The following is a 72,089-nucleotide window of genomic DNA, read 5'->3' as shown; positions in this document are numbered from 1 at the left end:
TGAGCAATTTCAGTAGCAATAAAAAGAATCATTCAAGCAATTTGTGTGGTACAAAATGTACCATAATTATTATTCTTTTTCAAAGATGTACTGGAAAATGAACATGTACATAAAAATGATTACAATGCAAATTCTCATTCATACACATAAATCCTAGTGAGTGTGGCTCTTTTAATGGTGAAACTTGTAAGATTGTGCACAGCACCATGCACAGGAAAGTAGTATTCTAGTGAGATTAACTTTTGGTGGACACATCGATCTAGCTTCAGTATGTCCTTTAAGTAATTCTTTAGGATACCAGGGAAGCTGCTGCAAGATTTCAGACTGTTTATCATGTTAGGAACACATCTGAGTCTACAAAATAAGAGTCAAACCATGTGACAAAATGGTCAGTTATGATAAAGAATATTAAACAAAGGGTATTAACTCAACTGAAACTGTTGTCTTTACCGTAATTAAAAGTTCAAAACCTTCAGACATGTTTGCTCTGGATAGTTATGAATCTGGTAGGTGGCACACTGTGAGTGGACTGCTTCCATTTTAACCCACCATGTGCTCTGAGTGTTGATTGGCATATATCAAACCCCACTGCATTGTAAACACAGTTCTCAATTTCTGGCACAGAAAGGGTTAAAATTGCATGATGCTGGCAACAAGTACAAGGGATAATCCTTGTGGATATAGCTTGACCCATCTGTTATGAACAATCGTTGAAAAACCTCTATCTTTTGAGTAAATGTGACAGAGAAATCAGATGGTCACTTCAACAGTTAATTATCATGTGTAATCCGGTATGTGTCCTGTGTTATTGCAATGCAAGTCACGGTGTTATAGTCACGGTGTTACAGTTACTGTAACACCGTGACACATTTTAATCAGCTTTGATTAATAAACAAAATGAGTTACCATCACTTTAGTACTTGTATATGGTAGCTATATGTGGTCATGATTTGGGCTATCAAAATAAACCCTTTTGTGTCTGTAATTTTCAAACAATACTAAAAACATCAGTTTTTACTGTAACACCGTGACATTATTGATGATCGTTTTTGCGATGTTCGCTGAAGCTTAACACATAGAAAATCTTGCACTTTGATGATTTGGTAATGACGTTCAACCCTTAAACTCTGAAAACAAAGGCAAAGTTTTTACCTCCTTTTTCATTTTCTCATGCTACATTCATTTAACTTCATTATATTTTTCAGATAATTATGTCAAATTTAATTATGCTGATTTTGCGCACATATTTAGCAAAGTTAATGATGTAATTTTTTAACAAGATGGTCAAATATGAAAAATTCAGTCCTTAAGCTTTCATTTGATACCACAATGAATGAGATTTGACCATTTTGAAAATTTGATGGTCATGTCCACTTTATCGTGGAATTGCCCAATAGACATTTTCAGCCATGATAGCATACACTTCTTTTGGGATACCTTGGAGCACTGCATTGCTAATCACTTATAAAAAAACTAACAATAATGCTCACAATTACTACCTAAACGTTCAATAGCACTAACTGACCTAATCATTCCATACGGGTTTTTCAAACTGGTAAAATACAGATGATGCAGTCAGATTTTACACAAACATGTAGGTAAAAATGATTTACACTGTAGAGATTGTATAATGTATCAAACATGTGAAAATTTGAGCACTTCCTAAATAGCTCAATTGGTGGCAGTTGTCTTTAGACTTGAAAAGAGCTACAACAAATTTCTAGTACTGCTACAAGGAGCAGATACATGGAGCTAATTAATCATGACAGCACAGATTACATCCTTTTGTAACCAGTCTATCTGTATGAAAGCCGAAATACACTGTACCACTCTACAGACGTATTTGCCATAGACTGAATGCTTTCAAGTTTAGTGTGATATCAATCAATCAATCTATCTATTCATACATTCATTCAGTAATAAAAATCGTTTGGATATATACAGTATAAAATGTTTTACAAGAACGCCATATAAGTTACCGACAATAAAAAGGGAGCAAAGAGAATAAAACATGTTGAAACAGGCACAAAACAAATAACAAACAAACAAACAAAACAAGATATCCAAGAAGACTACAAGTTCTACATTGTATTTGTTAACAGTACAAGAGACTGATGCAATTCGTACACGAGGGAGGGCCATGTTAAGAAAATTCATCTTTTTAGCCATGATCAAGCATTTACTGGTGACCTACATGAAAAGATATTCAAAGTCATTGCACTGAGATACACTCAAGTATGCAATAGCAAAGTAGTTCGAGTAGTAGGATGATAAGAGTATACCAAGTTACTTTAGAGACAAGGGGTCGGGAGAGAAGATCATCTTCAGTTGCTCCTTTTTGTTAATGAGTGTATGCGCAATAGGAAATGTGTATGCACGTGTGCATATGCATGATTCATGTGTTTGTTTGGTAAGTCCAGAGTTCAACACTGAAGTATATCAGTCTGCTTCCAACAGTACTGATAAAGTGCATTTGATCTAAAAAAAAACAAACACACACAGACAGTGCTCTTCTAGTGACCTTCACAGTTTCTTGTGAGACACTGATCCTACATGTATGTGATTTCAGAAGAGCTGTAGCTGGATCTTTCCCAAGAGACTACAGTAAAACCATATCAATTTGCGGGATGAAACTTTCGCAAATTGGAGCCAACAGCCTTTTTCGCGGCATGACATTTTTGAGAATTGCCACTGGCATTCAATGCATGTATACAACTGACAATAAGAACTTTCATGTGCACATTTTCATTTTGCGAATCTGGGCTCTGGCAAAATTTGTGAAATTAAACTGCCCACAGAAATTTCTGGTTTTACTGTATAGCAGTCCTCTTTGCTTTGCTCATTAGTATGGTAGTACAGGGGGGCATTTCATGAAGTGCTTTGGTCGGATATTTTTCTGACAACCTGTTACAAGCTACTGAAATCCTTGCATCTCATTGGCTGAGAGCAAATTTGTCCGACAACTTTGTCTGCAAAAATGCTACATGAAAGGTTAGTCCTTTTCTCCTTCTCTCATTTCATGAATTTTACTTCCTCATCCTGTAAATTGACATAACCCATTGACTTGGGCCCAGTTAAAATACACTGTATAGTTATTATACATGTTTGCAACCACAGTATTACAGAAAAGCAAAATGAATAAACATCACCAAAAAATAATACTGCAAAAGTGGAAATTTTAGCATCAATAATTTTTCGTGTTTGGCGGGGTGAGATGAATTTTTTTGCATGTTTACAATTCACAGACGATCACATCAATTGGCTAAGCACTTCAGACAGCTCACCATTTCCATGGCCGCTAAGGGGTTTGGCAACACTACAGTGAAAGAAAACTGGTCCACACTGTGACAGCGAATTCACTCATGCTGCAGGACTATTGAACACGAAGGAAACTACAAAGAGCATAGCAGTTGTACTCCTAAAATATACCTAACTTGAATTCAAAAGATGTAAAATAAGATTACATATAACAAGCAAACAAATGGCACACTTTTGTATTTGTGTTTATAGTTTCATGTCGTGCAAATGAGCTGAAACTGCACCCTGCGTAAAGTTTCATTTTCATAGTGCTGGTATAGTATAAGTTAAAAGCAGAATTGAAATATGCATGCATATGATGTATCAACTTTTTTATGACATCAAAAAAGATCATGATATTGCTGTTCAGGATTGATGTACTGAGAGTGATGACATATAGTGTAACCTGCCATTCAGCTTGCAAGCACACACAAACACACAGTTAAACTAAACACTAACCTGTCTTGTACGTAGTTCCTGGTCCTCATACGGGGCTCTATGATACTCAACCCATTGCTGACCTATATGGTTGGTGTCTTTGCCTTTATCAGGTGAGTTACTGTTGTTATCATTGATGATAAATGAGCAACATGCTGACTTGTCCCTGCAATGAAAGAGCAAAAAAATAAATATATATATACAGTGCACTTCCGTTACAACGAACACGGTTACAACGAAATTTCGTTATAACGAAGTAAAATTTCTGGTCCCAAAATTATCACCATTAAAGTCTATGGTACGAAATTCGCTTATAACGAACACGGTTATAGCGAAATTTCCGTTATAACGAAGTCTTTTCCGAGCGCCACAGACAAAGAAAAACAAGAGAAATGTGCTCCGTTATAACGAAATGCTAATTGCTTTCGAAAATATGTAGCGGAACAAGCATTGACAGCGTCTCTGCATGGGCGAATGCTTCACATCACAACGCGTTCGCTCCTTGTGTCACGCACAGTTTCTGTTCGAAGGGAGCGATTAATATTGTAATACAATAATCCCAAGGCACATTTCACATAGCTTTCCAGTGTATGCTGAGGATTCAGCAAACAGAATATGATATATATATGCATGGTTTCCTTGTTTTTGTTGTATATTGTATTGTTCGGTTATAACGAAATTTCGTTATAACAAAAGAAAACTGCCGGTCCCGAGCATTTCGTTATAACGGGAGTGCACTGTATTTTAAATAGACTTTTCTCAGAAGGCATGAAAGCAGAAACCACAAAACAGGAACACACACGTGGTTCAGGCTAGCAAACTGTTTTGAAATGCTAATTTTGACAACTTTTTTCCCCAAATTATGAAATTCTGTATTGAAGTAAAAAACAACAACAATAGTTCCACATACTCAGATTTATATGGTAGTACACAAAACTAGCCAGCCTCTCACTTCCATGTTTTGTTTTGTTTTTTATTTCTAACATGGCTTGAATTGACTGGTAGGTGATGTCTATACTTTGAGAAGGAAAAGCAGGAATTCATGCAGTGATACAACAGTTTCCTTCATAATGACAATTCACAAACAGGGTCTGCTGAATACTTACAGCAGCAAATTGACATGAAAATGGTCAGTTTCACACAATTTCAGGCAAAACAGGTGAATGATATCACCCCTTGTACTTGCCCCAAAGAGACTGACCAATAGTCAGCATAACAATATGAAGCCTGCGTTGATGTGACAAACAAGAAGAAACAGAAGGGGGAATGTAAGGGCAAAGTGATACCTGTGCTCAACAGCAGCCACCACACAGCCCATGGAGGCAAGGTCAATACATATACTGGTGTATGTGGTCCGGCATCCCCCCAGGCCGTGGGAGTAGACGATGACTGGGTATTTACTTCGGCTGGAAGACAGCTGACCGTGCCACATCACTGGCAGGGTGAACTTGGCTGCAAAGATTGAGATATTGGTGCATCTAGGAGTTTGTACAAGGGAGCAGAACTCATTCACATTGACTAATAATTTATCTGCAGCGAATATAACTCGGGTCTGCCAACATTCCCACATCCAAATCAGGGAGATTCCACACAGCAATCAGGGAGAAATCTGCTTGTTATATGCATTTCAATGGGCGGAAATAATTTCCAAATCAGGGAGATTTTAATAATCTCTCATTAAAACATGAACAGATTTTGACATTTTCAGGGAGACTCCTCCAGAATAAGGGAGACTTGGTAGCACTGATAACTTCCTGTCAGACCAAGTAATATGTCAGGACACTCTTGATGTGCAACATTCTGAATTTTTGAGTTTTCGCTAGCTACAGCAAAGGGGATCTTTCTTCTAAAAAAAAAAAAAAAAAAAGCCACATTTGAATCACCTCTAACAAATCTCTGTGATCTGCCAATTGGTACTGATATCCTTGGTATTAGTCCTTCCAACATTTCTTTTCACTGCGCAACTCATCTTGTCTTCTTTCATTTTCCTTTAAACTGTCACTGTCTAACATTTTAGTTTTGTGTTGTTTCTTGCATTATTTCTCCCTTTCATTCTTCCTTTTTTGTCATCATTTCCTACTTCCTTCCTCTCTTCTTTACAATTTTTTTTCTCCACATTTCTTCATACAATGTATGATTGATTCTTTATCATTTCATCTTTTTGCCACTACAACTCTGCTCCTTTATTTTTCTTGCTAATGAAAGAAAGAAACGAGGAATTTCTGGCTGCTCTGAAATTCAAAATTGTTTAGGGCTGATAATAGACTCCTAACAGCACAACATACAACATGTAATTAATTCAAAAATGTTTGAATCTAAATAGAATTAGTCGAATGTATAATTCAGCTGCATATTATAATAAACATGAGCTGGTGAATATCTAGACACACATACACTTGAAAAAGAGGACTTACACAGGAGAAATTTCAATGTCACTGCTACAATCTTCTTTCCCATCACACTCCCATAGCCTTTGGCATATTGGTTGCTTGGTAACCAGCTCGGTCTATTCTGCTGTGGAGGGCCATCAGCCAGCTTTTCAGTAGGATAGTATAACCGGAAGAATACCCTGTGAATGGAGGAGAGGCAGGAGTGTAGTATAAAGCATTTGCAACAGGGACACACAAAACATACTTTGCTTAATTTCAAACACAATCTGATTCTCAGTGATATTGTTGCACATAGAGAAAACTCCTTCAGCAAAACCTGAATATTTGGGCTGATGTTTTCATCGAGACAAACTTCTTTCTTGTGGTTCTTTTTTCAAACTGATCCTCAGCACAATGGAAGTTATACTCCTTTTAGCTGTCTGCTACAGCAAGAACACGCCCATCAAGAAGAGTGACGAGGAGCTATTAAATTACAGTACAGTAATTGCATTATCATTTTTACCCTGATGTCGACAGCCCAGCCATCACATCCGCACAGCCGACTCCATAAGGCCCAGGTCCTTCTGGGATACCACGAGGGGTTTTGTTCTTGGCTGAGTTTGGCATGTTTGAACCTGGAAAGCAGTGATAGGCACAAATAGAATGGTCATAGTATTGTAAATAAAAGAGGTGCAGAGTTAAATTGCTCCAGGGATACAGATACTATTCAACATCATGGTGGCTGAACAATCTTAGTGATCACACACATTGAACAAAGTTTACTAGAGTAATCAACCCTGTTTGCAGCGGGGTGCCTATTTGTGGCCGAGGCAGTTTCATTCATCAATAAAACACTAATGAACATTATGTGTGCTTAGTCCCACTTTCAAACACAAGCAGGACTAAACTCGCAAGTGTTCCGGGAAGTGAAGTCTGATGGGCATTTTCATCATCATGAAACGGCCCCTGCCACAAATAAGCATGCTGTACAAGGTTTGTCGCAAACAGTGTTGATAGAGCTCTGTAATTCTAAATGTACACACTTTGATATGCACATGTTCACATTGAGGTGGTCTCTCAGTATGTTTCAAGACAAGTGGTAGCATGTGTTGCGTTTGATGAGAGTCCCTCAATCAGTTATATTTTTGTTATTGATTTCAAAATTTAAAAAAAAAACAGTGAGAATGGAGAGCCATGTAAGGAAATGAAATTGTCTAGAACAAGGTATGAGAAATGAGGTTATATTTTCTTCCTTTCATGAGGAATGTGGTGGTGTGAGATGTAAATTGCACATTGATGTGGCTCTATCCAGCCTCTCTCTAGCGTCTAGCGTCTAGTAACACATGTGTGTGGCTGTAGTTTATGCACTGCCTATAAATCGAATAAAGGACAGATCTATCTAAAGTACAATTTATTTCTAATTGTTAATTTCTGATGGCACTGGATCTGGAATGAGTAATGGTTGGGTGTCTAATGTTTTTCTATCAATAGATACTTAAAGGACAAGTTCACCTTCATAGACATGTGGGTTGAGTGAGTGCAGCAATATTAGTAGAACACATCAGTGAGAGTTTGAGCAAAATCGGACTATCCATTAAAAAGTTATGAATTTTTGAAGTTTCTGCTCAGTCACTGCTGGATGAAAAGACTACTTGTGATGTCACATGACTACGATATAAAGAAAGAATAAAGAAAATTCAACATATTTCCATTTTTCTCGCACAACAAAAGAACACTCGACTTCTCTCTTTCAGAAGGCAGGGGGAATAATATTACCCTTAACATACGTCAGTAGCAAGTCAAAGAAATGTGCACTTTATTCAAAAAGTAAAGTTTTGTGAAATTCTCTTTTTATTTTCCTTATATAGTTGTACACATTAACATCATACACTGTAGTAGTCTTCTCTTCCAGCAGTGACTGCGCAGATATTTAAAATATTCGTAACTTTTGAACGGATTGTCCAATTTTCCTCAAACTTTCACTAATGTGTTCTAGACTTCTACTAATATTGCTCCATTCTCTCATTCCTTATGTACATGTATATGAAGGTGGACTTGTCTTTAAAATATCTTTTACAATTTGCCTGAAATTTTACTCACAAGTCACATGTATAGAAACTACTCTGAATTCAAAAGTACACATATATAGTGAAAATGTGATGTGCGGTAAACGCTCCAAATCAAGATACATGTAACTGCGTGGGTTGTTATTTTGATGCACTCAGTTGTGCTGTACTTTGAAACCAACACACACACCTTGCCATAGAACCACTCACAATTGAAAGATTGATTCAAATGACCACCAATCGATCGATGAACAGGCCCAGACCTACTAGCGTTGATGGAATTAAGTAAAGTAAAGTAACACCCCTACCATCTATTGACAATACATGTGAAACACATGAAGTGCTTTTCCAATGTGCCATTAATAGGCCCTATAATCTACAGAAGACTACGGTATGACATTGTTTTGCTGCTGATCTTGTTTATCAGTTTCTCCAGTAATATTTTGACATCATCATTGTTATTGATCATCAAATCCCCAGTAAAAAAAAAAAAACATGCAAAACCACTGGCTACTGCACATGCACGTACGTAGTCTCATGCCCAGCCATGGTCGACATGGATGCATTTGAATGTTTGTCCTGTAAAATTTTACACGTACTGTAAGTGCAGCTGTTGCAAGTGTAGGCCTACACACAATGCAACAAATAGAATCTAGAGGGGGTCGGTTTCAATTGACAGTGTCGAGGTGTTGGACACCTTCTACCGAGTCTACCTGTATTCAATCTAAATCTAATAATTAAATTTATAAGATTTAAATTAAGTAGTAGACTAGTCTAGTAAGAACCTTGAACCCAAGTTCAGCAGCTCCTTAGCTAGTAGACCTTGCTTGGTTGGAACTGTAGTCTGTCCCGGGAAGACAGGTTTGCAACTGGTATTGTTGTTGACACATTTCTCTACATAAAGTATTGAACTCTCCCTAGATTACGTTAGACTTATCATCAACCTCGTCACATCTGAAATCAGAACAAGACAAACAACACATTTATAAACGTATGGGACCACGCTAATCTCGCTGTCGACGGAGGAAGAGTCGTAGGCCTGGTAACCGGTAAGCGCAGGCAGCGAAAACATGGTCATATACCCATGCCATGGCCATACTTTCAGCTCAGAGCTGGTTCGTTGGGCGTTCCAAACAGACAACATGCCCGACCGAGATAAATGCAATTAAAAACCAAGCCTTTAGATTGGCTTTACTTCAAAAATAAGTATTTTACCTTTTCCTTTATTGACCGGCTTCTCACCAATTTCTTAGAACACGTCAGTTGGTTTTCAGACGATCTCATTCATCGATCGGCAGCCGGTCCTTCGTGCAGTGGTGATGGTTCACTGCACTATAACGGCTGTACCATTGATACGATCTTTCGTCGTTCAGAACAGCTGATGGACCTTTTTGACTTCCGGGGTACGTACCTGCCTATTTTTGGCACGATTGCGTACACTTCCCACCCCATGACGTACTCAGTACATGTATTCGTTAACTTGTTATCGTCTGCTACGTTGCCTGTAGGCCTATAGCTAGGAGCTAGGTCATTTGAACCCATATCTGTAAGGCCTATCTGCCTGAAGATAGCGAAATCCGATGACAATATGGACAAATAAAGATTTTGACGACCATGCATGATGAGATGGTTAGTCTACTTCCTATAACCATCGATAATAAACCACATGAGATAGATAGTGAATACTGTCCGTACAAGGTATTGGGTCTCTTTCAGTGTGTTTCTATTGCTGCAAACTTAATTCCCACTCAAAGTCAAGATGTACCTTTTTCAGCATTCGCCATAAACTGCTTTGACTTAATGTGCAAATGTCCGCACAATTAAAAAAAAAACAATGTAATCCCATCCCCACATCCCCAAAAAGGAAAAAATCAAAGAAATATCTGTTTTTATGCACACATCCTGATCGTATATCCACTCACACACACGCCCCTCACACATGCACATACCCACACACACATATAATTATGTACACATGCACAAACACAGATGTAGGGCCTATATAGACCAGGGGCCACAAAACCAGTGGGCCTGGGGGCTGCAAACATTCTGTAGCTCCTGTACAGAGAGAGAGATAGATAGATAGATAGATAGATAGATAGATAGATAGATAGATAGATAGATAGATAGATAGATAGATAGATAAATAGATAGATAGATAGATAGATAGATAGATAGATAGATAAATAAATAGATAGAGATGGAGGGATGGAGGGATGGATAGATAGATAGATAGATAGATAGATAGATAGATAGATAGATAGATAGATATAGATAGATAAATAGATAGAGATGGATTGATGGAGGGATGGATAGATAGATAGATATAGATAGATAGATAGATAAATAGATAGATAGATAGATGGATAGATAGATAGATAGATAGATAGATAGAGATAGATAGATAGATAGATAGGTAGATATAGATAGATAGAGATGGATGGATGGATGGATGGATAGATAGATAGATAGACAGACAGATAGATATTGAGAAAGAGAGAGAGATTTACAGAAGAATATAAAGTCTTTCTCTCTCCAAAAAAGATAAGAAAATAAATAACACAAAATCATATATGTCCATTTTATCCAGTGAGTTCTTTAGTATCTGGAAGAGGCATACCACAAATATAAACACAAGAGGCTCTTTCACAATGTCTGAAATTTATGTACATTGTATTTCAATTACTATATACAAAGCTCACTCAAATTACTGCTCCAATTTAAACTAAATGGGGCACAGACATAATACCAACAAATATCTTACAAGGCGCTTTTCCGCAATCATGTTCTACTTCTTCTTTTCAGTCGGGTTCAGCTCATGTTTTAAATGAGCAATACCACCATGTCATAAGAGGACAACACAGTAGATAGAATCAAGTGTGTCTTCTTGGTTTCGTGCATACCAAGCCCAACATAAATGGCATAAGAATGACGCCTCTATTGGATCACTTCACAAATCGGTCTGTCTATCTGGGTCAAAGTACAGCACAGATTACCATGCCTTTGTTGAGTTTCGTCTTCCTCTTCTGTTTTGTTTGTTTTTGTGCCTTTTTCTACTCAGTGACTTTGGGCAAAGGAATGGTAAAAAAAAAAAAAGATGATCAGTAATTATTCCCAGTCAATTGCTTCCATTCAGGGAGAGGTACAATATACTCTTCAAACAACATGCCTACCAAGGCATTTATGATATATTTTTCATGTGTTTGTGTCTTTCTTTCTTTGTTTATTAAATTTATTTGAATGCATGCTTGTTTTGTCCCAACATGCAACATTGCATACATGTATAAATAAGAGACTTGACTTAAACTAAGAGCATACTGTCAACAGCTGTGTATGGAAAATTCAGTATCTTGGACAAGTTTTGGAATGCTTAATATCCATATTTCACTTCAGCCTAGACAACATTACTACACAGGGACCGCTGAACATATTTTAGGATGGGGGTGCGAGGGTAAAGGGTCAATGGTACCCTATGTCATGCATTGTGTTATTTCTCATTTCCTATTTGTCTAATTTATACCCCCCTCCCCCACCCCCGTTCGGCAACCCCTGCTACTAGTGTATTACCCTGTCTTTGGTTGTTCTGATGTGCATAGGCCTACCCATAACCATGGTAATCCCATAGTGTAACTATGAACTGATGAATGACGATGCAAAAGGCATACTATGTGTTCGAACTGTGTGACTCCAAACTGAATCTTTACAAGTTGCTGGAGGTTTACCCTTCTCAAACATAATGTCCAATAATGGGATGAGTGTGTCATGGTATACTCTGCATAAGTTGACCAGCAGGGCCAACCAAAAAACATTTTACGGTGTGATACACATCAAATTTTCCATTATGCTCCCTTTCCTCTGGCTGGGTTATAACAATGGTGAGATACAATGGGCAAACATATACACCAACAATATAACCATTCTCCCAAAAGTTAGTTTCCAACGATATTCTTCAGAAGCAAAATCTGTGTATAAAGTCATTTGCAGAATAAGCACATAGGACTCAAAAAAGATGCACAGACATTTGATAAACATTGCCCATTGTTTTCCAACAGCCAATTTTGGTCGTACAGTCAAATGAGGTTATGAAACAATAGATTTTGGTAATGTCTTCTCTGATGTTTTGTGTGCATTTAGGTGGGCTACAAGATATACGATATATTTCCTTTGCATACAACAGCTGGGTAACTAAACCGTTTATGCCAGTTTAGTCAAAAGGCTAACTAAAGTTGTAAAGTCACAATGCAGCCCTCGAAATTACAAATTAATTGCTCAAGGGTTCTAAGCAAGAAAATAAATACATTTATTTAAAAATACACAGAAGGATAGCAAAGATAATGCTGACTAAGATCATTGCTAACAATGATGATGACATCATTAAAAAAATAGAGATGTTGCTATGGCAACTGGTATGCCTCTGCCGTATCACATGGTTCTCCTGATATGTCCATAGTAGGTCCTGGCTATGTGAGACAATTTCACATGACTGGTCAAAAACGGAAATAGCATGCTTTAGAAGAGTTTGGCACCACCAAAAATGTGTAGAGTGTTTACATTCCTGGAAACAGGTTTCATTTTGATGGCTAAATTGTTAAGAAAGCAAGTATTTGGAATATGAGCATTTTTCACTTGACCTTTGACCCTTGGTCTTTGACCACATGGCCTACAATCACTAATCGGTTGCATCCTATTTAATTTTTTTCATAAGAATACTTTAGACTATTCTCAAAATACGCAAAAAAAACCAAACAAACAAACAAACAAACAAACAAACAAATATTAACTCGACCGCTGATGCCATGGCCCAAATCTTTCCCTACAGAATCATTGCGAAGCATCAGTAACACGTGCATTGAGTAATCACCAAGGTATGGTACCCCAAAAAAAGGTGTAATTTCTGCATTTTAACCCTAACTAGGCCGGGCTATTTAGGTAGATGATAGAGCCGGGGGGGGGGGGGGGGGGGGGGGCCTCCCAGGCCCCCCCTCCGGATCTCGGCCGTTGACCGCGCGATCGCGACGAAAATTGGCACACGCATTGCCTATGATGTAATCTAAAGTACCAAGTTAATTTTTTCAAAAATTATCATTTACACTAAATTATGCTAATTTTTGCATAATGATGCATGAAATCAGACAATTTGGTATAAATCACTAAATAAAGCTCAAAACAGGAACATTTTAGGTGTAGATATTCTTTTTAGTGTCCTTAGCAAATGTACGAGATGAAAATTGCACAATCAGAAAACATTTCCGAAGTATTTTATTGTTTTTTGAATTTCTTATGTATTTCCTTGTTTTTTCGACTTTATGTTTTTCATTGTTTTTTCGATGAAATTTGTCCGTGACATTGTTCCGAACAAGAAAATGCGTTATTAATTCATTTTAATCAATAAACCTCCAAAATAATCATGCTTTTATGAAATTTGCCTGTAAACTCAGTTTGCATTGAAATTGTACACAACTTCACGTTTTTTAGCAATTTTTGGTCTGACATGCACGTGCATATTTATGTGCAACTTCGGAACCGCGCACCCGGGCATCGCAAATTTGGTGTCAAAAGATGCGGGAGACTCGAAAGAAAAAAGTCATGAAACGTTGCGGCGATAGCTTCTCGCGATAGCGATACATCGCGCGAAACGTCGAGGGGGGGCCTCAGAGGCCCCCCCCCGGCCTAGTTAGGGTTAACATATACCTTTAACCCAAGACCCAAAAATTTCACAGAGAATCATTGTCAGGCAGTACATGCTTATGTGCTGAGATTTATGAAAACACTTTGAACCACTTTTGAGATATATGGAGAAAAAATAGATAATTTAGAAGTGCTCTTGACCTCTGAACTTTTGACCTTTATCCCCTGGTCCAAAACTTTCCCTGAAGAATCTTTATCTGCTAATACATGCATACACTAAGTTTCAAGAAAATATCTTAAGGTATTGCATAGACATGGGTGAAATACTGTCATTTTAAGAATTTAACCTTGACCTTTGACATTTGACCTCATGCATGTACACCCAAAATTTGATAGGCATAACTTCATCCACTCATACATACATATGCCAAGTTTCATTTTGATACCTCAAATGGTTTTTAGGTTACGCTATCCACAAAATCGATTTACGGACTGAAGTAAAGACAACCAGAAAACATAATACTTCCGACGACACTTTGTGGTGGAGGCGTAAAAAAATACTGATGATAATCAGAGCAGTAGTACACATAGTAGAAGCAGCAACAGCAGTAATAATAATAATAATAATAATAATGGCTACACTACTCATGATATTATCATCATCATCATCATCATCATTATCATAAAGATTAGCAATGCTGGAAAGAGAGAGAAGACAAACAAAAGGAGAAACTACACAGAAATTATTCAAATTCATAAAATTCTTCCGTCGAATGTTTTCAATTTACCGATTGACAAATTACCCTTCATCGACATAAATACAGATATCATATTCTTTATATTTTAGGGGACATATCGCACAGAAACTCTAATCTATGGACCCACAAGAAAATAGGATGGAATCTGTCCCAAGTCTCAGGGACCTTTGACCCACAGCTGTAGGTAAACCAGCTTCCTGTAGCCACTATGTTGGACATGCATAAGCCCACTTGTGCATATCTGTGTGAGCATTTTCTTATTTCCCGTTCAATGAGATAGAGGGTGCAGGTAAGGATAACAATGTATTACCATTTTGAGAAGAGAAGCCAAAATATTGAGTGACAGGCAGGCAAAGCTTAATCATCAAGGCTCTCTGAATTAAATAACATCTGCCATCAATACACAATGCCTTGTGAAACATACTACATACTGAAGCACCAATCATGTGCGCTTTCTTATACACTGTTTGTTGAATCAATCAGAGATATCCTTGTTGTATATCAATCGCTGACCCAAATTTGGAAGGTTCGTGTGTGAAGGGTTTGGAGTTTCAGCACGGTTCACGCCACCATATCTCAAGCACAGAAGCAATCCAGTTTGGATAATATTAACCCGTTCAGGACGGTTTGATTTTGCTACAACATGCATTTCCCATAGACACCTGTCCGAGTATACTCGGGACTCATCCTCCACGGGTTAATCGATGAGTATGATTTGCCAGCCACAATGAGGGAACAGAATTCATACAGTCACAGTGGCACATAGCATGTGTATGGTATATCATTATATTCCAGTAGCATAGGTTGAGTTCATAGAGGCATAGAAACATGATATCCCTGGACAGTGCCTCACTTCAAATCTTCCGCGCAATGTCACAAGTTGGCATCCAGCTTCTCCTGAGCGGTAGCATGAGAATTCATGAAGCGGGAAATGCTCATCACAGTTCGGATTTATTCCAGAATCCCCACAATGAGTTGTGTACAGCTTAATTACTGATCTCAATGTAAGCACACACACAGATGGAGAGTCTCGACTGGAGTCGACCATTACCAATGAGTGGACGCTTCGGTGCAAGTATCTGCTGAGTGATGATATTCGTAGTTTTCACATTTACCCCGGTGGGTATCGAATGAATGGAGCCATCCATGAATCCCCATGCTACACTATCTTTAACACACTCAACATGAGCAGCAAGCCACGGATGTACACTGGAAGTATTGCTTGTGAGTCAAGTGCCAAGTATCTCAAGGATGGCACATCCTCGACAATCAGCAAAGGATGGCAGGCAGCCAATCAGCCGTGCCGGACAGCATGACTCTCTCCGGGGGGAATGACGGTTGACAAAAGAGTACCACTCACACACCACCACAACTACCCGCTCGTGATTACAACTGTGCTTGCCACGACATCCTCATCCCCTCGCACCCTCTTCTCCCGGCATTCTGTGACCAGTCTGTTCAGTTCTGCCGCGGTATATCCCAGCAGACTTTTCAGGTCACACACAAACTTGTAGACAAACCTCTGGCCATGCACCTTGGCTATCATGTCACCATCGTAGTAATACCTGGAATGGAAAAATTGTAAAGAATTTGTTCATATTACCCCAATGTTACACTCCTGAGTTCACAAATCAAGAAATATCAAGTCTGGGATAATGTTTGCAAAATAATCTGATCACAAACATTATAAGCTTGTTTGTCATTCAATAGATCACTTCATTCATTCAGCTTCCTTAACAAACTTGTAACATTTTAAACATGTATAGCCAACTATATATATGCCAGTGTTCAGTCATGTATGATGACTCCTTGCCAATCTCTCACTGATCATGACTGTGGTCACTTGTTGAATATGCTGCTGACATTGCAGCGGGCAAAGGCTGGCCAAAATGATCTTACCCCAAATAAGAATCTAGTCAAAAGAGCAAAAACTGTTTTCTCTACAAGCATGTTGCTCCACATGGTAGTCAGTGGATGTGACACAACGAGTTACAAAGTATATCAGCAGCACAATACTGCTGTTTCTTGCAAGAGTTTACCGGTATTTTCTCATATCAACTTCTGAGCAGACCAAAGTGTGGCTGAACAAGAGGCACAGAAACTTTCTGGGGCACATAATCAATGGAGGCAGAATGGATGCAGGTCCCACAGCACTGGCAGGAAACAAATATCATAGTTATCCAAATTTTGATGGGGTTATATAAATCAATTTTTTGGAAAGAAAGGTACACTGGGACTGTCCAAGAGGACAATAGGTGCAATTCATGCGCAATTTAGGAAATCAAGTATTACAAGAAACATGTTTAACCCCTCAATGTTGAACACTGTCTCACTCCACGTGCACAGACTGTCATGAACAGAGTAAAATCATACATTTGAGTAACACAGGACACAATCATCCTGGGTGAGTTACACCAATGAGTCTTGAATTGGTGTAAAGAAAGAAATAGTCACAATAATTTTGTTGTTGTTGTTGTTGTATTTTTTTTTTAAAGAAGTCAAAAACTCAAGGAGAGACAAAAGAACACTTGCCTCAGTGCTCTGCTGAGCTTTTCGTAATTCATGGACGGCTTGTTCTTCCTCTCTCCCCACTTCTGGGCCACCAGCTCGGGGTCATTGAGGCGGAATTCCCCGTCAGTGCCGACCCAGGAGATGCAGTCCAGCGAGTCCTTGTCGGTCAGCAGCTCCAAGAGGAACTGCCACAGCTGGATCTGACCGTTGTTTCCTATGGGGGCAACAAGGACACTCTAGCATGGATGGTGTCACCCCCATACAATATCTGCACACTATGAAGCCATACATAAATTTTAGCTACAAACATACTGTATAAGCTGTTATTTTCACGAGGGTTTAATTTTTGCAAATTTCGCGAATCAGTTGGGCCACATATTTAACAACACGTGAAAATGTCACCATATGCTAAGGTAGTAGTGCACTTATAGAGGCCACTGTGTCAATTCGCGAAAACAACATCTCACGAAAATGTCCACGACCTCCTCATTCACGAAAATATCTGTACGCGAAAATAACAGTGTATACATTACTGCTAACCCTAATCATGTCCTCACATCAAACTATACCTCAAACCCATCACAATCCTAGATTAGGATTAGGGTTGGGGTTAGGGTCGGGATAAGGTTCCAGATTAGGATTAGGGTTAGGGTCAGGGGAAGGGTCTGGGGTAATTTTCCAGGGGGTAGTTGTCCGAGAACCTCTGAATCCTTCAATCTCTTGATTCTGAGGACACTTTGAGAGTGAAAGAAAACTAACTCTGGGTTGATGTTGAAGACAGGGGGCCAAATGTAGTTGTCACTAATATCACTGTTTCATGAATACATGTGAAACTATAAAACTTCCAAGCAATTTCATTAGCATTTACATTTGCAATTATAGAGTACAGTAATGACTGGAGAGAAGTATGTGTGAACATCGCATTCGTGCCAGGATCAGAGCTAATGTTTTGCATGTTGTCAGATTCCCAAATTATAGCACCCACCTCGCAAAAAAATAAATAAATAAATAAATAAAAAACATAAAATAACATAAAAACCCTGCAAAATATATGCTGTACACTTTACCTGTCCTGTTACCGGGGGAGTACTTGTCGTCTATGCTGTAACTCCGTGGTCGCCGAGGTGCAGCACCCGTTTTCGCTCTGGCAGATGTCAACACTTCACCATTCTCAGACTCTGTGACTGACTCTGTCACGTAGAGACAACAACCAGCAAAATATAAAGGTATTAATGTAAAATTCATGATGCTAAAAGTTGAAATACATGCCTTATATGAATTAAAAGGTTTTGAGAATGAAAGGATTATCAAGAAGGGTTCTGCCGACCGAAGACTTTACAAAGGAGCTTTAAATGAAAAGGTAATGCAAACTGTTCTGCAAAATGACAGGTTTTCCAAAGGTTCTGCAAATAAAATGAATATTAAAGAGTTCTACAAAATAAAAGGGTTTCAAAAAGTTGTCTAAGTGAAAGAGTCTACAAGGGAATTTCAAATATAGGCGTTATAGAAACAGTTCTGCAAAACAAAAGCCATAGTGCCCATTTTTAACATGTATATTTCATCACTGTACAAATAGCATCTGTCAAGGATGAAGAAAATTTGACCTTGCATTTTGATCACGGGAAAATTGGGCCCCAATTTGATATGCGCTCAGGGCCCACAATGGCTCAATTGAGCAGATGCTTGAGGTGTGATAAAAATATGATAGTAAATCAATAAGTACAATACAAAGACAAAAAATAAAAACAAAAATACAGACGAACCTTCTGCTCCAACTGCTATGGCAGTAGCCCCACACTGATGAGGAAGAGCTGAAATTGGACATTGAGAAAATAATCCAACACAAATGGTTACACCCTGTATCAATATCAACAGATATGCCATATTTTCTCTCACCATATCTCTCCTTTGCAATGTGATATAAAACATTTCATATTTACCTTATACACATAGAATTATTTTACAGGGATGGTGCAGTTTTGGTTGAGAGAGGGATTCAGATATGGAACATTTGTGAGATGATAAGAAACCACTTTTGTAATATTAAAGAGCATACAATTCTTTTTTTTTTTTAAATCAACATTTATTTGATAAAAATTGGTTGTGAAACAGCTGAGATATCCACACCAAAGTCAAACAAAGTGATCCTATAAAGGTGAGTCTCACCTTATCATAGGATCTCTTTGTTTTAGCTAATTCAGCCATTTCAAAACCAATTTTCATACAAAATAAAGCTTGAACTTTTCTAAGAATTGTATGCTCTGTAATATTTCATGAGAGGCTTTTTATTGTCTCACAAAAAAAGTTGAAAAAGCTGTAGTCACATCTCAACCAACGCTATACCATCCCTTTAATACGCAGAGATCTACAGGTTTGAAAGCTGAAAGCAAAACATACTGTGAGCAAGCATGCCTGTGGTATGTTAGGGTGCCAATTTTTGCAGATGAAAAATGTACTCCTCCACACTAAAAGACATACTTTGGAAGACAAAAGTGAGTGTGCAGTTATAAATAATGGACACAATAAGCATGCAAAATCATATTTTGAAAGCATATATTTTTTCCTTCAGACTGCTGCTCACTTCCTTGTTGTTGTTTTTTAAAGAAAACTAAGTTTCTAAGTGGTGTAAAAACTCAGGGATAAGCAGCAATATAACTCCTCATGGACAAGCTGATTTTGCTGGTTTCCCCATAGAGACCTGCCCAAGTATACTTGGGGACTAGGGATGGTATTTTGAAAATCTTCGTAAGTTTCTTCCTACGTTTCTTCCTAAGTCAGAAAGTTAAGAAGTGCCTAGGAAAGACAGAATTGGAATTCTGAAATTTCTTCCTCGGCACTTCTCAATGCAAATTAGGCCATCCTTATCCCCGCCCACGTCCTTTCTTTAACCAATACGAAATGCCGTATCAAAAGGAACCAACCAATGACAATTGCACATTATTGGGACGTAGGGTGAAATATATGTGACTGTGCGCGGCATGTCTCCTTTCTCATGCCCATTTCGTGCTTCAAAGTACATGTTTCGCGCAATGAATGACAAGTGCCTATCACAATGTACATATCTTAACAACGTACTTAGGACAGGGGTGGGGCTTTCCTATATATCTTCCTGAAATTCTTTCCTAAGTGCATTCCAGAATACCAACTTCTTCCTTTGTCAGAAATTTGCGTATCTTCCTAAGTTTCTTTCTAAGTTTAGGAAAAAAAGTTAGGAAGGCACTGAGGAAGAAACTTAGAAAGATTTTCAGAATACTACTTAGGAAAATATCCTAACTTGGAAAGACATTTCTTCCAAGGAAGGATTTCAGAAAACCACCCTAGGACTCAGCTGGTTCATGACATACTTCTCTTGAGGAGCTCAAGGTGGGTCCAGAAGAGCTCCGCGCTCTCCTTGGGAAGCCGGGCGAGGAACTCCTCCTTGGTCAGCTGGCACATCTCCGCCCCCGTCATCCGGATGTTCTTCACCTGATGGAGAGCCTCCGTGGCGAACTGACCGGACGCCCAGACCAGCCAGTGCCTGGTGTCATCTTCTGTCCACATCTCTGGGTCTATTTCGGAGGCAGAATAAACATTGCAATACAACATCATTGGCACTGGTAGAATTATCTTTCTTGTCTTTTTTCTTTTTGTTTTTCTAAATCCCTTTCTGAGAGGACTGTAAAAGTGGATATTTCCACATGAGTCTTTTTTTTCCCGCTCAGCTGAGTAAGAAGAATTTTGCATGTTTTTAATTCCACACAATCAGGACATTAATTACTGGAACATATGGCATGGAAGGATGCAAATATATCAACATCATTTCATTTTATGCACTAGCTTCAGGTTGCACAAAATGTGCAAAACTTTCCACTTTTACAGTAAGTGGGATGGGGGATGTAAAAACTGCTTGGGGGATGTCATACTGCTTTACTGTTTTGGTCCTCATTCTCCACCCTTAATCGCAACAAACCCAGTAATCCTCTTTTTTTCAATCTGCAGAGTATTTGAGCATGATTTTCGAAAAGTCATTCATAAAGCCCACAAAAGGGAGACAGGAAAAGTGGTCTTTATAGGCAGGTGGCCTTTATGAACAGATGGTAACTGAAAGAGATTTGACTGCATTTTAATTTATAGGATAGGTCCAATGAATAGTAGGTTCATTTACAGAATGCACTGGATTCATCTTGATTTCAATTTTGGCAGGTTATTGAAAGTAGTCATATCTGGAATGCAACATGCGGACATCATTCATTGTGCCATTAGTTCACTATTAAAATCTCAAATAGGCAGAGTACAGTATCACCAAGGAGGTTCTAGAGAATGGAGTCACAACCGTCTTATTTCCTTTGCTAGATGTTCGAAGCCGCCGCTCAAAAATATTTGAAGCATGTGGCAAACTGGATCTACCGCTCAGATAGGAAGACAATTGACTCGTGTCTCATTGCATAATCACCAGCCACTTTCAAAGGAAGATATGTCTTTGTGATGGTAATTACTTTTCGCTATCCCTTCTTATAAAAGGTAGCTGGTACAGACACGAGGATGCGCGGATAGAAATTGAGCAAAACTAGAAATATCACTTAAGGTGATTAATACCCCCGCCCCGTGACGACAGTCTTACCCAAGGAATGATCTTTCCTTGATTTTCTGCCATTTAAATGCCGTTACCATGGCAACGCAGCTTCCGACACGTCCAAAAAATATGTCTTCCACATCTTCCCACCAAGACTATTGTGTGTGCCACATTTCATAAGCTTTTGTCAAAAACTGAGGAAGTAGTTCAATCCACAAGATCTTTCCTTGATCTTCCGCCATTAATATGCGGTTACCATGGCAACGCAGCTTCCGACACGTCCAAAAAATATGTCTTGCACATCTTCCCACCAAGACCAATGTGTGTGCCACATTTCATGAGCTTCAGTCGAGTACAGAGGAAGTAGTTCAATCCGCAAGATCTTTCCTTGATCTTCTGCCATTTATATGCCGTTACCATGGCAACGCAGCTTCCGACACGTCCGAAAAATATGTCTTCCACATCTTCCCACCAAGATCAAGGTGTGTGCCACATTTCATAAACTTTGGTCAAAAAACTGAGGAAGTAGTTAAATCCGCAAGATCTTTCCTTGATCTTCTGCCATTAATATGCCGTTACCATGGCAACGTACTTTCGGGTACTGTCAAAAAATGCGTCTTGCACATCTACAACCAAAGGCACACATCTGTACCAAGTTTCATGGAAATTGGGCAAAAACTGAGGAAGTAGTTTGCAACACAAAATTTTCCATCATTTTGGCTCATAATATGTGAGCTGTTACCATGGCAACATACTTTTTGTCACTGTCAAGAAATGTGTCATGCTGACCTATATCCTAAGACAAACATTCAATATGAATTCCATGAGAATTGGAAGAACACTGATGAAGCAGTTTTGCCATGAAGCATTTTGCCCTATATTTTACCAATAACATGCCGTTACCATGGCAACGCACTTTTTGCCACTGCGGAAATATGTGTCTTGCACATTAACATATTCAGATGAACATCTGTACCTAATTTCATAAAAATTGATCAAAAACTGTGGGAGGAGTTCGCGACGCAAGATTTGTACCCATTTTTGCCCATAATATGCCGTTACCATGGCAACGTACTTTTGGGTACTGTCAAAAAATACGTCTTGCACATCTACAACCCAAGGCACACATCTGTGCCAAGTTTTATGGGAATCGGTTGAAAACTGAGGAAGAAATTCGCGACGCAAGATATGCAACGGACCGACCGCCCGACCGCCCGACCGCCCGACCGACCGCCCGACCGACCGCCCGACCGTCCGCTGATTCCTATATACCCCCTTCAAACTTCGTTTGGCGGGGGTATAAAAATGCTGAAATAAAGATGAAAATTACTCGACTGGGCATACCCGGGTACTAATCTGATATATCTATCAATAAAGAATTATACTTGAAGATTATTCCATATTAGTTTCATTTGTGGAAATTAAGCGGAAAAGTGATAAAAGTAGCTTTCCAGGATGGTACAGTTATAAACATTTTCACATGATACAGCTCTGATTTACACTTTTGCGCAAATTTCTGGACGGAATTGACTTTGGTTTTACATGCTTTATCATTGCGTAAAATTTCATTTCATTTAATAAATAAATAAGCAAGATATGGCCAACATCATGATTACGTTCAAAATGAATCTTCAGATTGCTCAGCAAGACGGCGGCTTGGAACATCGATCATCAAAGGCACAAGTGCACCTGTGGAATTCTTTTGTAAATCAATAGAAATTTGATAACTGTTTGAATAATTGCAGCCAGTCGGAACTCCAATGTATTAAACCTCCTTGGTATCACAGAAGCTGAATTGATATACTCGTAATAAATCAAATCTCCCCTTTCGTATGGGAATGGCATTTGTTTGGAGGAGAAAGAGAGTATGTATAAGAAATGTAGGAGCGGTAATTTGAACTACAGGTAAATCCGATATAATATCGTACTTTGACTGGATTGTAAATAACGAAAAATTCTCCGAAACTCTCATGACGAAATGTTTGCAGCTGTGATTTGAAGCACTCAGAGGTATTTGTTCCTTTCAGAGGAATAGAGCATCATGAGAAAGCTCGTCCTCAATATTTTTCTGTGTGTGTGTGTGTGTACACAACACAGGGCATCAAAGTAGATTCCTATGTTACTATTGCACATCTCCAATGGAAGATATAATTCCTGTAAATATGATTGAGTCGTATTTATTCATAATTGATATATTTTCACATCTGAACCCCATTCTTTAACTTCTGATGAGATGTCACTCCCGCTGAGCTCTGAAACATATGCGTAAAAAGATTCTCCAATCAGAGAGAATGTTGGAACATCAATTCATTAGGGCAGAATGCATGACACACAGTTACATGATTATGAAGTTTCCGACATTCCTCCACAATAGTGATGCCAATTACCATCATACACACACACACACACACAAAAGATAGGATGTTACTGAAGTCATAGCCTTGTTAGTTTCCCAGTTTAACTGAAAAATTCTGAGACTTTCCTATTCTTTATCCAACTTCCATGAAACTTTGCACTGATTTGTATACTGTATACAGCATATATTTAGCAAGTCTAAATTTTCACGAATCAGGACTTCCTGACGATTTCACGAGTGGTTAAAGTTACAATCCTGGAGTGCAGTCTTAGATAGGAGAAATGAATACATGCATGTCACATTCATATCGGGATCAGAGTCAATATTTTCGCCTGTCTTTGAATTCATGAATAGCACTTGACTCACAAAATTGGCAGAAATAAAAACCTGGTGAAATATTTGGCTTAATAAATATTTGACTGGACTGCTCTCATCAGAGTACACTTGAACTTTTAGGGTGGATTCTCCCTTTAAGTTTACCATAAGGCATGGACAGCCTGTCCTGCTCTTCCCTGTAGTTGCTGCAGACAATCCACCTGGTGGCATGCTCCTCCTCTCCTCCAATCTTGACCACCTCCTCCTCCATGCTCTCCACAGGGACTGGCAAAGTATTAAGGATGCAAGAGGCAATATTATTATGTACAGGTCACTCCCCTTTTAACCACCTCCTCAGGATTATTACAAAGTTAACCTGTTGAGGACGGGCTGATTTTGCTACAACACGCATTTCCCACAGACACGTGCCCGAGTATACTCGGCACTCGTCCTCAACAGGTTAAGGATGCAAGAGGCGATATCATGTACAGGGCACTCCCCATTTATCCAAGTCCTCTAGACTATAACAAAGCTAAGGAAGCAAGGGGCAATATTATGTACAGGCAACTCCCCTTTTAACCAAGTCCTCTGGACTGTAACAAAGTTAAGAATGCAAAAGGCAATATTATGTACAGGCCACTTCCCTTTTAACTAAGTTCTCAGGACTAAAACAAACTTAAGGATGCAAGAGGCAACATTATGTACAGGCCACGCCCCTTTTAACCAAGTCCTCAGGACTATAACAAAGTAAAGAATGCAAGAGGCGATATTATGTACAGGCCACTCCCCTTTTAACAAAGTCCTCTGGACTATAAAAAAAAAGTTAAGGATGCAAGAGGCAATATTATGCACACGCCACACCCCTTTTACCCAAGTCCTCATGACCAGCTGTTCTCTTTCGTTATATCAACGTTACATTATAACTCCTACTTCATTGGAACAAAATTTGGTTTTAACCATGTTCATTTTAACAAGTGTTTCCTGTAGTGAGGGGAGGGGAAAGTATGTCTTGTATTCAAAATAGCTCTTTCGTAGAATGGTGCCTCACATAATATGGTGTTCTTCTGTTTAAGTGCTCACTGTGAAACAGATTCTCAGAGAGGTAAAACAAAACATTTTTTGTCTTGATGAAATAAATATCTGAGCTGAAACTCATTTTGTGGCAATTCTACATGATCAATATATTCACTGTTCTCAAATATTCAAAACAACCAAGACAGAGATGCCAACTTCTTGACATAGAAAAACAGATGGAATATCCACCAAAAAAATCAGATTTTTGAGAGGAAAATTAGATTTTCATGAAATCTTGACACCATCACTAGCCCGTTGATTCTGGGCAAGTGAAATGTCAGAAAACAATGTTTCCCCGGTTAGAACAGGCATGTAAAAATGTTGCTACTTCATCAACATTAATGACAAAATTGTAAAGCATTCGTGCATTTCCCACCCATTTAGGCTCGTCATTCATTGCTTTTGTAAGGGTTGCAGGTATTTAGTAGTATAAATCTTTCTATGTGATAATGCTGTTTTCTGCAGTTTTCTGTGGTTGACATTGGCTTCAATTTAAATTCTACTTGATAGATGAAAAGTCGTACTTTCAGGAGGCAATATCGTATTACTGTAAAAGTGGATATTTTTGCGTGACTAATTTTTCGCACTTGGCCGGGTCGAAGAGTTTCGCGTGTTTTTAATTCCGCGGAATCAAGACATCACGCACAGGCACATATGGCAAGCAAAAATATTTGCGTGCTTTTATTTTCGCGCTAGTTTCTGGTTGCGCGAAATGCGCGAAAATTTGAACACCGCGAAAATTTCCACTTTTACAGTATTGTATTTTACACTGTTTATCGTACTAAATACTATAAAATCGGATTGGTTGGCATCTCTGTCAAGACATACTCCTGGTCTATAACTTACCTTCATCAGTCACCATGGGAACCTCCACTGTTTCTATAATTGGCTTGACAATGTCTACAATATTTAAACGAGGTTTCACACCTGCAAGAGAAGAGGGACAAAGTCACCATTTTAAACAGCTTGGATTTCTGACAGATGAACATTACTTGTCATAACAATTCCTTTTACAGGTTCTCCTATCAACTGCATTTAGTCTATGCTGGCAACTAATAGATTGTTGTTGACATATCTCACAATGCCAACATAATATTTCAGCACTGTCTGACTTCCTTCACAAAGTGTTTCCTATAGTTCTTGGACAATGACACACACTGTACCATGCTTGTGTCATTCATATTTTTGCATTTGGTAATGCACTGTGCGACACAGTAATAGCAACACTTTCCTATGTAGTCACGACAGGTACAATCACAAGACTGTAAATATATGCCATATATTTAGTGAGTCTAATTTTTCGCGAATCAGGACTTCCCGACAATTTTGCAAATGGTTAAATTCACAATTGTAGAGTACAGTACTGAACAGAGAAGTGTATGCCTGCATGTCACATTCACATGTCGGGATCGGAGTAAAATTTTTATGTGTTTTTAAATTCACAAGTAGAATCCAACTCAAGAAATTTGTGAAACTAAAAACCTCACGAAATATTCGGCGTATACAGTATATGAAGGAGGATGGAAGAAATGGTCAAAAAGATTTACCTTGGTTTGAAATGACCTGGATGCTGAATTGTACAACACCATCTGCTGATATCCCCTGCTCCAACAAACTCTTCTCTTCAATAAGCTGCAGAAATACAATGCCACAATAATAAGTGTCCAGCTTACCATACTCGTTTACAGAGCAGCATATATGAGTGCAAAAGCCAGTAGAGTAATAATCTATACTGACACATGGAATACCCCTCATCCCTCTTTAAATCCTTCTCTAATTCTCGAATATCCATGAAATGTCATCTTCATGCGATAATTACACATGTAGGCTTGTGGATTGCAATAATTCCCATTTCTACATCAAGCCGACAAAGTCCCGAATCGATGCAAACGTGATTGCAGTGCCAAAATGTGAACCAGATGGATTGCATGCCATGCTCAGCAGCTGAAATTAGACATACCTTTTGAGTAGGTTATCTTCAACAACAACAACAAAAAAAAAGAAATGTTTTGATTCCTTGCTTTTGTGAGTGACCTTCTCTGGAGGCTCTGCAAAATCATTCAATAAAACCTAGATGGGACTTGAGCAATTTAATTTTTCTCTTGTCTGCATTCATTATACTTTCCATCTATGATAGTATTTTAAGCATATTGTCGCTGGGGTGACAAGACCTCGCAGCTACAAAATGTCAAATGTTCAGGAGAGCAAAACAACATGGCAGCCAAACCACTATATCAAATGGGAAGCCTTTCCTTCGACATGCCGTGGTGGCTTCATTTTTGGGGTAAGACAGCTAGGATTTGGACAGGACATCACTGGACTTATTATCTGACCATAAATGAAAAAAACAAACAAGTCTTTTTCACCAAAATCTGAGATACAAGGTCTTGTCACCCCAGCAGTGATATGTCATTTCAATATCATACATTTTAAACTCGCAGACGCTGTTAGTCTTTATGAACTGAACTGGATGAGAGTTGTTTATACAGTTGCCTGAAATGATAATGCATCAATGACTTTCAAATAAAATCTGCAACACTAATCCTTTGACAGCTCAAAATGATCATCCTTCAGTACTTCCTCTGACACACAGGATAAACACCATTTGCATACTACACTGATACTGTCTTATTTGCATTTTTGACATTTTTGCAAACAAAGGCCAACACCTGAGTAAAACTGTCTGGCTTGTGAACTGATTTTAAGGGAAACAGTGGCTGTATATTGCACTTGTATACAACTCAGTTGTGGTACATATCTTACTTTTATCTAGACATTGCAAAGGCATTGCCAATAGCATATTTTGCTACCCACATTTATGTTGTACTCACCGTAGCAGCGTTCTGGAGATACATCTCGTGTTCATCAAGACTGCACTGTAGCCTCTGTTCAAGCATCTTTTTCAGTGTTGTCAAAGGCTGGGCAATGTCCATCATTTGTGTAATCACATTTTGAGATGCAAGAGTAACATTGACAGCACTGTAAAGAAAGAAAGACATTTTTAAAAAATGTGAGCCTGATTTACACTTCTTTTGGGCTGTTATGAATATTTTGTGAAGGTACATTTTATCACACCACTAAAATCAGTAATAAATACACACATAAATGCATACATGCATGCACACACAAAAGGGTAATTTCAAATCAGACTGACTGGTGATTGGACAACAGCATGTACACATCTAACAGCTTTAAATATATGACTGAACATACAGGAAGTTCCAATTTATATATAAATATATGTATATATCACCTAGGTGTTCGACTAGCAAGTCAAGCATGAACAAAAAAAAAAAGGAAAAGAAACAAAACTGCAAGTGCAAATGAAGAATAACCATGCACAATCAAAGCCTATGGATGTCCTATTAGGTGAAGAATACAAAGTGGTAGTACACATGAACCCAATTCTCATAAGTCAATATCTTATGTGAATAAAACAGTTACTAGGCCATTTGGACACTGAGCAAAATAAATGTCATAGCATTAATTAGCAAGTTTTAAAAAAAAAAAAATAAAAAAAAAAAACTAATTATTAGAAATATTAAAAGTACTGGTATCTGAAATGATTTCATACTCCAGACTAGAAGAAGAACATTACAATGAACAAATTATCCAACTTGACAAACCCATTCATCATGATATGGTGATTTCCATTTTAATACTAGACCTACATTTGACAGACAAATTTTGATGTCACAAACAAGGAAATATTATTACACCACACAGAAGAAGTGTACATACACTGCTGAAAACAAAGCAATGCAACTACAACAGTATGACGGATCTCAAACAAACCTTGATACATCACTTTTTGTCCTTTTGCTTTTCCCCTTCTTGGAAGGCGTCTCAACGCCTCCACCCGCTCGCTTCATTATGACTCCCGGAGATGCTTTCTAGCAGTTATTGAAGACTACAGAAAGGAGGTCCTGTGTGCGATAAGATCATGTGACAACAAAAACAAGCAGACACAGTGTCACAAATTATCACAAAACTGTTGAATATGGAGAAAGGTTGCAAGCAAAATACATTCAAACACAACTGCAATAGATGATACATTCTCGTAACCTTTCTATAGATTACAATTTTCATCTTAAAGAAATATCAAAATCTTGACAATTATTACTATCATTGGCATTCTCAAATTACAAGATGAGAGTGATCAACAAGGTAGTCCAGTCATTGTCTGAGAAGTATATATCTATAAAGATCATTAAAAAAAAATAAAAACAATAAGAATACACAGAAATACACTTACGAATAAGATACCTATTTACTTGTCAGTCCAATTTCAAAGTTCTGGAATCTAGTGTAAGATGAACTTTTTTTTTGGCTTGTGTGTTTGCTTGTTTGTTGAAAATGTTTACATGATATTAATATCCCAGTCTGCTTAAACTTTAGAACTCAACTTTTCACTCCCTGGTTTAAATACTGCATTCAATTTCACCATGACAGTCACATCGTGGTCATGAAGACGGTTGTTCACTGTACACAGCACATTTTTTTTTTCAGCAGCATGGAATACTGTCCAATAATCACTGAATCATTTCCCTCATGACTAAGATTTTATATAGAACTAAGCTGAATAATTGCCAACTGGCATGTTAAAACTAGACTTGCAAATGCAGAGTCAGCCTTTTGAAACTCTGATGCATAATGTTCTTCAGGGGGTAAGTCCCTACTGATTGATACATGATTTTGTTAAGCTTGAGAGAGAGCCAATTTCGTACAGCACATACATGTACAGTTCGACCTCGATTATCTGGCCATGTCGGGACCGGCGCTCATCCGGATTTAAGCGAATTGGCCGGATATGGGAGACACAATGTTAGTGCATATAGCCGCCGTCCAAGCTGCCGTCCCAGTGCACTGGCAGCTAGGCAGGTAGCGTAACCCGCAACAGTGGTGTAATCTGATGCTAGCCTGTTCTTATGGTGAATTTATAGATCATGACTGCTTACTTTTACAATGATACTGTGGTGTGAATTTACGTTAGTTCTGTCGAGAATATTGCAGGTACATGTAAATCGTGTGACTTTTGTAGAAATTTTAATTGAGTTTAAAGTCACTGTTTTTTCTCAATTTTTGGATGAAAAATAAAAGTCCTTCACTGCGTGAACGCGTCCAGATAATAGAGATTTCCGGACAAAAGGAGGCAGGATAATCGCGGTCGAACTGTAGTTGAAAAACTACAAACCCCTATTGTACTTTTGTAGTGACCTGTTCAGCATACCAGTCTACTTCATATGAACTGGAGGCATTGAGATGACATCAGAATACATGTCTTTATACATAATTTTGCATCAATATGCTTCCCCATTAACTTAAAGAAAGAATCACTGATTGTAAACATGATTTGCACTTTTGCTTAGATAAGTGCAATTAGACAGAATCGGCGATTGTAAACGCACCCCCTTGTGCATTTTGAAATCACCATTTATCAAAACGAGTTGGGACGCAACTGTGTTTTTAACTAGATTAGAGTCTAGACAAGATATTTCAAAAGCCTGATTATGGCCCCCAAGTTATAATAATAATAATAATTGTATCACTAGTTATGATAATAATAACAATAACAAATAAAAGTTAATAAATAATAAAGCGCATTTCACACTTGTCAAGTGTCTCAATGGCAAATGCACTTTACAAACAACCGACCCCGGTCAGTGGATACATTATTTCCAACCAGCACTGACAGTGCTCACTCTCTACTTCCTGGGCATGTCCAGCCATGCAGTCGCAGTCATTTTACAGGCACGCACATGTGCATACTGAAGGGCAAATGAGTGTTGGACGTCGGGCTTCGCATATGCCAGACTAGCCCGATCAGATCAGATGCCCTGCGAAGCATGGTGGCAACACTTGTGTACAGCGACAGGGCTGTGTAGACCCTATAGTTAATGCCAGACGTCATCATCACTCATGTTATTCAGAGACGAGCGCTCTTATTTAGTCTTAATTCATTAGCATTAATCTTATGATTATCAATATCAACCATATGATTTAGCCACTACACCTCCACATATGCATAAATGCTTTTTTGAATTCACAAGTCTAGACCCAGTCTAACTCCAATTCATATCTAACATTAGATCTAGACTCTAAAAGGTCTCTAGTCTAGTCTGGTAGCTCTACCTAGTAGTTTAGACTTTCATTTAGTAGATATGTCTAGACGTTCTACACCTATAATATAAACGCAAGCAAGCGAGTTTGACTTTGAGCTCCTTTCTGACTGAGCCTTCATCATGTTCATATTCACATGGGTGTATGCAAGGGGGCGGGGGGTCTGGAGGGTCGTACGACCCCCCCCCCCCCCCCCCAAAAAAAAAAAAAAAAAAATCAAAAGGTCCTCTTTTTGTTAAAGACATTTTTGTTTTTTGAGGGCTTTTTACCCTATATATATATACAACAGGAAAAAAAGTGACCAGGTGGTGTTCCAGCAAATTGTCAAAAACCTCGTAAATTTCGTAACTTAGTAACAACGACAAGAATTACAAGCTGATCTGGACTCCCTTTTGGAATGGTCCTCCATTTGGCAATTGCAATTCAATGCCAAGAAATGCAGTGTGCTTCATCTTGGAAGTAGAAGCCCAGAGGAATCCTACACACTGGGAGGTACAGCCTTGAATTCAGTAGAGGAGGAAAAGGACCTGGGTGTAATCATAGATGCCAACTTAAAATTCCACCAACATGTAGCAATAATATGCAGTAAATAAGGCCAACAAAGTTCTCATCTATCACGCGTACATATCAATGTCACGATATCTCCACCATCCCCAAATTGTACAAAGGATTAGTACGTCCCCTCCTTGAGTACAGTAATGCAGTCTGGTCTCCCCGCTACACTTCAGCAGACATCAAGACAGCGGAGAGAGTGCAGAAGAGAGCAACCAGGATGATCCCCTGTCTCAGACACCTGCCTTATACAGAAAGGCTTAAATTCCTCAACCTGCCACCCTTGCATACAGAAGGCGAAGAGGAGATATGATACAGGTGTACAAGACCTTAGATCATACATGAGTGTGACAGGATAAACCCTGATGACTTCTTTGTACTGGCAGACACAACTACATGTACACAGGGCCACAGGTACAAACTTTCTAAGCCGAGATGCAGAACAAATGTAAGGAGGGATATATTCACACATCAAGTGATAGAGGACTGGAATTCCCTGCCGGAAGAAGTAGTGGAAGCTCCATCTATCGATGCTTTTAAGACTAGGCTTGATCGGCACTGGGAAGACCAACGATTCCTGTCCCCCTATTCCCAATACTCGATAGTCAATTCTGATGTGTGATGAGCAGTAATTACTGACTTGCCTTCTTTTGAACTGATGATAGATGAGGATAGACCTGGAAGCTCGACTGCTGCTACACAGCAATCTTCCAGTATCTTCAGTAAAGCCAGGTAAAGGTAAAGATTAATATGCCATACCTTATTTCTAAGCCGCACAGCCATGCCGAAAAAGTCACTTTTGTATGCACCAAAGCCCCATTTTATGATATAAAATTCAAACACTCCCTACCGTGGGAGGGGGGACACACCCTCCCCCCGCTCGGTCGCTCTGCTCCCTCGCAAAGGTAAAATAGGTCCAAAATTTTTTATTATGACATGACCCCCTCAGAAAAAATCCTGGAATCTGGACACCCCTGATAACCAATAATTTAACTTTTTATTACCACTACGGACCTGGTGTTCTTTTCTTTGTTGAAATTGTGATGCTTAAAACAGGAATCTACGACCCGACCCCATCATCGCGATCCCATTACCTCATCTGTTGAACGACCACGGCCTCGTGAATCTACCACTACGTCTGTAAACCTACCGAGACTAGATCTACTGCAGTATATCCAAGCGCTAGCCGAGTCGTCCGTTTTTGTTTTCAAGTCCTTTTGTTTTCAAAGTCAATACAGAGATGCCAATAGGTGGGACTGTGCAATGACCGTGTCGCTCTTTCCTCATCAGTCAGGGCAACACAATCTCAACAGTATTAAACAAGCTTTTATGGGCTTTAATAGGCGAAGCTGCATTGCATGAAATAAAAGGACAAGAATTTCTGATACACTCGACCTAGACTAGTTTTGTTAAGAACATCCCAAATTCTGAATCACAATACTTACGGCCACGATTGTTTGTCTTCACATTCGGCTACGCATCTTCCAGACTGACAGCCCCCCAAATCCCCCCCCCCCCCCCCCCCCCCCCCCCCACCGGCAGGTCGGGGACCCCTGTGTCTAAACAGGGAGGTATATACAATGTAGTAACATCTCTTCCCACATCCCTGTGATGTAGCTAAACACTTTTTTGGGGGGGTGGGGGGAGGGGGGCAATCGCTTCGAGCACCTCAGCAGCTTGTCTGCGGGAAGGTTTTTAGTGTGTGTGTGTGTGGAGGGGGGGGGGTGGGAGGGTAGTTGGTGCCAAAGAGCGCACTTCAACGCTCTTGGTTGGTACAGGGAGGTGAGACTCTCGCATGGGCGTCACCAGGGGGGGGGGGGGGGGGTGCGTTGGGTGCGAACGCACCCCCCTTCAGACCCTAAAATAAATAATAATTTTTTTTTTAATCTATTTATTTCTGTTTTTGAAATTTTGCATCGGGGACAAAAAAAAAAAAAGTGGGCAAAAACAATTCGCACCCCTGGTTCTGGCAGCACTGATTTTATACATAATCTACAGTGCACATGTTTACTATTTAGATAGATTTTGGACATCCTTCCCATGCTTGGTCACTTCGACGCCACCTCGCTGGTCATACCTCCCCCAGTCATGAACATAAACCGACATCCTTGATTACCAGTGGCGGATCCAGAGGGAGTATAGCTACAAACGGCAGTTGTTGGACTGTAAAATGTCAATCTTTTTCAAGCTCACTCGCTCCGCTCGCTGGCATTTAGTCGTAATGTCATTCTCCTGAAGTTGCTGCCAGTAATATGCCGGCAGCTCCACCCGGTGCGCCCCCCCCCCCCCCCCCTTACTGCAAAAAAAAAAAAAAAAAAAAAAAAAAAATATATATATATATATATTTTGTTTGAAAAGATTTTATTTTCTGCATTTCATATTTTCTTTCAGAATACAAAAATAACAAAGGCAGGTTCAATTACACAAATACAATTCTGAAAATTATTGACATATTACATAGTAAGTCATATTTTGTATATAAAGACAAATGAAACGTTAAATAACATACAAAATGTTTATATGGCCAATAATGACTTGATTCACAGTACAATATATAATATATACATATAATGCAGAGGGCCGCCGTTATAAGCCGTGCTTGAACAGACGGACAGCCAGAGTTAAATTACCATTTTTTATTGTAGTACTTGAACACTAATACGGATGGGCCATGTTAAAATGCGTGTAAATCCAGTTTTATACAATTACTTGGTAAACAGGAGTGGTGCCTGTGAGTGCGTGTGCAGGTGATGAAGCGCGAAAGTGTTGATGGTCAGCACTTCTAAGAAAATGATTGAATATGTTATAATATGGGCGAAGGGTCAAGCAGCAAAGTAAAAGAAAGGGAAAAGGGGGTGGACCAAAATATTGCCTTGTTGTTGAGTATAAGAGGTACATGTTTAATGATTACTGTACCGTATGATATTGTGCCAAGAAATATTTCTTTGTATTTGCCTTAAAGGAATAGAGAGATGTGCACTGTTTTATGTGGAGAGGGAGTGAATTCCAAATATCAGGCCCGTTATGCCGAATTGATTTTTGAGCTAATAGGAGTTTAGGGTTATTCAAATGGAAATCATTACGATGGCGCGTGGGGTAAGCATGGACATCCCTGTTAAGGGAAAATGCGTTGTGGAAGAGTGGGAGTAGATTTTGCGTGTATTTGAACATAAATATTGCTGTTTGAAATTTGTGTATATCGTCAACTTTAAGAACTTTTAGTCTAAGGAATAATGGATCAGTATGTTCTAAATAATGTGAGTTAGTACATATTCTTATTGCCTTTTTCTGTAAAAGAAAAATAACATTTACTTTGGTTTTATTACAGTTTCCCCAGACAACATTACAATAATTAATATACGGTAAGATTAATGCATTGTATAACATAGTGAGTACTTTTTCCGTTACAAAATATTTTAATCTCCGAAGTATTCCAATGACTTTAGATATTAATGTGGTTATATTATCAATGTGGTTATTCCAATTTAAATTGGAGTCAAGGGTTACCCCTAAGAACTTGGTTGATTTTTTTCCAATAATGGGCATACCATCAATAATAATGTTATTAGGCATTATCGGTTGCAAATATAAAGTATTGAAGTTTATGAAACACGTTTTATCTATATTTAGTGATAATTTATTGCATTTAAACCATGTAGAAATTTTTGCAAGCTCAGAATTAAGTATATCCACTAGTGTGTTTAAACAGTTGTGAGAGTAGAAGACACTGGTATCATCCGCGAATAATACATAGGTGAGAAGGGTTGAGGAATTTATAATATCGTTAATATATATAAGAAAAAGTAGAGGTCCTAAAATGGATCCCTGTGGTACACCGCAAGTAATATATGACTTAAACGAGGTACTTGAATGAAATGCTACGTATTGCTGACGTTGGGATAAATAATCTCGGAACCAGGAAAGAACTATTCCTCTTATGCCATAATTATGTAGCTTTTTTAATAAAATTCCATGGTCTATTGTATCAAAGTATACAATAGACAAAGTATACAATGTATATATATATATAATGGCAGTTTTGGGACTATTCCATGGTCTATTGTATCAAAGTATACAATAGACAAAGTATACAATGTATATATATATATATAATGGCAGTTTTGGGACCGTATGTCACAGTTTTCAAGCTCGCTCGCATTTAAATTCTCCTGATAATGCTGCCAGTAATTGCCAGCGGTTCCGCCCGGTGCACCCCCTTAATTTCGAAAGCAAAAGAAAGATATAGCTTCAAACGGCAGTTTTTGGACTGTAAAATGTAAAAAAAGTTCGCTCGCATTTAATCTTTATGCAATTCCCCTGATGTTACTGCCAGCAATTGTCTGCAGTTGCGCCCGGTGCGCCCCTCCCCCCCCCCCCCCCCTTAATTTCCAAAGCGAAAAAATATGGCTAAGAACGGCAGTTTTTTTACTGTAAAATGTAACATTTTCAAGCTCGCTCGCATTTAATCGTTATGCAGTTCACCTGATGTTGCTGCCAGTAATTGCCAGCAGTTCCGTCCGGTGCGCCCCCCCCCCCTTAATTTCCAAAGAGAAAAAAAAATATGGCTAAGAACGGCAGTTTTTGGACTGTAAAATGTAAAATTTTCAAGCTCGCTCTCTTCGCTCGCTCGCATTTAATCGTTATGCAATTCACCTGATGTTGCTGCCAATAATTGCCAGCAGTTCCGCCCGGTGCGCCCCCCCCCCCCCCTTGATTTCCAAAGCGAAAAAATACGGCTAAGAACGGCAGCTTTTGGACTGTAAATGGTAATGTGAATGATTTTCACAAATCTTTACAAGACAATTTCATGAATGGTTGATTGAGTTTGCCATCCAGGAGTACAAGTTATAGAATGATAAATTTGTTTCTCCCATTAAGGAAAAATGTTGGTTATATCCTGGGGAATAATTGTGAGTTGTATTCATGTTTAATGGAAGCATAGTGCGCTCTTCATTTCTACACCTATATCAGCTGACTACTGAATTTGTGTGTTGCAATGAAATGCATGAATATTCATCATCCTCATGAATATGCATGACTCCCAGGGTAGTCATTCAAATGTGAACATAAATGTTCATACATCACAAAAACTAAGTTCTTTGGTTGTGTGTTCATAAGTTTGTAGAATTATTGTTTTGTAAAAAATGATTCATCTGTATATAATAGTTGATTTATATTACAGAGTTTATATGAAACAGTGGAGTTTTAGAGTACAATGCAAAGAAGTTTAATTGTACAAGATGAACTGTTCACTCTGTGGAGTAATATGGAACACTGGGAGAGCTCCAGTAGTAGCCAAGTACTGAGAGGTGGAACCTCCCAGGAGCTCAGGAGAGCTGAATGAAGGACTTGGTTACTCAGCTGGTTGGAGAACCAGTACGATGAGGAGACAGTTGGGGGTCTATTGTAAGGACAAGGTCTCTTCTCTTGTTTAGAGGTCATCTCTTTTACGAGTGAACAAGGTCTCTTTTAGAGGATCATCTCCTTTAGTGGACGTGGTCTCTTTTAGTGATCGTTGTCTTATATTCGTCTTTTAGTGGACGAGAACTTTGGATGTCAACTTTTAAAGGACGCAGTCTTTAAATGGACGTCGTCTTTAAATGGATGTCGTCTCTTGTGTAAAGGAACATCTCTTTTAGAGGATCATCTCTTTTAGTGGACGTGGTCTCTTTTAGAGGTCAACGTGTATACCATAGTGTTCAAGCGGTCCATTGCAGCTTTCGAAACAGACTTTACCACAGCGTTTACCAGTTCATATGTTTGACAGTCGTCAACACAGTCTTAGGTCTTTGTGTTACAGGTTTTGATCCAAAGTTTGTTGTTATCAAATTGTAAATAAATTCAGCTTATTCAGTTATATCCTACATGCGAGTGAAAGTGTAGTGGTTTTACCGTCCCACGTGAAAGCCGGACTACGACATTGGTGTCAGGAGTGGGATATAGACTGGATTGGTTGATAAGACACAAGACAACGTTTAAAATGCTTGAACAAAGTGATGAACAGCGACCCTCAACTGTTGGAAATCTTCGTCGGTGTTGACGATAGACGATAAGGAATCGTCGGGATAGTCGTCGAGGAAGAGACTTTGTAAACATTGTACAATTGTGACTAGTAGATACTTGAGTCATTAATTGTGTATTTGATACTCTGTGTATACAATCGTGTACTGTTATTTCTCTCCACGTAAATCAGCAGCATGCCTCGTGATACTGATACTGGAGGAGTAGGAGCTGGAGATGCTAACAGCTCTGGTATTTCTGAAATGATAGCTGCTCTCACTGGAGCTTTTCAGAGTCTTTCTGCCACTAGAGTAGTTCCTGCAATCAAACTGTCCAAGTTCAAAGGTATTTCAGTGAAACCTGGAGACACAACGATCACTGAATGGCTTGACGAGTTCGAAGAATACTGCTCATTCTATAAGTTGCAAGGCAGAGAGAAGGTACAAGCATTGGTATCTCATTTAGCTGGACCAGCAAAAGATGAAATTCTCTGTCTGGAGCAAAATGAGAGAGAAAACTATGAATGCCTGAAATCCGCTTTGAAGTCTAGATTCGCTCTTCGAGAAACGGTGCAGTCTCTTACAAGTCAGTTGCACAGTCGTATTCAACAGGAAGGAGAATCGCTTGCAGCATATAGTAGTGCACTGATCAAGATATACGATCGAATGGAATCGGTTGCATCCACTGATGAGCAGGCAGCTTTGTGTCAATTACGTGACAGTACACTACGGGAAAGGTCCATCCAAGGTGTACGAGACAAACAAGTAAAGAGGGAAATCAGACGAACAGCACTGGATACCGCAGGGAAGTCATTTCTTGTCATGAGAAAGGAGGTGCTAGAACTGTTCCAGGACGACAGCATTTCACCATCTACAGTTAGGATCAGGGAATGTAAGGTAGAAGCGGCAAGGATCACATCACCTGATAATGTGTGCATGCAACACCTACAAGACGAAATCTCGGGACTAAAGAAGACACTACAAGAAGTGGTGAAAGTAGTTGCCGAGATGAAGCAGAACTCAGGTGTTCAGCAGCGTCAGAAGAAACAGGAGAAATGGTGCTCCAACTGTGGACAGAAAGGGCATGTCAAGAGTGACTGTCAATCACCCACAGTTTGTTTTGGATGCAGAGAAACTGGGCATATCCGTCGTGACTGTCCAAAGGAAGTTAAAGATGAGAACAAGAGGAAAACAGAAGCAGAGGTGAAGGCGGTACATGACACAGGAACAGGTGATGTCATTTCTGACCTGATTGTTGAAAGTCCAACGATGGAAGCAACAATTGCTGGTGTATCTACTGGGTGCATACTAGACACTGGAGCAGAGACCAGTCTAATTCCAGTCAGCTACTATGAGGAAAAGTTGAAGTCCTCCTTAGGTCCACTCGATGGTACAGGCAGTGGAGTGAAAGTGACTGGAGTAACTGGAAATATCATTCCCATAGTGGGCTATGTGAGAGCTCCAGTGGTCATTGACGAAAAGGTTGCACAAGTAGGATTCTTGGTAGTAAGTGATCAGGTCTGTTCCAAACAGAGAAGTGAATTTCCTGTAATTTTGGGATGTAATGCCCTAAAAGCCCTTATGGAGGACAGAGGGGTGCAGGACATGCCAGGTTGGAATCTGGTTGAAAAGACCCTCGAGGCAGGAAAGAAATGTCACTTTCTTCAGGAGGAAGTCAAACGCCATGGACATGTCGTCACATCACAGGGAATATCTGTGGATCCAGAGAAAGTTGAGAAGATAGTCAAATGGCCTGTCCCGACAACCGTGGAGGAATTGCGGTCATTCCTCGGGTTAGCGTCTGACTATCGCTGCTTTGTTCCAGGATTTGCTAACATGGCAGCACCTTTGCATGAGATAGTAGGTGGTTCACAGAAGTCTACGTCAAAGAAGGTCAAACGGCACAACACAAAGGGAACAGGGATATTCAGATGGACAGATGAAGCAGAAATCTCCTTCGATGGACTGAAGAGAGTATTGTCATCTGCACCAGTGTTGAGTTATCCTCAGTTCGGTAAGGACTTTGTGGTTGAAATTGATGCTTCTTTGAAGGGTCTTGGTGCTTGCTTGGCACAGTACGATGAAAATGGACTTCTACACCCAATTGCGTATGCGAGCAGAGGACTGCGAAAAACTGAACGCAATTATCCAGACTACTCTAGTTTCAAGCTGGAATTGCTTGGACTTAAGTGGGCCATAGCGGATAAATTCAAGGAGTACTTGATGGGTAGTCATGTAGTTGTACTGACTGATCACAATCCACTTGCCCACTTACAGACAGCCAGTCTGGGTGCTACTGAGCAACGTTGGATGGCCCAACTTGCACCATTCGACTTGGACATCAGATACCGGCCTGGAAAGACTAACCATTGTGCAGATGCACTGAGTGGACATCCTGCTAATGAGGTGGATGATACGTTGAGTATCAGCATACAAGCAGCGATGGTGGGAAGTGCAGTACCAATGGAGGTAGCAGCACATACGAATGAAGGGCATGAGGATCACAAGAGTGACTTTGTTCCTGGCATTTTTCCTTCACTTAGTTTGGATGAGTTAGCCAAACTGCAGGAGAAAGATGATGTCCTTCACGTTGTGAAACAATGTGTTCAAACTCATTGGCAACCAGGAGATGAGTTGCCAAAAGAGTCACCAGAAGTAAAAAGCTGGTTGAGAGAATGGAACAAACTTGTACTCATCGATGGAGTGTTATATCGACAGATACAGGCAAGTGATGGTGACACATTGACTCAACTGTTGGTTCCAAAAGACATGCGAAACATCATTTTGGAGGCAGTTCACGATAAATGGGGCCACCAAGGAGTTAGTAAGACAATTGCACTACTCAGAACAAGATGCTTTTGGCCTGGGATGCACAAAGATGTTTGTCATACATCTGTGAGTGCTTCACCTGCACAATGTCAATACATCGTTAAGTGAAAGTAGTGATGACGAACAAGACAATGAGTGTCCTTTTGTGGTCTATCCTCTGCCAGAATGGCAAGACATTAGAACTTCGGATGAAGTAACTATGAAATCTCTCAGGAGATCTAACAGAGCAACTAAAGGAAAGCATAGTAATCCTACAAGATTACCAAAGTCAGCTCTGAAATAAGCCTGTCAGTTATGTGTGTTATTATACATTTGATGATTCATTTGATATTGTACATAGATATACTGACATTCGCGGACGAATGTTATTTGTCAGGATGGATTGTGGTAATGTGAATGATTTTCACAAATCTTTACACACTGCAAAAAGTCCGGTGTTAAATAGTGAACACCAAGCTGGTGTTAAATTTTCGGTGCTCATTTATGGTGTTAAATTAACACCTCCGGGTGTCATTTCCAAATTTTAAACTGTTTTTTGAAGAGTTTCTTAGTAACTGCACTTCTTGTTGATTTTTAATTTAAACAAGACGATCAAGAATTTGACATTAAAATACTAGATTTTTGAAAAAATGTGGAAATAAATTTACACCAAAGTAACACCAGCTGGTGTGGTCTCTTATTGAAGCTGGACGGGTGTTAAACCATTGATATTAACACCAACAAGTATCAAATCAACACCATGTGGTGTCATATTTGAATTAACACCAGTACAGTGTCAAAATAACACCAGGTACAGTGTCAAATTAACACCACGAAGTGTCAGGTGAACACTTTTCAACACCATCACAGTGCATTTTTAACACCTGTGGGTGTGGTCCTTTATTGAAGTTTGGTCGGTGTTAGATTTAACACCCGTGGTGTTAAATCTAACACCGATGTTTTTACAGTGCAAGACAATTCCATGAATGGTTGATTGAGTTTGCCATCCAGGAGTACAAGTAATAGAATGATAAATTTGTTTCTCCCATTAAGGAAAATGTTGGTTATATCCTGGGGAAGATATAATTGTGAGTTGTATTCATGTTTAATGGAAGCATAGTGCGCTCTTCATTTCTACACCTATATCAGCTGACTACTGAATTTGTGTGTTGCAATGAAATGCATGAATATTCATCATCCTCATGAATATGCATGACTCCCAGGGTAGTCATTCAAGTGTGAACATAAATGTTCATACATCACAAAAACTAAGTTCTTTGGTTGTGTGTTCATAAGTTTGTAGAATTATTGTTTTGTAAAAAATGATTCATCTGTATATAATAGTTGATTTATATTACAGAGTTTATATGAAACAGTGGAGTTTTAGAGTACAATGCAAAGAAGTTTAATTGTACAAGATGAACTGTTCACTCTGTGGAGTAATATGGAACACTGGGAGAGCTCCAGTAGTAGCCAAGTACTGAGAGGTGGAACCTCCCAGGAGCTCAGGAGAGCTGAATGAAGGACTTGGTTACTCAGCTGGTTGGAGAACCAGTACGATGAGGAGACAGTTGGGGGTCTATTGTAAGGACAAGGTCTCTTCTCTTGTTTAGAGGTCATCTCTTTTACGAGTGAACAAGGTCTCTTTTAGAGGATCATCTCCTTTAGTGGACGTGGTCTCTTTTAGTGATCGTTGTCTTATATTCGTCTTTTAGTGGACGAGAACTTTGGATGTCAACTTTTAAAGGACGCAGTCTTTAAATGGACGTCGTCTTTAAATGGATGTCGTCTCTTGTGTAAAGGAACATCTCTTTTAGAGGATCATCTCTTTTAGTGGACGTGGTCTCTTTTAGAGGTCAACGTGTATACCATAGTGTTCAAGCGGTCCATTGCAGCTTTCGAAACAGACTTTACCACAGCGTTTACCAGTTCATATGTTTGACAGTCGTCAACACAGTCTTAGGTCTTTGTGTTACAGGTTTTGATCCAAAGTTTGTTGTTATCAAATTGTAAATAAATTCAGCTTATTCAGTTATATCCTACATGCGAGTGAAAGTGTAGTGGTTTTACCGTCCCACGTGAAAGCCGGACTACGACATAAAATGTAAAATTTTCAAGCTCGCTCGCATGTAATCGTTATGCTCTCCTGATATTGCTGCCAGTAATTGCTAGAAGTTGCGCCCGATGCGCCCCCCCCCCCCCCTCTTAAATTCCAAAGAGAAAAAATATAGCAACAATCGGCAGGGTTTTTTTTTTTTTTTTACTGTAAAATGTCAAAATATTCAAGCTCGCTCGCTCCGCTCGCTCGCATTTAATTGTTATGCCTTTCTCCTGATGTTGCTGCCAGTAATTACTGGCAGTTGCGCCCTCCCCCCTTTATTTCCAGAGCGAAAAAATATGGCTCCAAATGGTAGTTTTTTTTACTGTAAAATGTCAAAATTTTCAAGCTCGTTCTCTTCGCTTACCCGCATTTAATCGTTATGCCATTCACCTGATGTTGCTGCCAGTAATTGCCAGCAGTTGGGCCCGGTGCGCCCCCCCCCCCCCCTTAATTTCCAAAGCAAAAAAAAAAAAAAAAAAAAAGGGCTACAAACGGCAGTTTTGGGACTGTAAAATGTCAAAATTTTAAAGCTCGCTCGTTCCGCTCGCTCGCATGTAATCATTAAGCCATTCTCCTGATATTGCTGCCAGTAATTTGTCGTTTCACACCGTCATTCCATAATCCATTTATAGGGGGACAACCCCCTCCCACAACCTCCCCCTCGCTCTCTCCGCTTGTTCGGGCTCGGTCGCGTTCATGACATTAGTGTAAGAATTATTACTAGAAGTTTATTTGAATTATACCATTTATAGGCAAATTGTTCAATATCAATTTACTTCAAAAAGTACTGATACCTTAAACAAGTGGGACTGTTTCAAATCGATAAAACACGCAAAATACCTGCATCAAATTGCACCATTTACAACATCAAAATGCAAAAAGTGCTCACCGTGGGAGGGGGACACTCCCTCCCACATCCTCCCCTCGCTCACTCCTCTCTCCTATGCTTGGCCGCGTTCATGATACTCAGTGTAAATATTAAAACAGGATGTTTGTTTGGATGATACTATTTTATAGGCAAATTGTTCGATATTAATCTACATCAAAATATACTGCTTTAGGCGTACTTTAAAGAAGTGGGACTGTTTCAAGTCGATGAAACGAGCAAAACATGCATCAAATCCCCCCTCGCTCTCTCCGCTTGCTCGGGCTCGGTCGCGTTCATGACATCAGTGTAAGAATCAATACAAGAAGTTTATTGAAATGATATAGTTTGTAGGCACATTGTTCAAAAACAGATTCCATCAAAATGTACTGCTACCTTAAACAAGTGGGATTGTTTCACTCGTCGATAAAAACACGCAAAAAGCCTGCATCAAATTGCACCATTCACAACATCAAAACGCAAAAAGTTCTCACCGTGGGGGGGGGGGGGAGGGACAACAGGCACTTCCACACGCCCTCCCCTCCCCCCGCCTTGCTCGCTCCCTCGCATACTAACACACCACCCCCCCCCCCGCCCCAAGATGAAATCCTAGCTACGCCGATGCCCTTTCCCCGCTTGGTTTCCCTCAAAAACAGTAAAAGTCTAGGGATTGAGAGCTTTTTTATATTCCAAATGTCTGCCCAAAAAAAAAATATCAGTACATTAGGGTCAAAACGCACCCTCCTTGAAAAAAAGCTGGTGACGCCCCTGTCTCGCCTCCCTGGTTGGTACCACCACCACCACCGTACCACCACTACCAATCCACCCAACTTTGATGGGGAGTATTCGGGACAGATAATACTCCGAAAATCGTTGATTTTGTCGGTTTTGGGTTTTTTTTGTCTGTTTGTTTGTTTGTTTCATTAGTACTATTAGCTTCTGATCCTCCTTTTCTTTTCTTTTTTCTTTTTTCTTTTTTTTTGTGAAAGAGCCAAAAATGTTTGGGCTGCAACCTCTAGCATTCAAATAATCATTCTGTTCCAGGCAAGTAATATTCTACCCCCCCCCCCCCACCCTCCACGACACCTGGCCCATACACAAACATCGGGGCACCTATATAGGCCTATAATAATCGACAGTAGGCCTACTCTTTCATCTGATGGCTGGGATCTTGTACGTCGAATATATCTCATGGTAGAATATTGATTAAACATGGGTGCATCCTATAGGAATCGTCAGTAAAATCAGATCAAGATTTCGCTTCCTCTTTAACATGGTTGAATTATAGTTCCTCTCCTTTCACAAAGCACGATGAACCTGGCAACTATGATTATGGTCCTACTGCTTTACGTATTTACTGGTCATTTCAAAGCTATAATAATTTTATGATACGAGTATACTGGAAGGCATAATATCACTGATATAGGCCGTAGCCTATCTCCCTTTGACCGTGCCATAGGAACCTACACGATCAGCCCATCATGTCCAAAAAAACAAACAAACAAACAAACAAACAAACAAACTATCGGACTTTCATTGTAAATATTTTTAATAGGCATGATAGGGCCTGTGACCACCGGTGTATTTTCACAAATTTTTAGAGTAACCTCTCTTTTGATGTCTGTGATCCATCAACGTTTGTTTTTAGCAAAAACAGATTGCAACATGAAAGATAGACACAGTTTTTACGTAAAATTTGCATCACGTATTAAGAAGACAAAAGTCCGTTTTATTCTGAAACTGGCCATTTTGTGTAAATTTTGCACGTATTTACTGCATTTGATGAGTCCACTGAATTTTTCTTCAATATCAGATATGCAGTGATATTCAGAGATGCCATTTTAATAACAATAATCAGTGATAATTCTTACCTCAAATTCCTTCTAGGACTTGATGTGCTATATATAGCATGTCTTTTATCCGCATCACTGTGAGGACGAGGTTCACAATAACTGCATAATATATAGTCGTAATGAGCAATGGTAGCATTGTCACAGTCATTATCTACACATGTTCGTGGTATTGATTTAATTTCATTTCCATGTCATTTTTAGAACTGACTCGTCGAATTGTTACCCTTTTGTATTTTCCTTCATCTTATGGACTAAATCTAACCTCCTCATGATTGAATTGAATATTGAATTGAATAACTGAAACTGCACTGGTCTTGCACTCGAGACACAGTGAACAGTTCCAGCACGTTTATTTTCATATTTCACTTGACATCAAAATATATCCAAAAAAGAATACAAACCAAGCAAGATACAAAATATGTCATACGTCGGGACATGAACAGAAAGTGTGTCAGCATTCATAATGTACATAAGACTATTCTCTATAACTTGTGAAATATGATGGAACCGCAAAAGCAAAGCTTGTAAACGCAGGTTCCATGAAAAAATACCGGTGTAAATTTGCTATGCAATCAATGGAGATAGGACACAAAGTAATAATGACGAAACGATATGAAAGCTAAAATATTAAAGTACAAAGGGAAAAGGAAATAAGAGAATAAAAAGAAAAAGGTAAAAAAAACAAGAACCCAAAGAATAAGAACTGAGTGAAAATATGGCATATAGGTACACAAGTATATACGTGCACATTATCTATAATCAACTTCATAATGAGTTCAAAATGTTGATACAAATACGGATGCAGTGATTAACGGGAGCATATTTTTAAAGACATTTACAGGGGCGGATCCAGAAATTCCGTAAAGCGGGGGGGGGGGGGGGGCGCAACTAATATTTTTGGTGCCACTCCCGGGTTTCATTTCGTTTTGTTTCTTTTTATTTCTTTTGTTTTTAACGATAAATAAAGGGGGCGTGCGCCTCTTGCGCCCCCTCTGGATCCGCCACTGATTCACGACAATAACACTAGACTCTTTGCCGTGGCCGATGACTGGACAAAGCAGGAGCGTAATATACTCGGCTTGTTGTCGCAGTCAAGTGATTTGCACAAAATGGATAGAATTTAATATTCTCCATCAAAATGCCCGTTGTTATTTCAGTGGATTATACACGCACTGGTCATTGAAAATAAAATGAACTCCTAAATCATTTCAAGCATTGTATGAAAAAAAAGAGTGGTATTCTCAAACTTTTCTATAGTTCTATATGTATAGTGTACATTGCAGCATATTATCGCTACTTACACTCCAAAAAAAAAAAAGTCGAGTGAAAATATTCACCCTTGAAGGAGTGAATACAAAGAGAGAATGAATTTTGAGTGAAAAATGTTCATTTTCACTCGTTTTAGAGTGACCTCAGGGATCACTCGAAAATCTTCGAGTGATCCTTGAGGTCACTCCAAAATGGAGGTGGGAAGAGACTTCCCACCTCCCTCGTGTGACTATCCTCCATGGTTACTAATACTTGTGTTTCCGTTACGTCACCTGTTTCCTATCACACCGGCTTTCGGAATGGCGTATTTGCATGGCAGGGCCAGACGACAACAGAGTGCAGATGCTCGCACATACCTTTTCTTTTCTTTTTTCTTTTTTTTTTTACGAAGTGAGCACTTTGACTTACCCTCTCCTAACAAAGGCAAATCAATTTAATTCAAGTAACATTTACTTAATTCAACAAAACTATATATGAATGGAAATTGAAATGCTGTGCTATTTTATGTTACATTCAATTCAATTTAATTCAATTATTTTCATTTTTTTCAACAAAACATAAGACAGAAAAAATCAGGAATTATATCATAAGGTGACCACATTCGATTTTGCACAGGATAGTGATACAGAAAAAGATATACATGCATACCGGCAAAACTACAAAGATATATGCTTCGGTAAAGAGGGGGAAAAAACTAAGAGGTCCACTAAAAAGAGCATTCTCGTATATTGTGAACCAATAAAAAAAAAAATATATATATATAAAATAAAAATTGAGCTATATATAGGACGTGGAACCAGAAGTACAATGTGTACTTGCAGCATGTATCGGCTCCAGTATATACAACGCATATCATGTACAAAATAACAAAAAAAGGGCATATTCATTAAATTGTACACGTATAAGGGGCCTCCTCGACGGCGTGTGTGTGTGTGTGTGTGTGTGTGTGTGTGTGTGTGTGTGTGTGTGTGTAGGCCTGTACTAATATCTGATGCCTTCAGTGATTGGGGAAAAAAGTCTGATCCCTTTTTCGGATGTGGTTGAACAGCCCCTGCCTCTTTTATTTACAACTTTCAACTTCTTGTTGATGGTCAATTAAAATGGCTTATAAAAATGTTCATGATGAGTTATTAAAAATGAAAATGAAAAAATCTTTTGTCTCGTTGCTGCTATTTGAAACCTCGCATTTGCACGTCTCATTAGTGCATTGTGTTGTTCCTCTTCTCCTCCTTTGTATACACTTTAATTGTGGAATCAATGGACGGAGTTAACCCCCCCCCCCCCCCCCCCGGAAAAAAAAAAAGAATGAGGAAAAAACTAGCTTCGGTTGGTCCGCTTTAAAGGGTGTGTACAGTTCTGGTCGAGGTGAAGATTTAGCTTTTAACGTTTTGTGAGATATTCCGAAACCACTCTATGACAACGGCGTAGCCAGGATTTCATCTTAGGGGGGGCGGTTAGTCTGCGAGGGAGCGAAGCGACCGAGCCCGAGCGAGCGGAGCGATCGAGGGGGGGGGGAGGGTGTGGGAGGGGGGGTGTCCCCCCTCCACGGTAAGAACTTTTTGCATTTGGATGTTGTAAATGGTGCAATTTGATGCATGTTTTTGCGCGTTTTATCGACGTGAAACAGTCCCACTTGTTTATGGTAGCAGTTTATTTTGATGTAGATTATCATTGAACAATTTGCCTATAAAATGGTATAATTTAGATACACTTCTTGTATTAATTCTTTTCACTGAATATCATGAACGCGACTGAGCCCGGGCGAGCGGAGCGAGCGAGGGGGTAGGGGAGGGTGTGGGAGGGGGGTGTCCCCCCTCCCACAGTAAGAACTTTTTGCATTTTGATGTTGCAAATGGTGCAATTTGATGCATGTTTTTGCGCGTTTTATCGACGTGAAACAGTCCCACTTGTTTATGGTAGCAGTTTATTTTGATGTCTATTATTATTGAACAATTTGCCTATAAAATGGTATAATTTAGATACACTTCTTGTATCAATTCTTTTTACTGAATATTATGAACGCGACTGTACCCGAGCGAGCGGAGCGAGCGTGTGGGTATAGGGGAGGGCGTGGGAGGGGGGTGTCCCCCCTCCCACGGTAAGAACTTTTTGCATTCTGATGTTGCAAATGGTGCAATTTGATGCATGTTTTTGCGCGTTTTATCGACGTGAAACAGTCCCATTTGTTAAAGGTAACAGTATATTTGAGTGTAGATTATTATTGAACAATTTGCCTATATAAAATGATATAATTTAGATACACTTCTTGTATTAATTCTTTTCACTGAATATCATGAACGCAACTGAGCCCGAGCGAGCGGAGCGAGCGAGGGGGGAGGGGAGGGTGTGGGAGGGGGGTGTCCCCCTCCCACGGTAAGAACTTTTTGCATTTTGATTTTGCAAATGGTGCAATTTGATGCATGTTTTTGCGCGTTTTATTGACGTGAAACAGTCCCATTTGTTTAAGGTAACAGTATATTTGAGTGTAGATTATTATTGAACAATTTGCCTATATAAAATGGTATAATTTAGATACACTTCTTGTATTAATTCTTTTCACTGAATATCATGAACGCGACTGAACCCAAGCGAGTGGAGCGAGCGAGGGGGAGGGGAGGGTGTGGGAGGGGGGTGTCCCCCTCCCACGGTATAAGAACTTTTTTGCATTTTGATGTTGCAAATGGTGCAATTTGATGCATGTTTTTGCGCGTTTTATCGACGTGAAACAGTCCCATTTGTTGAAGGTAGCAGTATATTTTTGTGTAGATTATTATTGACCAATTTGCCTATAAAATGGTATAATTCCAATACACTTCTTGTATTAATTCTGTTCACTGAATATCATGAACGCGACTGAACCCGAGCGAGCGGAGCGAGCGAGGGGGGAGGGGAGGGTGTGGGAGGGGGGTGTCCCCCCTCCCACGGTAAGAACTTTTTGCATTTTGATTTTGCAAATGGTGCAATTTGAAGCATGTTTTTGCGCGTTTTATTGACGTGAAACAATCCCACTTGTTGAAGGTAGCAGTACAAGTATATTTTAGTGTAGATTATTATTGACCAATTTGCCTATAAAATGGTATAATTCCAATACACTTCTTGTATAAATTCTTTTCACTGAATATCATGAACGCGACTTAACCCGAGCGAGTGGAGCGAACGAGGGGGTAGGGGAGGGTGTGGGAGGGGGTGTCCCCCCTCCCACGGTAAGAACTTTTTGCATTTTGATGTTGCAAATGGTGCAATTTGATGCATGTTTTTGCGTGTTTTAACGAGTTGAAACAGTCCCACTTGTTTAATAAGGTTGCAGTATATTTTAGTGTAGATTATTATTGAACAATTTGCCTATAAAATGGTATAATTTAAATACACTAGTCTTCTTGTATATTCTTACACTGAATATCATGAACGCTGTCTGTTCAGCAATCAAACAGAAAAAGCATGCACACGAGGGTGTAGATAGGGGCATATCCCCTCCCACACGAAGGTGATTTTGCGTTTGCAGACCTGAAATTCAGCGATCTGGTGCAAATTTTTGGTGCAATACTTTTTCATCGAAGTGTTAAAATCACGGAATTTAGCTCTTATTCCGAATGTGCACCATCTGTGCGTATGTATAAAGTCTAGTGAGGTAGAGCTTAGGGGAAGGGGGATTCCCCCTCCCGCTCGCGGAGCTTTTGCGTTTTTAGAATTGAAATAAAGCGATCTGGGTATAGCCACAGTCTACTTCTTTGCATGGCGGGGGGGGGGGGGGGGGGGGGGGGGTGCGAGCAGGGAGAAGGCGTGGGCGAGTATTATCTCCACCCTTCCCTTCCGATGGAGCTTTTATCTTTTTAAGGTTGAAATTGAGATATCTCGCAAACGCATATTTGATGGAAGCAACATTTGGGAAATCACACACACACACACACACACACACACAAAAACTGATGGGGGGTGGGCTGAGGGAGGAAAGGGTCGATTAAAAGGGAAATTCCCCTTATACATGAGGGAACCTTCAGTTTTCGGAATATAAGACTTCTGCACCCAGAATTATTCAGAATTTTTTGTAAATCTAAAAAGTGTACTTAGCTAGGGAAAGAGGCACAGAGGGGGAGGGTTTGGGAGGGGGATACCCCCTCCCAAGCACGAGAGATTTTGCATATTTTGAATTGAAATTCAACGATCTGGTGCACACTTTGAGTGAAATATTAAAAAAAAAATATCTTATTTGATGAAAGGTTGCAAAGGAGATCCGCTTCATGTGCATGCATACAGTATACACGCATTTTTTTTTCCGCCTCCCAAATCCCCGGTCCAAATCTTAGGGGGGGCGACCGCCCCCATCGCCCCCCCCCCCCCCCCCTGGCTACGCCAGTGCTCTATGAGATGTCGAGTGCAGTTCTAAGTGGTATCAAAAGTTTATTCAATGAAAATTGGTTTTGAAATGGCTGAGATATCCAAAAACAAAGTGAAACAAAGAGATACTAATAAAGTTGGGGCATGTCGCCTTTTATTATTAGCACTTTTTTGGATATCTCAGCCATTTGAAAACCAATTTTCATCAAATAAACGTTGAATCTTCAATAGAATTACATGCTCTTTCATATTTCATAAGAGGCTTTTTATTATCTCACTTAGGAATGTTCAAAACAGGAATCCCTACCTCAACCAGTACTGTACAGTCCCTTTAAACCCAAAAAATTGCTGCAGCCCGTTGACCTATAGCTGCATACGCTGTGATTCTGAGGAAATGAATTTCATAACGCGGGGGCCCATAGGCTTGTTATGCCGCCTCAAACCTATCCTAGACAAGACAAGCTGCCACTCGCCCCCCCCCCCCCCCCTGTTAGAAAGAAAGCGGCCGTCACGCAGGCCTAAATCATGTCCGTATTGACATTTCACTGTATACAAGCAGGTCTTCGTGTGCGACAATAATTATAATATTATTTTCTCTTCAAATGATGTATATTCAGTGAGAGATTTTTTTTTTTTTTTTGCTTGCTTATTGACTTTCATTGAGGGTACAATATACCCCCCGTACAGGTTGTTAATATTAATCAATAAAGCCTTTCTACCTAAACAGTTCCTAACTTTATCGATTACGTATAGCATTGTATGTATAGATATACCTTTTGCGAAATATTTTTGATTTCAATTTGTTGGAAAGATTGGCAAACTGAGTATGCACTCTGAATAAAAACAGAATTGTATAAAATAAATAATCTCAGGGAATAACAATAATGTATTATTTTTACAATGTCTTAATTGGAAAGGAGATAACAGTGAATTTTAGTATTCGTAAGTCTAAAAAATAGTTAGTCTAGATAGTTATACTTGTCTGCTTTCTCCTTTTTTTTCTCAAAAAGTAAATCGAGCCAAATACCTCCACATGATACTGCTCATGGTCTTATCTTTGTAGTGTTTACTCAAACGACATTTCAAGAGTATTTTCTGAATTTTTCACCTGTCACTGGCTTATTACACAAAGTATACCACTAGTTCTCGTCTATACCCCAGCAGGACAGACAGTCCCGAGTTGCCGATACACCATGTGGTACCATTCGAAAATGCCGCTTATCTAGCGCCATCTTGTGACGTCAATGTAAATTAAAAACTGGGCTGTGTCCGCTGACGTGTACGTACGTGTCCGTAATTTTCAGGTAAATTTTTATAGATTTGTATATTTATGGTAGTGTAATTTACTATGTATACAATACTGTTATATACTCCGTGAAAATGCGGTCGGGATTGTTGAGCTTTATTGGGGATTTGGAGTTGTTTTGTGCATACAATTTGGTATTTACCTGGACGTGTCCGTCGATGTGTTATGTCTGCGGGAAGCTGTACGACACACACGAGTGCTTGAAATCGCCCATATGTTTGTACAGGGCGCGCGCCATGTTAAAATGATAATTTCGGCGTGCCCCCGCCCCGCGGGTGTAGGGCTCAGTCGCGCGTGATAGCATGTACAGGCTGGGGCTTTGAAAGCATACATTATGCGGGCAAGATGCAGACTACGCAGTAGTATGCATGTGAAAGGGAAATAGGCTGATGTACTGTACACTGTGCATGCTGTACATGCGTGCAATAGACTTGCGTGCGTATGCGTCGTCTCATGTATGTCTGACTGGACGAAACGACCGGCGGCACATAATACAACCGTGGGAAACTTGTAATCTTGTCGTAAACAAGTCGGACAGACCATTCTACCATTGACTAACGTATCACTAAGATTCTGCAGATTATTTTTCTTCGTTTTAAGCAATGATTTACCCCTAATTGTCACCCGACCACCATGACATAATCTGACTCTCTCTTGGGTCGACTGAGTAAAAATGGTTCATGTTGGAGGGGAATGTGAAACCACGCTACGAACGATGGCCGATACATGTCAGTGTGGCTGGGGTATCAATTCAATCAGGGAGGTGAGAGGAAACGTGCAACGTAGAGGACCCTACCTACATTGTACCAGTATTTACCACTTCCAAACTAACAATGTTAGTTGTCCCTCATTGACATTGATGTTGTGGCTTTCGAAACTTTGCTTAGCAAACTGGCCTTGTTGTATATGAGTAGAAGAAATATGAAATAGGCCTAGTCTACACTGAATGCCATTGAAAAATTGGGCAAGACTTCCATATGTACCCCCGCTATGCATCATGTGTGATGTATAAGTAACAATCGCTAACATGAATAAGTTTAGGTGGCTTTGGGATTAGGATTAGAGTTTACTCAGTTTAGGATTAGGGTTAGGGTTAGAGTTAGGGTAACATTGATCTCGGTGTCCTAGGGAAATGTGGACTTCAGAGAAAGCTCATACAATGTAACTATGTTAGATCTAGGTGCATAAATAGTGGGGGGGGTACATTTGGAAGTCTTTCCAAAAATTGATATCAAAATCGGTTTTTGATTGCAAAGGGTGCTGGGTTAAATTGATTGATTGATTGGATAGATCTTTAAATAAATGCATGAGACATTAAATTTATGAATAGCCATCATTTTGTTCATACAAATATTGTCATTTAATTATACTGGGCTGATCATCACTTCCATGAAATGCAAAAAAGAAATAGAGAATTAGAGTAGTCTAGAATCTGTTGTTTCTATGGCTATTATATGGGATTATATTTATAGAAAAATCTTTGATCTACAAGTGTGTATTTTACTGTATTGTCTGTTAGATTGCCCAGAGGTATAAACTTAAATCTGCTAGTACTAACGGCTACATAGTACAACCTACATAGACAGAAGATTCAAGACATTCAATTTTTTGCCCAATTTTTATTGGTGCTGTGCATTGCACCTTGACCTCATTGCTGAAGGTGGCTAACTTGGAGGCATGCAAGTACGTATTACGAGAAACGAAGTCAAGCCGTCCATAATTCAACCATATTGCACCTCCCAATTAATGTAGAAACTTGTCATGTGCTTATGCGTATGGTTGAATATTTGCAAGGGCTGTTGGTCCTTAGTACAGCCTAGGTTCTTGCTTTTTTCTTGACCTAATCCAATCATGGGATATGTACTGTATTGACATTTATTAAAAAAATATATATATATTTATCCATACAAGGTACTTTTGGAAGATTCTTTACAGATTTCTCACTTGACACCTTCAAGATGTACAGTAGATCTACATTTAGTGATCTCAATTCTTCCTGGGCTGTAATTATCCAAATTATTGACATGAACATTGCTATCTGGGATGAACACAAAGATTGCATTCAACTTGATTGACTGCATACATGTACATTCCATTAGAGAAGCACTCAGCATGTCTCTCTTAGTAGGAGGTACAAAAAGAAGAAAAAAGGGTGAAGGAATCTTGTTTATTCGTCTGTCATCGAAGAGTGTTAAAAGCCACCATATTATGTTTTACCTTGGCAATGTGCTGTTCTTTAACCCGTTGAGGATCGGGCATATGTCTATGGGAAATGCGTGTTGTAACAAAATCTAACCGTCCTCAACAGGTTATGTATCGTGGCCACACATCAATGCCCTTGCACAAATCTGGAGTGTAGCAAGCGCATAGGATACATATTGCAATTTCTGTGTTCATCCAGCAAAGTTTGAAAAACGCAGTAATTTCACCATATATTATGGTCAAAGTAGGCTTATGATGATGAGATTCCAGGGAAGCTGGAGAAATGTGTATTAGTTTAGTTAACTCTGTTTTGTATTAATGTAAGTATCGATAAAGAGTCCGTTGGAGGTCAAATCTATGTACTTAGCTGATAAACTACTACTGGTAGTTTCTACTACAGCTAAGAGTGTACCAACACTGGTATCTTTCATGGGCAATTAACAGCACTTGGTGAAAATTAGCCTTGTCGAAAGTGAGGGAAATTCATGACATTTTATCATGCACATTCAATTTTTTGAAGCGGAGAATGGTAACAAATACCTTAGCATATAAAGAGTATATCCTGTTGGAGAAGACTTTAATTCTTAGCACATCCATACTTTGTTGTGAACTTGCCTTAGAAGCTAAAAATTTTGTGTTTTGTACAGTGTGTAGGTACTGATAGGCTGTGGAAACAGTGCACTGCCAAATTCTTTTCAGCTGAGTGTGAAGAAAGCTATACAGGATTCGCGATGTTCGTTCACTTCCAAATTTGCACTATACCGTATGTCCCAAAAAAATTACAATGGGGCCCTATGCAATGATATCTTTAAAAATATTGCATCAATCTAAATACAAATTCAGGGTATGAAACTATAACTCATTGCCCACATCTTCCAGAAAACCCCATTCGATTTGCTTCAGTGGTCAAAGAGAAATGAGGAATTTTGTAGAGGATGTCGGGAATCTCTTTTGTCCAAGTTCTGTCTATTGTTTACACATAAAATCATCGAAGTGCTAAACTTGGAAGAATCAGACTCATGACATGATTTACTACAATCAACATTTCTCTATGACCGCTTAACCAAATCGAATGGGGATTTCTGCAAAATAGACCTAAGATGTTATATTTTAAGAAACTGAAGTAGCATTGAAAAAAAAATAATCATATTGGATGTTATCAATGCAAAAATCTGATTGTAATTTTTGTGTGATATACTGCAGTATGTCCCCCAAAAATTACAATCAATTTTTCGAATTGGTAACATCCAAAATGATCCACCTGTCTAAGTACTACTTCAGGGTCTTAAAATATAACATCTTAGCACTATTTTGCAGAAAACCCCATTCAATTGGTTAAGCGGTCACAGAGAAATGTAGACTGTTGTAAAGCGTGTCATGAGTCTGATTTTTCCAAGTTTAGCACTTCGATGATTTTGCGGGTGAACAATAGACAGAACTTGGACAAAAGAGATTCCCGACATCCTCTACAAAAATTCCTCATTTCTCTTTTACCACTGAAGCAAATCGAATGGGGTTTTTTGTAAGATGTGGGCAATGAGTTATAGCTTCCTACCCTGAATTTGTATTTAGATTGATGCAATATTTTTAAAGATATCATTGCATAGGGCCCCGTTGTAATTTTTTTGGGGACATACTGTAGAGCATATCTAGTGGGCATGACTCTTCCTGTATTGGATAGTGGTACACTTGTAATAAATATTGAAAATACACACACTCACAAATGATGTTCAACCCTGTACTGTATTTGTCGATTAGCACTAATGCTGCACTATTTTCTTCCTGAAGTGATTTGCAAAGCGGTATGGAAAAACTAATTGCCAGTGAATAGAGATCCCTTATCCCCATAATCCCTATTGTGTCACCACGACCAGTTGGTGTATTAAGGCACATTGTTTTGTAGCACAGAGTAGGGTGGCAAACTTGGAGGAATTCTCTGAAAGTTGATGAAAAAGCACAGCAAGTTACAGCTAAAGTGTCTGGGCATATAACGGGTTAATACTGTTTTGCTGGTAAATTGCTGTCATGTGCGCCCAGTAGTTTTGGCACAAATGTATCATTTCACTTCCTTCTGAAACAGGCGTAGTGAAAGTATTATTTGCTGACTCACATACTATGTAAGTGCATTGCATCTTTGTTATTCTTGTTTTGTTTTCTGTTTTTTGCTGATCTAACTGAGGTTTTGCATTCATTAAAATTCACTTGAGTGAAAGACAAGTCTGTTTGGAGTAATTTCTACATTGTAATTTCTGCATTTTGTGCCTCAATTTTGATACATAATATTGCTCAATTCATTACAAAATTTATCCTCCATTGGTCTTGCATATTCCTTAGATTACAGCACTGTACTCTGTAGACCAGGTTCCACTGCCTACATGTACCAATAAGAGCTTCTGTGAAGTGACTTGAAATGTTAAATTCCATTTTTAAAAATACAGTTGAACCTCTATTATCCGGCCTCCCTTTATCCGGATCTCTCTATTATCCGGACGCAATCTCGCCGTGATTTTTTATCTTTTTTTAAGAATTACGGGAGGAAAGGGGGATTACCAACTCCTTGAGAACTCCTACACAAACACACATGAATTACATATACTTGATACATTTCTTAATAATTATTTAGGTAAATCATCCCAAAAATTTATAAAAGAAAATGATTTCATTCTTGCAAACACGAACCTCTATTTTGGGGTCTGTTACTGAGTGTAACAATGAAAAGGTTGCGGTATACACATTACTACATGTGGTACTACAATGGGCTACATCAGTACATGTTTATGTATATGTACATGTATAAAGCATTGAGTCTCCCGGTCCCGACTTGTCCGGATACGAGAGGTTCAACTGTAATCATTTACAGCCCGTCCCTTGTATAATTTTCAAAAAATCAGATCTGAAAACAACATCTGAACCATTGTAGTGATGCACAGAAAACTTGGTTTGCTACATGTAGTATATATGTATGGCCTCAAAATAATCATTTTATTTTGGGGCAGTCATACAATGGTATCTAGACTTTCAGAGAATCCTTAAAAATTTGAGACGGAGAAATGTAAGAAAGCAAGTGACACCTTGGGTTCAAGCAGTTACTGTACAATACTGAGTACTGTTTTGTAGATCGATACAAACACTTCTCTGTGATGTTCCTGTAAAGAAAGTATTTAGTATCCTGTATCACTGTATCCTGTATCACTGTATCCTGTATCACTGTATTGTTTGGTATGCAACCAAAACTGGTTTGCTTTACCCAGAAACTAATAAACTGTCAATGAATTTTAGAGTAGGGGTGGTTACATGGGTTAGCACAAAGACTTTGTTTTTACTGGTATACATACCTCTGCCACGTGCCGGAGGCATTATATTTTGAGGTTGTCTGTCCTTTCTTCATATTGTGGATGGCGTAACTTAAGAACCGTTTGAGGTATCCAAATGAAACTTGATATGTATGGATACATTATGTATGTGTGGACGAAGCGATGCCTATCAGCTTTTGGATATACACAAAACTTTGTTGAGACTTTTTTTTTTACTTTTTTTTTTGATTTCCTCTATTTTCTATTTTTGTTTCCAGGCACTTATTTCCACTCAAAGGTTAGCCAGTAGTCGGTATCAAATTTTGCCATGGAGACCGACGTTCAGGTCAACAAGGACCAAGCTGGACCATCCATCTCTGATATGATCCAGCCCGTTGTCACGGCGGTGGAGGCAGTCCCTGTCATGGACGGTGGCAAAGAGATCTCTAGCGTCAGTGGTGTACCCGCAGGGACTACCATCACGGTTGTCGACGCCGGACAGACGTCTGATCTTGGAGGTATGTGTATTTAAAACAGTAAACGAGAACTAATTCAAACTTATTCTAAACCTTCTTAACTATATATCATTTTTTTTTTTGTAGCTTTTGTGTGTGTGTGTGTGTGTGTGTGTGTGTGTCTGCGTTCTTTTTTTAAAATTCATTCCTGATTTTTATCCACGTTACAAAGCGCTTTCATTCGGACTCGACAGGCAAGAGTGATAAATATCTTTCTTGATCAATGAATTCTCCCCCCCCCCCCCAAAAAAAAAAAAAAAAAAGAATTCCCGTCCAATCCAGTTTACTTACTACTGATATCAGTAAGTATTTTACAGGATGGAGAAAGAAGAAGCTTGTGTGAATTAAACCATGTTCCCAGGCAAATTCAACCATCAAGTATAGTAAAGACTGATGGTTCAAGCCTTCAAAAGCCAGCAGAATGATAGGGCATAATAAAAGTCTCAGTGTGTGTACCTGATTTCATAAATGAGAAATTGACATACACCTACAGTATGTATGTCTGGCACGTTTGCTCTTCATTGCACGCACCCCACTCCATACTTTGTGTTTTGTCAAATTCTAACAAAATTAGAATTTAAACTCCTTTTGTTAGTGCATGTAGGCACTTGTTATAGTGTTCCAATACAGTACGTAGCATTATTTGAATAAGAAAATATCACTGATTTTTATGAATGGATGTTGGAGTCAACAACATCTAACATTTTCTCCCTTAAAAGCCATTGTTATGGAAAGGAAACAGATTTTGACTTTTGATGTAAAAAAAAAAGAAGGTAATTTAATGAAACATTGTGAGATGTAGGTATTCTGTACAATGTAGTTACAGTAAGTGACTTCTGAGGCTGAAGCGTTCAATCACCCCTGGAATCTAGGCACAAATTTACACACCCAGTTTCAAGATTATCATACTGAAAATAATGACACAATAAAATTAACATTTGACAGTAACTGGTGACATGCCTGTGATCAGTCCAGTCAGCTCTTTTTACCATCTATCCTTTGCAATGAAAGCAGCATTGCAGTGTAAAAATCATTAAATATAACACAAATTCTTAGAAAATATACCATGCAGCGGATTGATTGATTGATAAAGCAAAGTTGTACACTGGCACTGGTCTGACGGTTCGGGACCAGTAAAAATCACTGTCAGACCAGTAACTTTTTCAGGAATGAACCAGTAAGAAATGGAAAAACTGGGTACATACTGGTCCAACAGACAAGTCAGACTAGTAAGGGGAAAAATGGGTTAGCGTGCAGCTCTGGATAAAGAGTATGATGATATAATCACATTATGAGACACTGAGCACATACGTAGTACATTATAATTGTACCAGTGCATGTACAATATGTACATGTACATGTACTATACTCTACAGCCTAGGCAATTTCCACAGCATAATGGTATAAGTTGTGAGTAGTTTACTCTCTCATTTCGATCTGTCGTTAACCCTGTGTGCGCTGCATTAATTTACTGTTTGTAGGAATGTAATGTGAAAATAGTGCACATTTGACCCGTTGGCACAGAATGGTTAACCTGATGGTTTTTGCAAAACACTCACTTCCTGTTATTTACTTTTCTGTGTGCACTGAAAATGACCTACATCAAGTACATACAGCATTTTGCATCAACGTTTGCAGACAGAAACACAGTATACACTAAAGTAGTCTCCTTCATGTATGAAGTTATTAGAGTTATTTTTCTTCTATGGACCGAGGTTTGTGTAAGTTCTTTTCTTCTACTATCAGGTATAGGGCCTACATACATTGTACATGCATGCATTGTCGGCAGAGCAGAGAGGTAATTTATTGATGGTACATGATTACAATGACACACGGCTGCTATTGTTTCATCACTTGTACAAGTGTACAATGTACATGTATAAGGTGCAGACTGGCAATTCAATTTGAATGCTTTCAAGTCTGAACGGTGGTACTCATCCAAGCTTCATTTCTTTCTTTTTTTTTTTTTTTTTTTTTTTTTTTTTGGGGGGGGGATAGCTTGTTCGACATCAATTACAGATACAAGAAAGTTCATTTTGAATCTTTATTTGCTGTAATGTTTACATACGTATTCATGCCTTATTCAGGGCGACTACAGTAATAAGAATTACTGATTCTACCATATGTATACAGTACGTGCATACTGTTTACTGTAGCCTGGGCAGTGCTCTCACAGCAATATAGTCTGTACAATACTGCCTCTCCTTCACTTAAAAGACAGTAATTTGTATTTTTAGTGACACACTGTACGTTGTACATGTATACCAAGTACCAATACAGTATAAAAATGTTGGTTCAGGTTTTGTTTGTTGTTAATTGTGTGTGTGTAGTTTTAAAGTTATGCTTGCAATTTCTGTTCAACTTACTGGGATGACACAGGAGTGCAAATGTCCCTACACTCATCAATTAATTTTATTCCTTTCATACTAATATGTAGCATTTTGATGTGCCATTGACATTGTGCAGTACTTGGTATTTCACGCACGTAATGACACTGTCTATGTACACTAGCTTGACAGTGAAGAAACATGCATAATCTGAAGTACAGTATGATATTTTCCTTCAGTTGTTGCACATACACATTTAACCCGTTGAGGACGGTTTGATTTTGCTACAACACCTATTTTCCATAGACACTTGCCCGAGTATACTCGGGACTCGTCCTCAACGGGTTAATGTGTGTACAAATATCTGGTTGTTCCACTTTTTTTCTACATGAACAATTGCATGTACAGTGTATCATACCTACAATGTACATGTAGTGTCAAATATGTTTACAACGTTTGCAAAGGAACATTACATGGTAACATTGTAAATCTGGCCAAGGTGTATGCTTTAATAGTAGCGTACATATGTATCTGTGTGTGTCTGCGTACGTGTCTATGTGTTGCGAAGTCAGCCTTGAAAGCTGTTTAACAAACATTTGACGTCTGGCTAGTCCCAGTGCTCTGAGAATATACATTGAACAATGTGTAGACATTGTTTAAAGAAGAACAAAACAGGAAAATTCCAGTGAAAATGAAGAAGAGTTTGCAAAGGTCAAGGTGTAAATTGGACTGTGGAGCATCAATTTTCATAAAAAGTACACTTAGCCTACAGAAGGCTGCACAAAATACAAAGCTACATAATTATAAAAGTTAGCCCAACCAGATGCAGACTTCTGTACAAGCACAGGGCTGTGTATAGATTACATAAAAGTTCAAGAATTTACATTCTGATGTTCATGCGAGATTACGTAATCATGTCTAGCCAACTCGGGACCGGATTTGACTAATTCATGTACAAACTGTAGCATCGTTCCATGTAAAGCATGAGATTGGCAATGTCATTTTGTCTTTTGATGTCTTTGCCAGGCCTGCTACAGGCATCAGAGATGATGGAGATCATCACACAGGAAGTGAGCACACTGGCCCAGGCCAATGGTAATGTGAGCGACTCTACGGGAACCACCACGGTCACGCCTGTCATGGCCCAAAATGGGGGTAAGTCGGACAGACTCAGTCACTCGATTTAAATCCCCTTGCACTGTTTGGTTACAAAATGTGTTAAACTGAGGTATGATATAGAGAGGAAAAAAAAAATGTTTGTGCATGATTTAAGGGCTTATCAGGGCAATTTCCCCTTTATGTGTAAATGCTTGTTAGTGATAGGGTGAGAGTAAAGGTTAGGATTGGGGTTAAGGTTAGAATTTAGGTTAGGTCAACACTGCACACTGGCACTGGTCTGACGGTCCAGGACCAGTACAAATCACTGTTGGACCAGTAACTTTTCAGGTATGGACCAGTATAAAAATGGAAAAACTGGGAATCTTCTGGTCTGACAGACAGGTCAGATCCAGTAGAAAAAGAAAAAAAAATGTGTTAACGTGCAGTTTTGGTTAGGGCCAGGATTAGGTTAAAGATTAGGATTAGGGTTAGAGTCAGGATTAGGGTAATAGAGTCAGGGGAAAGGTCTATGGGAATTGTCCGGGGGGGGGGGGGGGGGGGGGGGGAGGCTGAAAATAACAATATTTTTAAGAGAGAAATACCAAAGCTCCAGGTGAACTGAACATGACAACAGACATGATGGGTTACAGCAAAAATTTGTATTACAAAGCAGTCAGATTCACATTACATATCATAAAATTTGATGGACCAGCAATTTGTACTACCGCTGGCACAGTTGACAAAATTACACAAAAAATTACACTTGTACATCTGCAGTTATGGTGGTGAGCATATTACAATATCACAAATGAAATAAGCCTACGATGTACATTGTGGCTTGTTCTTCACAGAGTGGGTCAATTTCCCATACGGAGAAATGCATGTAGAGATCCTCTGGTTGACATAAACCTCTTTCCCTTACCCCCCCTCCCCCCCCCCCCCCCAAACCCTCTCCCTCCTCTATACATGTCATTGCAATGTTCCAGTGTTTTTCATTCACTTCCACTAATCGATATTCCGTAACTTCTACTGCCTTTGTTTCTTATGTCTGTGTGCCTGTGCACTGTAGTCGTCCTGCAAGCGTCAGAGCTCATGAAACAGATCATGGAGCAGGTGAACATCAAGCAGGAGGATGGAGAGGACACTCCGCATACAGTATACGCAGAAATCAGGCCCCCTGATCGTAAGTTACCTTAACATACCTTAACTGTAATGGCCACATTCATATGTGCAGATTTCTGTATATGCCAAAATATTTCCCGCCGTTTCAGTTTTCATGGATTGGATGCTATTTGCACATTTAAAAACATGCGAAAATATTAACTCTGACCTGATCTCAACATGAATGTGATGTTTACAGTATCTACATTGTACATTTCTCTTTTCAGTACTGCACTCCACAATTGCAAATCTAACCATCAGTGAAATCGTCGCGGAGGTCCCGATTTGCAAAGAGTTAGACTCGCTGAATATATGGCATACTGTAAAACAAGGAATGTTCGCGTGCATATTAATTATGTGAATTTCGCGAGCGCCAAGATTTGCGAAATTAAAATGCATGCGAAAAGTTATTGTCTACACTATGTGCACTGAATGCCATTGGCAATTCGCGAAAATTTCATGCCACGAAAAAGGGCGTTGGTTCCAATTCGCGAAAATTTCATGCCGCGAATATATATCATGTTTTACAGTATACAGTAGATTAGATGATGATATCTTGCCCTCTGACATTACTCTTCATATCTTTAGTGAATTCAGGTTGAACGCAAAGTACAGTTTCCCTTTAGGAAGAATGATTTTGTGTTTCAATGCCACATAAGCTGTAATCTTTCACTTGGAGTAGAATAAATCCTTCATATGGCACAGGATTTGTCTGTATGCACACAATAAAGATTGAACGTTTCTTTTGTATCGAAACATATAATGACCCAGTCATCCAATTGAGGTGAACAGATATTCGCATGTTAGCCAGCTTTTACTCTGATTGTATTGATGATTTGTTACAAGTACTGTATATGCCAAATATTTCATGAGGTTTTTATTTTTCGCAAATTTCACGAGTCGGGTGCTATTCGTGACATTAAAGACACATGAAAATATTCACTCTGATCTCGATATGAATGTGACGTGTGCATAAACATTCCTTCATCTAGTACAGGACTCCAGGATTGCAAATTTAAACACTCGCGAAATTGTCAGAAATTCTTGATTCACAAAATTTTAGACTCGCTAAATATATGGCGTATACAGTTCCTGCAGTGATTGACCATTGTTATCCAGACCTATTTGTTAGTAGACTAATTTCATTGTTTTCTCCCATTCTCTGTACACAGAAATGTTGATTGATGACCCAGGAACACATGACAAGCATGATGGAACATCAGGAGATGGTGTACAAGGGCAAGGTATGTATCACAATAAAAGGAGAACAAAAAACAAAACAAAACAAAACAAAAACTGGCAAAATGCAGGGCTTGGTTTTTGTTGTTATTTTACAAGGCAATTTACATTGAGAGCTAGTGGATAGAATTAGAATGACAAATTACACAGTTAGACAACAATTAGACAACAACAATTTAGTAACTGAAATGCTGAATTTTGAAACTGTGTTTTCTTTTGTGTGCAATGCAATAGAGTGTATGAATGCTACAACCTTTGACCCTGCTGAATAGAGCCAAATCCACAGTGACATCTTTGCAGAGTTAGCATTGTATGGGTTTGGAGTTACACTTGGGGACTGTCCTTGTTATACCTCAGCCAATGAGGTTATGTTTTTGTTGCCCAGCATTGGTTTGTTTGTCTCCTTGCAAAAGAACTCAAAAAGTTGTGAATGGATTTGGATGAAACTTGCAGGATAAGTTGATAATGATTCAGTGAACAGATAATTGAATTTTGGTAGTGATCCAAGAATTTTTTATGAATTTTTGAAGGATTTTTCTATCTTTTGGCTAATAGGGTCAATGAACTTGGAAGTTCAAGCTGCGCATATTTGAGGTTTGCATACACGCACTAAAGCGTGTGCTCTGCTCAAGGCGGCGCGCAGCATGCAGGAAGCTGATGAGGTAAACACAACAGGGCTTCTTCTTAATGGAAAATTGAGGGATTATTAGCATGTGTGGGTGAAAATGAGCTGTTTGGCGGAGGTCTGCGCTCTTTAAGTGCTTTTCTAGTTTCATATGGCATCCTATGTAGTGTCTCAGAAGAGGAGTGTTACTGGAGTAAATAACCCAGAAAGGAGAGTTGGTGGGGGAGTTACAGGACAAGTCCACCTTCATAGACATGTGGATTAAGTGAATGCAGCTATATGAGTAGAACACATCAGTGAAAGTTTGGAGAAAATCGGACAATCTGTTCAAAAGTTCTGAATTTTTAAAGTATCTGCACAGTCACTGCTGGATGAGAAGACTTCTATAGTGTATGATGTCACATGCATCGAATGATATAAGGACAAAATGAGGACAAATTTACAAAATTCAAATTTTTGACAAAAGTGCATATTTCCCTAACTTGTACTGATTCATGTTAAGGGTAATATCATTCCCCCTGCCTTCTGATAGAGGCAAGTCAGGTGATCTTTATCATGCGAGAAAAGTGAAAATATGTTGAGTTTTCTTTACATTTTCTTTATCATTCTACACATGTGACATCACAAGCGATGATAGTCTTCTCATCCAGCAGTGATTGAGCAGAAACTTTAAAAATTCACAACTTTTGAACAGATTGTCTGATTTTCCTTCAACTCTCACTGATGTATTGTACTAATATTGCTGCATTCACTCAATACGTGTCTATGAAGGTGGATGTGCTCTTTAATTATTCTCATGTGATATGTCTCGGAAGTCATCTGATATTGGATACAATTGGCATCACAGTACTTTTTGACTCACATATAGTCTTTGACTTGAGTAACTTGTGAATTTAGAAGAATATTTTACACTACAAGGAAAAATTTTCCAACTCTAATTTGATAAGCAATTTCAGCTGATGAACAGTATTTCAAATAGTATCCTGTACTGTTCTGTGGAACAAAACTGCTACACAAAAGTTGGTTTTGTAGCAGTAGTGCAAAAATGCATAGCAAATTGCAATGCAATACCAGATGAATTATTCCCTGCACTGACCTGTCTAGTTCTGCAAGACTCAGTGGAGAGCCATGTATTTCCTCCATTCAAGAATTTTCAGTGATGCAATTTTTTTTTTAGAGAAGAAAACTTTAACTTCAAGGCTGGGTGTTAGATGCCTGAGAAATGTCGTGATAGTACCTGTACATCTCATACATGTAAGTCAGCAGGTGAAGGAGACTTTGTGACAATGTCATGAGCACTTGAATTCACAATCATAGAGTGCAGTAATGGATGGAGAAAGGTACACGTGCATGTCACATTTGTGTTGGGATTAAAGTTAATATTGTGTTGTAGAATTAGTGAATAGCACCCAAACTCACAAAATTCATTAAAATAAAAACCTTCCAAAATATATGCCGTAAACATTATATTAAGTTTTAATCAATGCCAGTCAGCAAATTGATATACATTTTCATATGATGGGGGAACATTCGGACGTGTTTGCCCATTGATGGGTACAACATTTTCGTATGTTCTCTCATGGTGGAACATTTTTGAGTGAGCAGGTGGACAAACTGTGGCAGGTTGTCACAGAAATTTCAGGTTGACGGTGATATTTCTACAGTACTTAACTAATCCAGAAATAGATTAACTGAAGACTACTTTTGCTATTGGGAGTATACAGAATGACAATGAGCTGACTGTAGAGTTTGAAATGTTACGTCTAGGAAGTTGTAATTTCCTCATTAGCCTTTCAAGCCTTGTAGGTTAACTATGTTTTTGCTGCCATTGCAGTCATCAGCCGAATTGCAAAACCTGCAGCAATATCTGCAGACAGATGTTTGTGGAGCTTTGAGAGGTATCCATGTCTATCAACTCACTGTAGAGTATTCTCCTTTTTTTTTTTTGCACAGGTCAACTGGTGGACTCCTTTGCCATGTACACCCAGGAGGACCAGGGCCAAGAGATGGTGCAGCAATCCGCAGATGTGGGAGGCTCCACCAAGGTCCTCCACGTCCAAGCCACACAGGAGCCCATCGACGGGGATCCAAACAACGTGCAGACATCCTCCCGTACTCTGACCGTGGTCATCACCAACTTCCCCGACCACCTGAAGACGCAGATCCTCTCCTACAGCTGCATGTCGTGCGGGAGTGCGTTCAACGAGGTCGTCGACCTCATGTCGCACGTCTGCACGGGCACGGTGCCGCTGATTTCCAACGCCAGCAGCGTCGTGATCAACACCGGTGTGGGGGGAAGCGCAGAGTTGGATCCAAACAAGACAGTCATTAGCGCGTCAGACTTGTTCTACCGGTGTGACGATTGCCCAAAGAAGTTTATGAAGAAGACGGAGCTGACACGTCACAAGCAGACACACAGGAAAGGAGGGGATGGCATCGACGTGAAACACCCACTGGTAAACAGGGTGGAACTAATGACCCCCACGGCAGAGGAGCAGAGGATAATGGATGATAACATCATCAACACAGAGTCGGGAATGTTCCAGTGTGCCATCTGCCTGAAGTGCTGCAAGAGGAAGTTTGACCTCAAGCGCCACCTGCTCACCCACAGCAACGTGCGGAACCGGCCGCACACGTGTCCGCACTGCGACAAGCGGTTCCTCACCGCCAGCCACCTGCGGCAGCACTTGCGCGCCCATGCTGGAATCAAGCCCTTTGAGTGTGATGACTGCGGCAAAGCCTTCACCCGCTCCAGCGAGGTCACCCGCCACAAGGTGGTGCACATGCGCACCTCTGGCAGCGAGAGCTCACCAGTAACTGTGCCCCCCAACCTGACAACACTCTCCTACGAATGCACCGACTGTGCAGAGACGTTCGTGAACAAGAAGGACTTGCAGCTGCACCTGTTTGAGAAGCACACATACCAGTGCAAGCAGTGTGCATCTGTGTTCCCAACAATGGCAACCCTGGAACAGCACATGGCAGAGCACAGTCAGGTGTACACCTGCATCGAGTGCTCCATGGTCTTCGTCCACAAGAAGCAGCTCAAGCAGCACAATAAGCAGAAGCACCGGGACAAGCGCCACCGTCACCACCACCACCACCACCACCGCAACAAGCACGAGGACGGCAGCAGCCGGCACAAGCACGCCTGCCCCGACTGCGGCAAGGAGTTCCGCAAAACCAGCGACCTCAAGCGGCACGCTGTCACGCACACGGAGAGGGAGCGGCGCCACGAGTGCGAGATCTGCCACAAGAAGTTCCTGACGAGCAGCCACCTGAAAGCGCACCACATGCAGAAGCACTCGGAGGAGAGGCCCAACCAGTGCCCCTTCTGCGACAAAAAATTTGCCCGGAAGCACGATCTGAAGCGGCACATGGCCATCCACGACTCGGACCGCGAGAGGCCGTACACATGTGAGCATTGTGGCAAAAATTACATCACCGCAAGTCACCTTAGGGATCACATGGTTGTCCATTCTGGTGAGAAACCATACACCTGTGACTTGTGCGGAAATTCCTTCACCCTACAGAGAGCACTCCTTCGTCATATGAAGGACAATCACAAAATAGAGGAAAATTTCTAAGCCCACACACTTCTGTTACAGTCTGTGTTACCCAGATTCTATTATCAAGAAACCATTTTAGTGGTATTTTATCATTATAGCCCATTTAGTACATATGGCCTGATTGGGGCTTTTTAGGTCTACTCTACAGAGTTTCAATTTCACATGTAAGATAAACTGTTATGTAGGTCACCTTACCTTACAAATTTTGTATCAAAAATGTTACCGACAAATAGCTTCATGTTTTATGTTTCTATATTGTCATTTCCGAGTAGAACATTGCACCTGTCGTTCAAAATTTGTCAGTTTGTTCCTCCACATATCTGCTGTGGTTGTACGTGGCACATGCAATCCCTGGATTGACAGCAAGATAGATATCTGTGCTAACAAATCTTTCAAGCTGATAAGTAGCATCTGTATATAGTGTTCACATGCTGGTAACTTTTGTGTAGCCTTTTGGCGTGATCACACAAATTACATCTCTATTTTTACCCCTAGCTGGCGGAGAGAAATTCCATTTTCTTTCCTCCTTTAGCTCAAAATCAGGACAGCATATGACCAAATATGGGATGATTTCCAATCTTATTTCTCAGTGACCTCAACTGTTCAAAAAATGTTCATGTTCCATCACAAAGATTAAGTCCTCATTGTCACAGATGTTTACATACTTTTCTCATGGCATAGAAATTGTTATTTCTTAATATATTTTAAGGCATGATATTGAGAGTATTTTTGTCTGTTGTAGAAGGAGATGACTTGTAAAGGATAAAGTGTTCACTCTCTCACATTACAAGAATATTGAATTTCAAGACAGTATGCTAGAATGATTGATGACAAGGTTTAAGACATGACTTCCATTCTACTGAATATTTGGTGTACCATGTGCAGGTGCGCAGCAGACTGAATGAGTCCATACACCATGATCCCTACCACTCCAGCAATGAATGTTCTACAGTCAGCTTTAAAGATCCGGTAGCGTGCGGATACGGTGCGATGGGAAGGCTGGCCCGACTCGGATACATTCGGGAATCCCCGTAACGAATCGTGTACGGCTTTATCTCTCATCTCCATAATGGAAGTACACTTGCAGCCGAAAAGAATCTCAACCAGAGTCCAACATTGCAGATGAGCATATGGTTCGATGCACATATTCGCTGATGGGATATACTCTTCCAGCAGGCCTGCGCTAGTCGTGTTTTTTTTAATGTAATCTACCCCAGTGAGCAATGAGTGAAGACTCATTCATTCGGGCTACCCTTCTCCCCCCACGCTACCAGGTCTTTAAAAGTCTTGACTTCCATTCTACTGAACATTTGGTGTATCATGTGCAAGGTTGCAACAGACTGAATGACTCAATAGGCCATGACCTCTAGCTCTCATTAATGAATGCTCTCCAGTCAACCAAAGCCCTGTGTGTGGTGGCTCAGTGGGTGAGATCACAGATTTAAGTTCCTGGTTCCAATCCCCGGCTAGCAACCGTTGTGCCCCCCTGGGCAAGCACTTAATGTGAGTCCTTCAGTCATGACTTAAAGCAGACCTTCCAAGGGCTGCTTGCTTGCAAACAGTCCATGCTTCTTAGAGGACCTGTGAAGTTCTTCAGGGGGGAACTCAAAGCCACTGGTCCTGTTGTGGCTTGCTTGCTTATAAGCATTCCATGCTTTCTTACCAATCTCATATAACAAAAATCAATTCTAAAAGGAAGGAAGTCACAGTTTTGAATATCAGAGTTCATCAATTGGTATAAATATCGTGTCTATGAATGGGGATTACACGCTCCTCATCGATTCTGTTGAATCCCACTTAACCCTGTGCTGGGGCATTCATATTGTTAACCCTAAGAGGGCTGGCTGGAAAGAGGACACAGAAAAGGTTGAAGAGAATGTAACCTAAGGAGCAGTGGTGCAACCTGAACATGCAATCCAAAATATGTGTTGGTAATCTCATTTGTCACGATCTTGCCTATTTGACCTTCTACGGAATGATTACATAGGCATGGAATATGTGTAAAAAGAATACCCGTTACTTTTCTGTTGTGTGCACAATTTGTGACCATTGCATAATACATTGCAACATGTCACATGATGGGGATGGGGGAGGGGGTTATTTTGAATAGCACTGCTTGCCCCTTATCTGATATCTCTTCCATTCATTGAATTTCATCAGCGTGGCCTGTGTATTAACAAGCACGTTAATTCATGCTCACACAACTTTATTGGGACGTTATTTCAGTACAGCAAGGGAAGATACATTGTACGCTGTTACATAGTGCAGCGACATAGTGTACATCCACCTATGTAGTATACACCTGCTTTCTGTGTCCATTGACTTACCTGCCAGTGCCCTGTGCATCATGTGAGAGTCATGTTTGGTTAATTTTTTGTCTTGCTTGTCTTTGTTGTGCATGCATGTGTGGCTTGTGTTTTTAAAGTGGCTAGAGTGATGCTTTGTTTTACAACTTGTACACACACGTGAGTGGCGAATGTCGTTATCGGTTTTCCAGTCAGCTTAGTTTGTGTGCATACACTTTTGTATGTGCTTAGATATGTCATTTATAGTGTTTTTGAATGCCCCGTTATGTATGTTTTTGTGTGTTATCGATAGTGTGTATGTGCATGCATTCAGTGTTCACTCCCCTTCAGCTCTCATGAACAAATATTCATTGATGTGTTGCATAGTGTTCTACTTACACATTCCCTTTGGCATGAAAAACCATATATTTTACCCTCAGGGGGAAAAAAGTGGAGAGGAATAAAGATACGTACATGGAAATTTGCCCCTAGGTCTCCCTTCAAACAATATCATGATATATCTCACAGGCGCTGAAATGTTTTGTGTACCCAGAGTTTGTTTGAGAGCAGAGCATATGAGCAACTGACAGTACATTTCATATTTTTCCTTGTGTGTTCCTGTGACATGTTTTTAGGTATGACTCCCATTCATGCATGATGTACTCTGTATTTTGATCAAGACATTCAATTGCATTTTTTTTTAATTTCAAATCTTATTTCAAATACCAAGCTACTGTTCCACTCTACATTTTGTCTCTCCCTCCTCCCTACCCTCCCCTCCCCTCTGTCCGAGGGTATTCCCTCCCCGAAATCACGTCTGTCCACATATTGGGCATTGTGGAGCATTCCAATAGAGGGGAAAAACAAAAATTGAGGTAGATTTGAGATCTCAGGAGACTGGAAGGTATAGCCAGTATCAGTTATCTGTGTTCGGCCTTGAGATGGCAAAACAACGTATCTACGTCCAACATCATTTCCAGTAAATCGAGTTTATGGTTTCGCAAACCTACAGCTCCTTTTCTGTTTTCGTTAAACACTTCATATCTTACCCTAGAAGGACCAACAGTATCAGTAATACAGTGAATGTAAATTGATTTCACTAGACCCTTTATTTTAGAATGATTTGCTTTTAATCAAAACATATGTTGTTTTGCCATCTCAACATAGCCATGCTATTGCCATTGCTACGGCAAAACAACGTAA

At 39.6% G+C, this 72,089-nt stretch overlaps 3 protein-coding genes across 5 annotated transcripts in view; 1 reads left to right on the top strand and 2 right to left on the bottom strand.

The window, feature by feature from the left end:
• The window catches only part of LOC139738461 (platelet-activating factor acetylhydrolase-like), a 17,439-nt gene extending 7,976 nt beyond the window's left edge, over positions 1–9,463 (bottom strand). Inside the window, exons 1-5 of the mRNA XM_071649085.1 lie at positions 9,386–9,463; positions 6,628–6,739; positions 6,150–6,304; positions 5,022–5,187; positions 3,757–3,901 (exon numbers count right to left, since the gene is read on the bottom strand). Coding sequence (XP_071505186.1) covers positions 3,757–3,901; positions 5,022–5,187; positions 6,150–6,304; positions 6,628–6,731 — 570 coding nt within the window. The 5' untranslated portion in view covers positions 6,732–6,739; positions 9,386–9,463. The remainder of the gene's footprint in view (positions 1–3,756; positions 3,902–5,021; positions 5,188–6,149; positions 6,305–6,627; positions 6,740–9,385) is intronic.
• A 5,039-nt stretch (positions 9,464–14,502) lies between these two features.
• Positions 14,503–33,499, bottom strand: LOC139738460 (GA-binding protein alpha chain-like). The gene is made up of 11 exons (XM_071649084.1): positions 33,482–33,499; positions 29,160–29,290; positions 28,196–28,343; positions 26,912–26,996; positions 26,211–26,291; positions 24,456–24,575; positions 20,412–20,615; positions 18,831–18,878; positions 18,135–18,257; positions 17,089–17,281; positions 14,503–16,121 (listed from the first exon to the last, which is right to left on the bottom strand). Exons 2-11 carry the CDS (start codon positions 29,234–29,236, stop codon positions 15,929–15,931), a joined length of 1,272 nt encoding a protein of 423 aa, XP_071505185.1. The 5' UTR covers positions 29,237–29,290; positions 33,482–33,499; the 3' UTR covers positions 14,503–15,928.
• A 19,029-nt stretch (positions 33,500–52,528) lies between these two features.
• Positions 52,529–70,527, top strand: LOC139738449 (uncharacterized). 3 transcript variants are annotated; one of them, XM_071649073.1, is made up of 7 exons: positions 52,529–52,570; positions 58,346–58,585; positions 61,936–62,064; positions 63,077–63,190; positions 64,341–64,412; positions 66,986–68,449; positions 69,487–70,527. In XM_071649073.1, exons 2-7 carry the CDS (start codon positions 58,396–58,398, stop codon positions 69,504–69,506), a joined length of 1,989 nt encoding a protein of 662 aa, XP_071505174.1. In that variant the 5' UTR covers positions 52,529–52,570; positions 58,346–58,395; the 3' UTR covers positions 69,507–70,527. The 3 variants fall into 3 exon arrangements, with proteins under 3 accessions (XP_071505174.1, XP_071505172.1, XP_071505173.1); XM_071649071.1 differs by having other exon boundaries at positions 66,986–68,515; XM_071649072.1 differs by lacking the exon at positions 52,529–52,570 and adding an exon at positions 52,963–53,335 and having other exon boundaries at positions 66,986–68,515.
• Positions 70,528–72,089: the final 1,562 nt, after the last annotated feature.

Source organism: Diadema antillarum, unplaced genomic scaffold (assembly GCF_040938485.1).
Source record: "Diadema antillarum isolate AM-2024a unplaced genomic scaffold, OU_Dant_1.0 seq00000743_RagTag, whole genome shotgun sequence".
In the NCBI taxonomy this organism is placed as follows: Eukaryota; Metazoa; Echinodermata; class Echinoidea; order Diadematoida; family Diadematidae; genus Diadema; species Diadema antillarum.
Note: the sequence above shows the minus strand (reverse complement) of the source record. Positions and strands in the feature narration are given on the sequence as shown.

Coding starts and splice junctions, on each gene's coding strand:
- LOC139738460 (XM_071649084.1), bottom strand. CDS start 29,236: ATGAAGCGAGCGGGTGGAGGCGTTGAGACGCCTTCCAAGAAGGGGAAA. Junction 18,879..20,411: donor CCTTGAGCTCCTCAAGAGAA/GTATGTCATGAA, acceptor GTCCAATTTCAG/CTCTTCCTCATCAGTGTGGG. Junction 16,122..17,088: donor AAGCTCAGCAGAGCACTGAG/GCAAGTGTTCTT, acceptor TTTCCATTCCAG/GTATTACTACGATGGTGACA.
- LOC139738449 (XM_071649071.1), top strand. CDS start 58,396: ATGGAGACCGACGTTCAGGTCAACAAGGACCAAGCTGGACCATCCATC. Junction 58,586..61,935: donor ACAGACGTCTGATCTTGGAG/GTATGTGTATTT, acceptor TGTCTTTGCCAG/GCCTGCTACAGGCATCAGAG. Junction 64,413..66,985: donor AGATGGTGTACAAGGGCAAG/GTATGTATCACA, acceptor TTTTTTGCACAG/GTCAACTGGTGGACTCCTTT.